Source organism: Diceros bicornis, chromosome 26 (genome assembly GCF_020826845.1).
Source record: "Diceros bicornis minor isolate mBicDic1 chromosome 26, mDicBic1.mat.cur, whole genome shotgun sequence".
Lineage (NCBI taxonomy): Eukaryota > Metazoa > Chordata > Mammalia > Perissodactyla > Rhinocerotidae > Diceros > Diceros bicornis.
In genome coordinates this window covers 24,797,447-24,869,535 of record NC_080765.1, presented here as the reverse complement: position 1 = coordinate 24,869,535, position 72,089 = coordinate 24,797,447, and the positions used below count along the sequence as shown (strand labels likewise).

The following is a 72,089-nucleotide window of genomic DNA, read 5'->3' as shown; positions in this document are numbered from 1 at the left end:
GTACAGGAAAAAAAAAGAGTAACAGAGTCCCTTAACCTGCAGGTCCTTCTAGACAAGCGAGTGCCAACTGGCGACTCACAGAACAAATCTGGCCGCGTATATATTGTGTTGTGTCTCGGGAGTGGTTTAATTGGCGTGAAAGGCCACCGAATTTTCGATAAAACCCGGATTTCAGACTCGCCTGCCCGCGGTCTGCTGGGCCCGCGGCTTCCTGCGGCTGAACCGCTGCTTCCCGGCGGCGGACGGGCCCGCCCGGCGGCTCCTCCACCGCCTCCCGGCCCAGGCGGCGGCGGCTCCCCAGTCCGGCGGCCCCGCCCTCCCGCGTGCCCTCCAGCGCCGCCCGCCGGGCCGCCGGGGCGGCAGCGCAGCCAGGCCCAGGGCGCGGCCCCCCGTCGGTCCCCGAGGAGGACGACCCCCCGGGCCTCGCGGGCCCGGGCCTCGCGGGCCACTAGGACCCCGGTGTCCTTTCCTCATCAATGCTTCCTCCACGGATGTGGAACTCACTTCCCTGACTAGATTCAAACACGTGTTGACGGAAGCAGACACACGGCGTGTCCACGGTGTGACACCCCGTATCACAAGAGCCCCCAAACACATCCAGGGGACCCCTCTCCCTGCAGGGCTGCTCGGGGAGGAGGCGAGGCTGTGGGGAGAGGACCCGGGACCCGCCTGGATGATGGAAACGGTCAGTGTCTTCATCAGGGTCGCGCTTCTGCGCAGGTGTAGACATTTGTCCAAACACAGAACTCATCAGATGGGTGCGGGTCACCGTGTAAATTTTACCTCAGATTATTTTAAGGGGAAAACCAGCAGCTGCAGGACAATACGGACCGTGTGCTCCACTTGGTGACATCAGAGCAATGGGTCCTCTCTTCACAGCGCGGACACGCGCACGGGGGAGGCCGTGTGGGGACGGCCGCCTCCAGAGCGGCTGTCATGGCGGCCGGCGCGAGGTGGCAGGAGGGGCGCTGGCACCGGGGACGTCACTGGGGCAGCGGGAGAAGGGGCCCGACCCCGCGGTGGGAAGTCATCGGGATGAGCGGAGGCCCCGGGTGACAGGGTGGGTGGGGAGGGTGACTGGAGACCCATTGGTGAGGTCCCGGGCCAGGCCCCGGGCTCCAGGCAGCCCCTCCCCCACCCCGGCGGTTGGCGCCCCCACCCCACCCCCACCCCGGAGCCCCGTTGCCTAGGAACCCTCGGCGTGTTTGGACTCTTCGCCTCGCGCAGGCGCCGGTGCCCCACACTTGGCGGGACTGGCCGACTGGGCTGGACGCTTTGCGCCGAGCGGACCAGGTCAGCCCTGCAACCCGCGGCGATGGCCTCCTGGTTTGGTGGCCTAGGCTCTGGCTTAGGCCATTCCCTGGGGCAAGTGGGCGGCAGCGTGGCTTCCCTCACTGGACACATCTCTAACTTCACCAAAGATGTGCTGAGGAAGGGAAGGGAGAAGGCGGAAGAGTCACCGGACTCTGGGAGGACGGAGATGGAGGACGTTCAGGCAATTGTAGCGTCAGAGGAGAGACTGAGAACCCAAGCTTTGAGAAAAGCTGAAATTGTGCAGCAGACCGTGGAGGAGAAAGACACAAGGCTTGCCTCCATGAGAGAAGAAAACAGTCATCTGATAGAAGCCCTGGAACGACTGAGAGGACAGACTGGAACTGCACCTGTGGTTGACCCTAAAACCCTGGACAGGGTGACACGACTAGAATCTGAGGTCTCTCAGGTGATGGTGATAAAAGGTCACCTGGAGGAGGAAGTAAAACATCATCAAAAGATGAGTGAAAAACAAGACCAGAGGAAGACACAGCTCCTTCGAACTTTACAAGAGCAGAGACGGGAAATGGATGAACTTAAATACCAGCGTGAGCAAATGCATATGAAACACACTCAGCTCTTTTCAGCCAAAGATGAGGAAATTAAGAATTTGCAAAACACGATAAAACAACTGAAAACCCACTTGCCTGAAAAAACCCAGCACATGCAGACAAAACATTCGGAGATTTGTCAAGTGGCAAAAGGTCAGAGTCTTAGTATGCAAAACGGAAGTGAAAAGCATGATTTATGTAAAGTTGAAAGTGAAAGATTAGGAAAAGGAAGAAAAGAACAGGAATGGGAGATGAAACTTCGAACTGAAAAGACTGTCCCTTTGAAGGAGCAGATTGATCAGCCATACAAAGATGAGATTGGTCAACTAACTCGGATTATCCAGCAAAAAGAGTTGGAGATACAGCGTCTTCATGCTAGAATAGCTTCAGCTCCCTACATCCAGGCTGTGAGCGACCTTCAGCAGCAATTGCAAGCTTACGCTTTGGAAAGGGAACCAATGTTAGCTGTTTTCAATGAGAAGGTGAGGGAAAACAGCAACCTAAAAAGAGAGTATCACAAAATGATGGACATACTGGTTGCCAAAGAAGCAGACCTCGTGAAACTGCAAGATGAAAATACAAAATGGTCCACGAGATTTGAAAGTAGTGGTCAGGATATGTTTAGAGAAACTGTTCAGAACCTCTCACACATCATTCGAGCGAAAGACGTGGAAATCGATGCCTTGAGTCAGAAATGTCAGACTTTATGGACAATCTTGCAGACATCTGGCACTGGCGGTGAGGTTGGAGGTGTTACTGTGAATCAGTTGGAGGAGCTTCTGCAGGAACGTGACACGTTACAGCAACAGGTCTCCCTAATGGAGGACTGGACACAGCAGGTGATGACTGCGGTGCACAACATGAAGCGAGAGTCAGCCCAGCTTCAGAAAGAACTTCCACAGCTTCAGGCTCGGGTCTTGATGGACATTGATAATAAGTCTCAAATACGGATGGCCTCTACTGACCTGATCCAAAATTGTAAAGAGGATGAAATCCAAGTCACACATTTGGCAAAGAAGTTAGCACAAATGCAGCTCAGCCTAGAGCAGCTGTGCAATGCCAAGGATGTTCTTTTAGGTCCACTTGACCTTACTGCACCACAGCCTCCCACCACATCATCACTCACTTCAGAGTCAGCCGACTCGCTGAAGGCAACTAGATCTGATGCAGCGAGTGAGTCTTCTAAAGCGCTCCCAGAAGAGATAGAAGAGTTAAGGAAATCGATGGAGGAAAAAGAGGCTACCATTCGAAGCCTCCAGGAGGAGAATCAGAGACTGTCTGCTGCGATTGCTGCCACCTCCGAACGAGAAAGAAAACAATGCGAAGAAACAGATTCCGAAATCCAGCAGCTCAGGGAGAAACAGGATGTTTTAGAAAACTTACTTCAGGAAAAAGAGCTCTTAGTCAACGCAAAAAGTGAGGAATTACTTTCTTTGAGTGAAAATTACACAACTGAAGTGAATGAAAATGAACTTTTGAGGCAGGCGGTAACAAACCTGAAGGAGAGAATATTACATTTTGAAGTGGATTTGTATAAAGTAAAACGAGAAAATGAAAAAATACTAGAAAAGTCCATGGAAAAGGAAACAGAAAACCGGGCATTACAAGAGACAAATATGCGGCTTTCTATGATGCTGAGAGAGAAAGAGTTCGAATCTGCTGCAGTGAAGAAGAAGGCTCTTGCTTTGGAGCAACTCCTGAAGGAACAAGAGCAGGGCCAGGCTGGGGAGTTAAACCAGCTTTTACATGCAGTTACGTCCATGCAGGAAAAGACAGTTCTGTTTCAGCAGGAGAGAGATGAAGTCGTGTTGGCACTGAAACAGCAACAAATGGAAAACTGTGCCCTACAGAATGAAGTTTGTCATTTAAGAGAAAACGAATTACGCTTAAGGCAAGAGCTAGAAAGATCTCGTAACCAGGCTTTAGAGTCAGAAGATGCTCATCTCCGTGAAGTGCTGGTTGCAGAAGACAGAGCGGCTCAACTAAGAAAGAGAGTCACAACACTAGAGGAAAAGCTACTTTTATCTTCCCAGGCAACGCAAAAGGCAAGCCATCAAGCCAGGGTACAGGTGGAGTCACTGCAGGAACAACTGAATGTTGTCAGGAAGCAGAAAGCTGAAACCGCATTACAGCTTTCTGTCTCCCAGGAACAAGAAAAGCAGTATGCTCGAGCACTAGCCAACCTGAAGATGGCACTAGCCGAATGGATGGAAAAGGCAGACGATCTAGAAGGAAAACTGATGTCCTTGCAGGGACGACTCGATAAAGCCAATGCCATCTTGGATCTGAAGGAGGAACAAGTTGGAGAATTTAAAAAGCAAAGTGAGGTCCAACAGGAAATGCTGGATGAGGTGCAAAAGAAATGGATGAACTTAGTAAGCAGCATGGAAGGAAAAGTAGACAAAGTCCTAGTGAGAAAGCTCTTCCTGGACTATTTTCAAACACCCAAACGTGAACGTCAGGAAGTGTTACGATTAATGGGAAGCACTCTGGGAATGAAAAGGGAAGAAATGGAGTGGCTCATCCAGGAAGAGCAAAGCGGCCTTACCAGGTGGATGACTGGGTGGCTTGGATCAAGAAGTGTCCCCAGCACACCTCTGACACCAAATCAGCAATCTGAGCTCAATCGTTCTTTTTCAGAACTTTTTGTTAAATTTCTAGAAACTGAGTCTCATGTAGCTTTTCCACCACAAAAGCTCTCTGCTCAGGATAGGAAGCCTCTAGATGCACCCAGAAGGAAGAAACTGGCGAAAAATGTACCAGCACGTCTTAACCACACCCTCGGATCCACACCCAGAAAATCAGATGTGACTGCCTGCTCCACAGCTGTGTCTCTTATTGACCCACCCAGCCCTGGGACTGGGGGGTCTGGGCATCTTCTTTTAAACGCCATTACTGATGTTGTGCCCCCATGTACACCTTTGCTCCTGTCACCTGCCAAGAGTGCGGCAGTTGCCCTGAAAGACCTTTCAAAGCGGTAGAAGATTCCAAGCCATCAAGCCGGAGATGAGATAGCGCTTTAGAAAACCAGGTCACTTTGTGTGTAACCCTATCACAAAATTGTCTTCCAGGAAAAGTCATAGATTTGTTTTTACTTTCACTCTAAGTTTAATATAAATAGTCTTCATAACTGAAAAAAAAGTATCCTTTAAGGTCTTTACCCCACTTAAAGCAGAGGTTACCTCTTGGGAGAGTGGGCCTTGGTGGGCCTCGAGGGTGTGGTCAAAGGACACTTCCAATCCTGTTTGTAGCACTTTCACTTTTTACAAGGAGCGGGTGTTTTTTTAGGTAAACCTTGGGTAATTAGATCAGTAACTGGTGTTAATGCTGAAAAATTATAAAATACACGAGTGCATGCTTCTTGTATAAGAAGAAAGGTGATCAGCGCATAAAAGCAAGATGCATAAAAATTTACAAAGGAAAGTTCAGTTTTCCTGGCTCAGTCCTACTCCTCTTTTGTTGCCTAGGAAACCACTCTGGGGAACCTGGATTCTCTCAGGCCTTTTAGACATATATGTATATTTGTATATATGGGAGGTTATTACTCCCTGACTGACTTTTTAAAAAAGGTCACTACGCCTTAGAGATCTTTCCAAATGTGTATGGATTCCATCTTATTCTTTTTAAAAGCAGCAGGTTGTCGTATGGATGTACCCTAATTGATTTAACTATAGTCTAGTGATTGGCACTGAAGTAATTTCTACCCCAAATCCCATCAAAGGTCCGTGGTCCACTCCCTTGTCCATTTCCTTAAGAGCCACTCCAAGTCTTCATCCCTTTCCACAAGCATGATCATCCTTATATCCTCTTGAAGAGATCAGAGGCCAGCTAGTCAAGAACTCTCCATTTCCCGCACCCCCTTCCTAGATTCCACCATCCCTCTATTTCTCTTAATCTATCTCTACTCTTTCCCTTTTGTTCTACAGGTAAAGGGACCCAGCTTTGCATTTCCAGGGGAACTGCTCCATTGTACCATGGAAACTATCTATTCAGACTTCTTCAAAGACCTCAGTCCCTTAATTTTCCATCTGCTTTCTCCTCAGCTTGTCTCTTTCCCTAAGCAGAGGAGCACTCTCGCATTTCTCCCAGCATCTACTCCTCTCCTTTCTGCTCCTAGAACTACCGCTTCATCTCTCTACCTTTCACGGCTAAGCTTCTGCAAAAATTCTCTACTCCTCGTCATCATCTCATCTCTCCCTGACGTCTTGAAAGCTTCACAAAATCTTGTGTCCGTAATGTCATAGGAATTTTCAAATGCACATTCCTTAGTCCTTTATTACCTATACTCTCTCTGGTGTCTGATGAATTCTGCCCACATGTTCAGTGTTTAAACATTCTCTCTGCCCTTTTTCTTGTTGGGATGCCACTCTCCCCTCAGACCTTTCTTTCTCAGTCTCCTCTGTGGCTTTTTCTTCTGACCGCTTCGTAGGGTTTATGTTCTCTAAGGCATTGTCCTCAGGGAACAGGATCTTCTCACTCTCCCTGTGGTCTCAGGGAAGCTCATCCACTCCCAGGATTGGACTCTCACCTGGTTGCCAATGTCTTCTGAATGCCTATGTCTAACCTCACCCTTCTCCTGACTCCACACTGGTTTATCTCACTGTCTCCTGGACACCTCCATCAGGATGTCCATAGGCTTTTCAAAATCAGCGTGTCCAAAAGGGAACCTGGTATCTTCCCGTACAACCTCCTCCTCCTCCTATGTTCCTTTTATCACCTCATAAATCCTCTGTCCATCTCAAGAGGCCTCAAAACCATGGTTGATCTCTCTGTGTCACCCACTGCATATCCTACAAACTACCAAACAGAGCTTAATTCCTTCCGTTCTTTTCTGTTTCCACTGCTCTTGTCCATCCCTTCCTGTCTCCTGCATTAACTAGCACAGGAGACTCCTTACTGATCTTGCTGGTTGCACTCTTGGTCTCCCTTGAATCCATCCTCCACACTGCTGGGAGGGGGAACTAAGGTGAAAATCTGCTGTTACTGAAACGGTGCCTGGTACCCACAAGGTTGACCCAGGATGCAAAGTAACCAAAGTTTCTGAGCTTGTTTTGCAGAACACCAGGAAGACCACTGATAAGACAACAGCTTGCTGACAACCCCCTGACCCCCGCCTGACTACACATCATGCAGATGCATCGAGAAGCTCAAGTGACCTATGGTGAAATCTGGACGTCACAGACAAAGAACCACTTCATGCAACACATAGAACCCCAGCGAATGCACACGTGACCCAGGAAGAAATATGGAGGACAGTGGCGCCTGAGCAGAGGACTCCTTCAACTTCAGCCCCCAAAGCCCTCCTGCTCCCTCCCCTACCCAAAACCCTAGATAAAAACCCAGCTTTTTTCCTTTGAGGAGGTGGATTTGAGTTTTCTTCCCACCTCCTTCTCTGGCTGCCTTTTGATAATAAACCTCTTTCTTTGCTACAATCCTGATGTTACTGTGATTGGCTTTGCTGCGTATCTGGCAAGCGAACCTGAGTTTGTGCTCCATTTCATTACTTCCATGTTTTAAATTATTTCAGGGTTCCCCATTGCCTGGCATCCAGACTTTAGCAGAAAAGCCAAAGTCTTGCCTCTGCAGCCTTACTTCCTGCTCATCACTCACACACAGGCCACCCTCCAGCCACATGCGACTTTCTGCAAATCCCAAATGGATTCTTACTCACATAACTTCAAACCCATGAGCCTAATCACTGCAGGGTAATTGCTTCAAGAAAGTGCTCACCAGAAGTGTATAATTTGCCTCCTCTTGACCCGGAAGGTAAGGGAGGGATTCCCGTCCACCCTAAAGTGATGGGGATGGCTGAATGCTGAACAGATGAGCTCAACAGCAATTTATTAGTCAGGTAAACAGAGATGTCAGGGGAAGACACCACACACCATGTGGAGCCACATGGCGGTGCTCTTGGGAAGAAAGTAAAGATGCAGGGCTGTAGGGGGCAGACTTAGTAGTAACAAGAGGGTGGAGGGGACCCCTGGTTCCCACAGGAGGGTGTAATTGTCTTGTTTGAATAATTTCACAGGCTGGCTGTGAAGGGGAGCCTGCTACTTGGGGAGCAACTGTGCCTGGTCCCTGTGATAAAGGGGGTTGTTTGGTGAAGAGACCTTAACTATGGGAGCAGAGAGAGAGGGAAACTTGCAGTTAAATCATTGGAGGCCCTCTGATTTGACCAGATGTCAAGGTAAAACTTAATATTGAATCTTTATTTCAGGCCTTATAGTAATTGACTCTTTAATGTCTTGACATCAATTTACACCTTGGTGATGAGTGAGATGTTTAGGGAAGAAGAGAAATGCTTCCCTAGGAAGTCAGGTGGGCACTTGACCAGGAGGGAGAGGTGATCATTGACAATCTCAAGTGTATGAACTCTCACTGAGGTTCACTCAGTTGATTCCAAGGGAATCCCCAGGTAGCCAAGGGGACTAGGGGAGGAGTGACATCCTCCAGCACCATGGCATCTGGCAATGGAGTGATGACAGGGGAAGCCACCTCCACCAGCAGGTAGGACATGCCACAGGGCCCAGGTTTTGCTCTCTCCTGTAGCAAGGAGGCCTTGGTAACTTTCCTGAACTTGTCAGGTGCTGCTTCCATGACCCAAGGAATAATAGGCAGCTGGGTATGGAGGCTCAGGGTCTTGGAGAGACTCTATTTCCAGAAGAGCCTAGGGCATGGCTAGTAATTGCTGCTCTAATAGTGTACAATGCAGGGCCAAGTAGGGCAGTTTCTTGCATCAGAAACCAAACGAGATATTTATACAATGTTATAAACCAATGTTAGGGCAATAACAAAAACAAAAGAAAGGAAAAAAAAAAAAAAAAAAAAGAAAAGAAACCAAGAGACAACTTAGGCACATCGTTTGTGGTGTAGAGACTCCAGGAAGCATGAAGAGATTGCTGAAGCCTCTTTACTGAAGGAGTGTCTGAGGGCTCTAACAGGAGCGCCCACTGATTTTCATTTGGACAGATTCTAAAGCCATCTTTTTGAGGGGACCCTCACTGAAGCTAGGGTAATTTATAAGTAGCAGCATAAATGGGCTCAAGTAACGTTTGTAAACAAGAATTATGTTGCCTCCAGAATCGAAAAAGTACTAAAAGACGTTGGACTTGTATGTCCTTAACAAGTGTGCCAAACAAATGGCCTCAAAAGAAAATGTCATAAAAGTCATGTCATACCTGTACTCCTGGGGAAAGTTGGATGCAGTGAAGGTCCTGCCTGCAAAGACTGTGTGTGAGAGCAGAACGGCCTAGGTACCTGTGGGTAACAAGGTAAAAATGTGTCCCTCAGTGATGACAGCAAGGCTGAGAGGATGTTGAAACAGGCTCTGAACAGAACATATTAGCCTAATCTCTAATAGCAAAACATTCAGCCATGTGTAAACGTAGTGGGATCCCAGGTGATTTAAGGGTACCCTGATTTGTTTTAATCAGGTACAGTCAGACACAAAGATATGGAACTAACAGTCATGAAGGACAAGTTTTCTATCCTCATAGATCCCGAGCAGCAGGAGGCAGGGCACACCATGGAGGGCCACACAGGCCAGCACCAGGGTCGGGCAGGAGGCAGAAGTATGGAGGGGAAAACGTGGGCAAGAGCCTTTCTTGTGGATTCTGTGGGAAGGAAGGAGTGAGGCTGGGTGATCAGGTGTAGGTTTGGCTAGTTTGAATCATTTCAGTGGCCTCAGGACACAATGGTGTCCCTGGTTGTCTGGTCCCTGCCCCTGGGGTCACGAGGGCAGGGGAAGAGTGGCCCAGAGTGGGAGAGCCTGATAGAGGAGGGGGTTGGGCTATGGGCTCTGGATTGGATGGTTTAAACATGAAAGGTGTGCACAGAGGAGTCATTTACTATCTCTAGGAATTAGTTAACTGTGGCAGGGACCGTCCCTCCAAGGTTCCCAAGGCCTCAGATGTCAAAGCATTAAATACAGAAACTAGAAAATGGTTATTACATTATGTATAACCATAATTCAGGCCCTAGTATGAATTCTGTGAAGTTTTGCCAACTGGTGCATTTAGCAGATGTTCAAGTTAGTTTAAAACCTATGTGGTGGAGGCACAAAGGCCAGTCAGCTCCCTTTATCTTTTTGCCATATAAATCATTTTAGTAAATTTTGGATTTCCAATTGGACCAAATTGTGAACCTTTCTTGAATTAATTATTTTGTTTGACTCCCTATGTATCCAGGTTTCTTTCCGTCATTTATCTTTTTATTGGTTTCTTGGTCACTGTATATACTTGGGGGTGGGGGAGTGTGTTTCTCCTCTGCTCATATTTATCAGTTTTTTCCTCCAGAGAGTCCCAGGTCAGGATCATCGGGGTTAGGGCCTCTCTCATGGCAATTGTTGTATGGGTTAAGGACCCTGGGCTGAAGTCAGGTTTGAACTGACACCTTCACTGTGCCACAGGGGTGCTGTGGATCATTGTCCCCATACCCTGAGGATCAGGAGTTTGTGCCACACAGGCATAGACAGCAGGGTGCAGTGGAGGAGCACAGGGCCCGCCCACAATCCAGATGATGAGGGATGGAAGCCATCTTCTGCTGTGACCCCACCTTTCCCCCATCTGGGCTGCTTCCCTTCCCCCGCCTTCTCTCCATACATATGCCCTTAGGATATTTTTGCCTGTAGAGTCACAGCTTTTGTGTTTCTCCATCCAAGCAAATGTGGTGCAGACCTTCTGGGTTGTAACGGGGAAAGGGAAGCAGGTGTTGGGCCTCATAGATGAGTATCCTATCCCTCCAGGGAATGCCAGTCAATATCCCCAGTGTTGAAGTCCACATCCAGTGGGTCATTTTGTCTATGGCCAAGGTGGGTGCCTCAAGCCCCTTGATGACAAGATTCGTCCTTTGGTGTGCTGGTAAGGAACAACGCTAAGCAAAGCCCAAGGGTGCTGATTAGGGGTTTGCCACGGGGAGAGAGGTTGAATACCAAATGCTGCCCCCACACATTTTGTTTTTTTGTCGTCAGTGCCTGGGCCACGAGCTGACGTGCATGCGCATCTCTAAACCCTTAGGGGTCAGGAGAGCACATGACAGCAGCAAGATTAGCAGCAGCACAGGAGATGGGTGAGGTCACTGCCTTTCCCTGAACAACAATGAGTGAGGAAGGAACCAGGGAGTCACTCTGTAATATTCCTGGGGTCTTGGCCTCCTTCCTTTTCTCCAGCTAAAGTTGGAGTCATCCCCAGGACTGTGCTGGGGTGCGCTTTCCCAAACAGTGTATCTGTGACTGCTCCAAGCAGCCACTGATGGTTACCAGGCTAGACACAGTGACCAAGGAGCACTAGCCCGGCATTCAGTAAGGGGAACTCAATCACCCACAAGTTAGGATGTTGTGTTGTCTCTGCCCTAGGTGGGAGCCTCGGAGACCACCTGCCAGACACAGACCATACATGATGGCATCTTACTCCAGGAAATAGTCAATTAAGAATAGTTTTCACCTTGTGGGCAAGAATGAGACATTAGGGTGGGAAGAGATGGCAGCATCCTCTTGAGAGAACAGAACACGTGCTAAAGCCCAGGCTGGCCAGCAATTGGCCCTCACATCCCAGACAGGAACTGCTGCCTATGACCCAGTTCTATGACCCAGTTAGTTAGCAAAGGAGTAGTTAGTGAAAGCTGGCCAGGTGTCCTCAGGTGAGGTTGGGCCATCCTGTTTGTGATGCCAGCTCTTTTAGTTCCCTCTTCTTCACTCCATTGGTGAGAGAGGGATTGCCACCCTAGACTCATGGGAATGGCTGAACACAGGATACTCGATTGTGGACAGTTGTCATGGACAGCAGTTTATTAGTTTTTCACATATACTCACAGCCCAGGGGAGGAGGACCTCATACACCAGGCAGGGACACACAGGATTGCACTTGGAAACAGAATTAACAAGCAGAGGCTTGGGAGGCCGACTTTGTAGTAACAAGAGGGTAAGGTGAGCCCTGGTTCCTGCAGGAGGGTGTTTGAATTATTCTGTGATAGGGAACTGAAGCTTGAACTCAGAAATAAGCAGGCACTGTATCTGCTCCCTGACGAGAAGGTGTGTTTGGCCAGGGACCCTTATCTGTAGGAGAAGATAGAGAAGAGGCGTGGAGAATAGCAGTTAGGCCATTTGAGGCCCCCTTGATTTACCACATGTCAAGATAGCTCATAATATTGAACCTTAATTTCAGGCCTTATACTATGCGAAGTCATTAAAAAGTAATTCTTTGTAGAAGGTATAATTGACTTCAGCAATGTCATAGGATAGAAAATAGATGTATAAAAGTCAGTTGTATTTCTATGTACTAGCAATGAACATGTGGACACCAAAATTAAAAATATACTTATAATCACTAATGAAAATAAAAGACTTAGGTGTAAATCTGAGAAAACACGTCCAGGACTTGTATGCTGAAAACTATACAACATCGATAAAAGAAATCAAAAATCTAAATAAGTGGAGACATATACCATGTTCATGAATTGCAGGACTAAACATAGTAAAGATGTCAATTCTTCCCAAATTGATTTAGAGATTTAATGCAATCAAAATGCAATAAGATTTTTTGGACGTATAGACAAAATAATTGTAAAATTTATGTGGAAAGACAAAGGAACTAAAATAGCTAAAACAATTTTGAAAAACAAGAATAAGTGGAAGCAATCAGTCTACCCAGTTTCAGAACATATTGTACAGCTACATAACCAAGACTGTGTAGTATTGGCAGAGAGATAGACACATAGATCAATGGAACAGAACAGAAAACCCAGAATGGGTGATTTCCCCATTAGCTTCCAGGATCCAAACTCAGGTCACCCCTAACTGAGCATACAGTGATCCAGACTCCATTAGCCTTCCCATTAGCATCATTCTCTGCCTGTATGAGGTGGCAAGATGGCTATCAGTAGCTTCAAAGATACATCCTCCCAGGTTCAAGTCTAGCCAAAAAGACAGCTCATCTAGATTTAGCAACTCCCATTCAACTCCTGGGCTTCATTCTGATTGGACCAATCTGGTCACCATCACCTTCCCACAAACACACATACACACCCCTGAAGTATAGCTGGGGTGATTTGTATACAATTGCCAGGCCTTGGTAAGGTTCCACCCCCAGTGCCAGGCGTGGAACCTCACCTGATCCACATGGACTGAAAGGAGAGTTTAGTTCTCCAGAATAAACTCTAGCTGTTTTTATGGAGGAAAGAAATAATGGATATGCAAGGCAACTAAGTCCAGTCTAGCCTCTAGGGGAGAAATTCCATGGCTAATGCCCTGCTTTTTGCTCTCAATATTAATGTTCACAGGGATTGTAAACTCCACTTTCTCTTGTTTTGACTTGGTCAGAGGATGCAGATTAGCTGGCAGTGACCTTCCTCTGGCTGGGACATTGTTCACGACTACCCCAGTGCAGTCACATATTTGGAGGCATCATGCAGCCTGAGATGGCTATGCTTGCCATTTCCAGACTCCACTGCTATGTCATCAAGTTCCAGCCCCTTGATCAGGAGCTTAAATGCAATGAGCTGGCCCTGCCTGCAGAAAGCCTTTGGGGTGGCCCCTCAATGAATAACTGACTAAAGTCCTCTGAATCACCAGTTTTTCTGAATCAAACACTCAGCAAAGAACAGAAGTATTCTTTGCTCCTCAATCAACAGAGGTGTATCAGTGCATCTGCCTCCACCTTCTTCCAGTCACCCTCAGCCTCACCATCCAGACGTATGGGATCCTCACCTTCTACTACTAGTTGTTGACACATTACCAACTACAATGCATACAGTGTATACGCTGCCAAGCTGGAAGACTATACTTGTTCAGTGGTTTGCATTACCCTCTAGGATGAGGATGAGTCAAAGAAAGTGGTGTATTTCATCTCGTAACCACTCCCCCCTGGCTCAACTCCCTAACCTCAGCCTCCCCCGCTGTCATTTCTGCTTCCGGTAGCAATGAGCTCTTGTTCCTCCATTGACTATTAAGCAAGCTTTTAAACTTTTATTTTATTTTTATATTTTTCCCCCCAAAGCCCCAGTAGATAGTTGTATGTCATAGCTGCACATCCTTCTAGTTGCTGTATGTGGGACGTGGCCTCAGCATGGCCAGACAAGCGGTGCGTCGGTGCGCACCCAGGATCTGAACCTGGGCTGCCAGCAGCGGAGCGCGCGCACTTAACCGCTAAGCCACAGGGCCGGCCCCTAAGCAAGCTTTTAATATCTGGTCTTGCCCCAATATATGTGTGCTGGGTTTTTTGTTGTTGTTTGTTTGTCTGTTTTGCTCTCGTGTGTGTGTGTGATCCAAGGTTCTTAAAGTTTGAGTATATCCATTCTCTGGCTCCTGACAGATAATGAAATGGAATATACAAACACACTTCTTTTCTTATTTATTTAGAAAATGTTTTATAATAAATCTACTACAAAACACATGTTATGAACACCTTGAATATGCATAATAATGAAACAAACATGTGTGAACTCACTCTAACTTGAGAAATTATTGAGGTGTCATTGTATTCCTTTTCCATTCCCTTTCTTTGTCTTCCAACGTGCTGCCCTCCCCACTCCCTGAAGATCACAAATATCTTGATTCTTGTTTTTTCTCCCTTATTCCTTGACTTTTCTGTATAGTATTTTACCATATATCTATGTTTCTCTAAACAACATTAGTTTTGCTTGGTTTAAATTTAAAAATGTTATATTTCCTTCTTTCACTGAATATTATTTTCCTGAAAGTCAGCCATTGATACTTGTAATTGGTAGCTCTAGTTTATTTTCGCTGCTACATAGTTTTCCACTGAATTACTTTCCCACACATTCCTTCCTTCACAACAAAGGCGATTATGTGGGCAAAGCCCATAGCACAGTTCCTGGCGAAGAGCTGGTGCTCAATAAATATTTGTTAAATTGTTAAATGAGACTGTAACACTGACACTTGTTTCCCCCGGCGGGATTCTCAGTCCTTGGCCCCAGTCCCCGGGATACTGCCAGCTCTTCCGTCCTGAGTTAACTACTGTTACAAAGTTTCTTGACTAGCAATAAGAATCCCGGTAGCTTCCAATGACCTACGACTACAATTCCCAGAAAGCATTGCGGTGCTCTTGCGTCAATTAGAGTTTACCTTCCTCCTCAGTGAACTTCCGGGCTGTGTGGGCGGGGCCAAAGGAGTTCTCCAATGAGCACGTCCGCGGGGAAATTGCCCAATGAGCGTATGGGGAGAGGCGCCAATAAGTGGGCAGGTTGCTGGGCCGTCGTCGTGGGCGGCGTCACTGAGCCGCGCCAGCCGAGCCTGGTGGAGTGTAGCTCGTCTGTGCTGCCTTCTGCCAGGCTCGCTCCTTCGCCTGGCGTTTGTCGACTTCGCTCCATGTCCCCGGTGGGCACAGCACCCCGGAACCTCCACGCTCATGGCCGCTAGCCTGAGGAGTCCCTCCTTCACCTCCCATTCTTCCTCCCCGACCGACACAGACGATGAGGGCGTGCGCGGCACTTGCGAAGATGCTTCTATTTGCAAGAGGTACCTGCGGACCGTGGGGTTGGGGGCCGCATCCGCGGGGCGTGGGGTCTCGGTGGGAGGCGGGCCTGTGTCTGAGGAACACGCTTGTGTGCCAATAGGTACCTGTCAAGTCGTGCGACACCTGTGCAGTGCACGGAGCAGGAATTTACTCATTGAACTCACATTTACCTGACTTGCAATGTGTGCCGGGTACGGTGCCAGCCGGTGGATTCGGTCACTGGGAGTCAGGCTCTGAACCAGCGGACGTGGTCGTGGCTTCTTGGAGTTTTGCTGGAAGGACAGACGTGAAAGCAAAGAATAATGACAGTGTCGATGGGTTATGAGGAGAAGTGCAGGTTCTCGCTCTCTTATGGGTTACATTCCATTGGGGGTTGTCGTGATCCCCACTGTGCACCTGAAGCTCAGGCCAGTTCAGGAGGAAGTGGTCTGTCAAGGGCCACACAGTATTTGTGTGCAGCCAGTGCTTTCCAGAGCCCTTGACTGTGTGTACGGGAGTCTACACTATTAGGGGTGCCGTGGGGGCTCTCTGGGGTCGTTGTGAGCACAGATATGTGTCACACACTTGAAAGCATGAGAAAGAAAGCATGAGGCTCGAAGGTACGCCATACATTTATTCCTTCCACAGAAATTATTGAGACTTTACTTTGTTCCAGGCCTTTCCTTTCCTTTCCACTGGTTGGTGGGTTTCAGTGATTGGGACACATGATGAAGAAGATTGACGTGGTGTCTGGCATACTGTACCACATGGCCTAGTTGTAAAGGACAGACAGCAAGCAAATAATTACCCATGAAGTACGCAATTACAATTTTGTGTTGAGGGCTGAGGAATACAGTGTTTCCCGTTCTGGTTTGTAATTTAGGCACTGATGTTTAAGCTGAGAAGAAAAGGCTGGAGAAAAAGAGGCGGGGGGTATGTAGGAGAGTTTTCAGGCAGAGCAAGGAAGGAGGATGGACTGTTAGAGGAACTGAAAGAGTGTCCTAGAAGCTGGGCCCACATAGGGACTGTAGGGTGGGGAAAACAAGTTTTGGATTAAGGCTGGCACTTTCTGTAGGTTCTTGGAGACTAAGCATAGTGATTCAGAATATGGACTCTGGAGCCAGACTCTGTCAAATGATTGTAGCTTTGCCTCTTATGAGCTGTGTGAACTTGGGCAAGTTACTAAACCATTCTGTGTCTCAGTTTCCTGATCTGTAAAATGGGGACGATAATAATGCACACTTCATAGGTGATTGTAAAGGTTAAATATTTCATATCAGTAAAGCACTTAGAGCAGTGTCTGGCATTTAGTAGGTGTTAGTGGTGTTTGCTTAAATAAATGGATAAATACATACATAAGTATTAAAGGCTTAGGGGCTGTCCGTGGTGAAATGTGTGCACTTAGATGGGTTACACCCAACTTTGTTTGTTTTCCAACTTGAAGTTGCTGTTGACCACATCTGTAGCACTGTTGAGTTAGGAATAATATCTCTCATATTGACTGCTATTTCCTAAGAGAAACTGGAGTGCTGTCAAAATTATCAGAGGGAAATAAAATACTTTTTAGTAGCACATGAAGATTATGCTTATTTAATACTTACTGGTAGTATAGGTTTATTTAACATTGGTTGGTAACAGGTTTTGAAAACATGCTTAGTTAAAAAAAGTACATTAGCCATAAAGTAGTTCAGATGCAAAGAAAAGTAGACGTAGTATACCTAGAGCGTGTTTCCTTGACTCTCTGTTGGATAGTTTTTGTAATTTCAGCTCTTCTCTGCCTCAGTTTCCAATGCCCTCTGTGTCTACAGACATCTAAACAGTGTGGGGGGAGTTTGGATTCGGAACTGCAGAGAAGCTAAGGCAGTAGTTCCCAACGCAAACTGCACATCAGCGTAGCATGTGGGGCTCTTTAAAAGAACACAGATGCTCAGGGCCTCCTCTGGACCCACTGACTCAGAATCTTCTGGGATAGGTCCCAGCTATAAAGACCAGACATGTTGGTCATCTGGATGCATTTCATCAAAGGTTTGTTCCACTGGGATTTCCCTCATCTCAAAAGACGTAAAAGAGATTGTGAGAGTACATAAGATAATGTTTTAAGATCTTTTGCAGGACTCAGTGCCTTTCAGGTTCTATGAATTATGATCTGTATCTTCACTGTAATGTATTAAAACCTTTAAATCTTGTGAAAAAGTCATGTTATTACGTAGGAAATCTTTGCATGAATCCTGGGCAAATTACCGTCTCTCTGCCTCAGTCTCCTCACCTTTAAAATGGGGATAATAATGGTAACCTACCTTTTGGATGTGAGGATTAAATGAGATGATGCAAAGCAGTTAGCACAGGATCTGGCACAAAATGAAGCCATCAAGAAATTATTATTATAGTAGTTTTGATTTCCCTCCAGTCTGAATATTATTTGGTTGAAGTTACTGAATATGTTATAGCTGTGGGTTGTGCTGGGCCCTGCTGCCTTGAGTTAAGCCATAAAAATTCCTAAACTAATGTTAAAAATGCCTCTTAGCCTCCCAGGGCTCCTACAACTCTGTTACTTCTGTTTCCGTTTGCTCCCTCCTTTGGTTCAGAGCCTGTCTGGGGATCATAGTGAGGTTGTGTGTCCATGGGTTGTTGTGAGGATTAAATGTGGAGTGCTTCCAGCAGTGCTTGGACACAGTATGTGTTCAAGATGGGTAGTCATTGTTATGACCGCCACCCCCATCGTCATCGTTGTCGTCGTCATCATCATCATCATCGTCTTCATGGACTCATACTGTCCCTCCTCCAGTCCGCTTCACAGTGGATGTACTAGGGTTCAGCGGATATCTATGGAGCACGGACCATGGTAGCTAACTCACTCCACTCCCCATTCTTTCCTGTCCTTATCTTCCCCATCATGCTATAACCCTAGGTCAGTTCTCTACTCTTTTGTTTACCCACTCCCCAACCGTCCCTGTGTCCTCTGAAATTACCACTCCGTAATCAGCAGCCTCCTCTATTTCCTCAGCCTCTCCTTAGCCCTTATGTCCCTCTCTTTGCCTTGACCCTGGTCCTTCCCTAGGAATATCCTTTTCTTGAAGCCCTCTCAAGTGGTGCCTCTGTTTTCTCATACTCTGCAGATCTCAGGATTAGGAGGTTGGAGATGTGTGTCCTTTCTGCTCTTTGTCCCCCAGCCCCGTTTCTTTGAGATCTATGGTCCCCTGCTGGATTACCCTCTCCTCCCACTCATTACTCTTTCCTACTGCTCCTGGCTAGTCCCCTATTTCATTGAAAACTTGGTCACCTGGCCTACAGCCTTCCTCTGCCTCAATTCTTGCCATCATCCCAGTTGACTTCAGTGTGTATGTGGAGGACCGAGCCTCCACACGGGCCACTCATTTTCATCAAAGCGTGGTCTGCAGTGATGACCTCTTCTCATCCACCTGTTCCCGTTCCCACCATGATGCCCTGGATTTCTGTCCTGGTGCCCTCAGCATCTTTTTCCTTAAGACCTCCATGGTGTTCTCTATCCTTTAGATGCTTCCTCAAGGCTGTTACCTCTCACTTGAGCTGGGAGTCCATCCTTCAGGAACTCTCTTAGCAATGCCTTCATCTCTCTTGCCCTTCAGTCCCAGTAAGCCCAAAACTAAACTACCCATTTTCACCTTGAATACTGGTGGTAGGACTCACACAGCAGGGGAGCTGGGTACTACTCTGCATTCATGTCACCAACCTCACCTGTGCCCTTACAGAGCCTGACCATTCTAGTATGATTCTCTGGTCAACTCACTCTCTCATGCTCCAGGATACCTAATTCAGACATTTTCTACCTATCACAAACTTCTGATTTGCTCCACCCTCCCTTCATTCTCAAGATAACAGTGGTGATGTTCTGGGTATTGTTTAACATATAAAATGGATGCTTTCAGATTGGAACTCCATTAACTTCTTCCAGGAAACTTAATCAGCCTTTCCTACTATTACTGTTGTAATGTGCTCTAACAAAGACCACTAGAAACACAGCAGTAGGTAAACAAGTTGGATTCAATTAGTCGTTGTAGTGAGGGAGAACTCACATCATGGGGAAGATGGGGCCTTTCAGGAAGAGGGTGTTAGAAATAACTGATAGGATTTGGGCTTTTGTTGGATAATTTGGGGAGGGTTCAAGGAAGAAGAGATTTGCTCTGGAATGGGTGCTGACAGGAGGCAGGGACAATTCTATCATTGGGGAGCACCATCAGTCTTTTCTAGAAGGAAGTGTGACTAGAGTGAGACAAACGCTGTAATTCATAAAGAGGCCACAGTCACTCGTATCAGGCCGGAGAGAAGGATGTTTGGTATTTTGTGGATGGCATGACGACCTTGTGTGTGTCTTTAGACAAAATGATGAAGTGGTCCTGTTTTGTCTTACATCATACCTGTTGCAATGTGACCTGGTGCTGGTGCCTGTGAGATGTTTATGTCCACTAGGTGAACAGCATGGCTTGTGTGAGCGCCAGGCCAGCTTCTAACAACAAGAAAGCCTGGCTCATGGTACCAGGCCAACTCCTGGATGTCAGCGCTGCTTTTCTTTTTTTTTACAGTGGAGGAGATGAGTCCTAAAAAGATGAATAGGTGTTTGCGAGGCAGAAAAAAACGGCACGTGCTAAACAGCATGGAGACCAAAGCAGAATGGTGTGTTAGGTGAGGTTGACGTTGGGTGGGGGAGGGGGTAGCAAGAAAGAATTCCCATGAGGTTGTCAGAGAATGAAATGTAGAAGGGCCCAAGGCAAGTGGAAGATCCTGAGGGGTTTTAAGTGGAAGAACTGACATGATCTGGTCTGTGTTGTAGAAAAGTACGCAGCAGCTGTGCAGGAGATCGTGTGGCGACAAAGGGAAGGTCTGTGCTCTTTTCATTCCCCACTGTGCCGCAGACCTTGCTCAGGTCTCCTCGCTCACCTGGTCTGTTGCACCATGTCTTTCTTGTACCTGCTTGTGGTCCAGCCCTCTCCCCCATCCCAGTGTTTATGCTGTGGCCGGGGTGATTTTGGAAATCACAAAGCTTGTCCTATAGCTTTGTCACTTAAAACCTTTTAGTGCCCCATCAGCCACAAGGTAAAAACTTACATGACTTTGCATGACACACTACACCTTTCATGATCTGATCATGCCACCCAGATAACCCACTGCCAACTGGAAAGCGCCATTTGGATGTCTCAGAATGATCTCAAATTCATTATTTCCAAAACTGTGCTCCAAATCATCTTCACCTGTTCTCATCCTGGCTGCCCCACCCCCCAACCCAGTGAATGGGACTATTGTTCATTCAGTTCCCAAGTACCAAAGGTAGGAGTCAGCTTGGAACTGCCCTTTCACTTGCCCCCTGATGTGACTAATCACCCAGACCTGTTGATTTTATCTACTGAATGTTTCTGGAATCGACCTCCTTTTCTCCACCTCTACTTCTGCCATCTCAGTCCATGCTAAGGTTACCTGTGGTCTGAACTATGGTACTAGTCTGCTAACTGAGCACACCTAGTCATTCTTCCCTCCTCCAATCTATATCTCTCACAAAGCCAGAGGTCTGTAAGGGCATATTTGATCCTGTCACTCCCTAGTTTAATGGCTTCTTGTGGCTCTTGGAAAAAGACCAAAGTTCCTTACATGGTCTCCACGGCCCTACCTGCTCTGTTCTGCTTCTCCAGCCTCACTTCACAACACCCCTCCCTTCCCTGCGGGATCCTTTCCGTTCTTCAAATATGCCCTGTTCCTGCCCTCCCTTGGGGCCTTTCAGCATGCTGTGCCCTCTGCCTGCAATGCTTTCTCCCACCCTCCCTGCCTAAGCAGTTCCACATCATCTCTCAGATGAAGCCGTCCATTCAACATTCTTTATTCAGTGCCTACTCGGTTTCTGGAGGCACTGTTCTAGTGCAGGCACAGAAGTGAACAAAACAGAGAAAAATGGAGCTCTTATGGGGCATTTATTCCAGGCGGGAGACAGCCAGGCAGCCAATAAGCCAAATATCTGGCATGTTAGGTGGAGGTAGATGCAGTAGGAGTGTTGGAAGGAGTTGTCGTTGGAGATGGGATGACCAGGGAAGGGCCCGCCGAGAAAGTCAATGCTAGGGAAAGACTTGTGAGGGGCGGGGGAGTGAGCCCTGTGGATATCTGGGGAAACAGTGTCTGGGCAGAGAGAACAAAGAGCAGAAAGGCCCTGAGGCAGGAGCTAGCCTCCCCTGTTCCAGGAGCCACAAGGCCAGAGTGAGTGAGGCAGAAGAGTAGCAGATGGAATCTGGGAGGCCGTGGGGACAGACGCTGCAGGCTCTTGTAAGGCCCTAACTTCTCCTCTGAGATGGGAGCCATTGGAGGATTCTGAACTGAGGAATGAGGTGACGTGACGGGGGTTTTCACAGGATCACTTCAGCTTCTCTGTGGAGAACAGACTATAGGGGGCAAGGATGGAAGACGGAGATCAGTTAGGGGTACTGGGATATCCCAAGTCAGAGATGCCCTTGGCTTGGATCAGGATGGCAGCAATCAAGTGCTGAGAATCCATCAGATTCTGGGTCCATTGTGAAGATAGAATGAGCTAATGGAATGTGCTGACAGACTGGATGTTGGGGGAGACAGAGGAATAAATGATGACTGCAAGGTTTTTGGCTTCTCTCAGATGTGGATCCCTCAAGGAGACCTCTCTGACCCCCATAGTCAAGGTCAGCCCCCGTTCTATGTTCTCATGACACTCTGAGCATTGCCTTTGTGGTCATCAGCCCAGTTGTAATTCAGACATATTGTTTCATGTTTGTCTCCTTGACTAGAGTAAGCATGATACAGAGCAAGGACCGTGTCTACCTTATTGCCGTGTGCATTGTAGGCATATAATGGTTTGTCAGATGGCTAAAGTGAAGAGGAACGCAATGCAAGTGCTCAAGATGATGTTTCCCGACGAGGTCTTAAAATTCTGGTTTTTTGTTTTACTAGTTTTGCATGTTTTATATGTTTTAGAAACCAGACCAGGGGCTGTAAGGCTGAAATTCCATTGTGAATATTATAAAAGTTAATCTGATTTCTCAACCGAATCAAAAAATCTCCCCCTTGACACGCAAGCAGGCCGCAGGATCACCTCTGGGGAAAGGCAGCGTTTTCCTGAGGGCCTTTCCAGCACACTGATCACATCTTCACAGCTATGCCCCAGAGAGCAGGGCCGAAATTTTCATCTGAAATATTTTGAAGGCAGGTGCTGCTGCTTTCCGTTCCAGAGAAGACGTGTCACTTGAGAACTGGAACATTCTGTTGAGAATAAATTAGCTGCCAAACTTGACCATCAAGAAAGTCAAATAAATCGTAGATATTTTCCCCCCTTTTTTGTACAAAGGAATGAATTAAATTTTGAAAAATATCTATGAAAGATAATTATCTTAGATCTAGATTGTTAATATCACATTATTTTTTTTCTTTTAACAGCTTAATCTTTTTAATGACAATAGTGAGTACTTTTCCCCCATTCAGTAGCATAATATGAACGTATTGTACGTCTAATTTCACACAGATCCACCTCGTTCTTTTTAATGGCTGCACAGTATTCCACAGTGTGGTTGTATTTTATTTGACCATTCTTCTATTGTTCATCATTTGGGTGGCTATGATTTTGCTATTAAAATAATGCTGAGGGCCGGCCCCGTGACTTAGCGGTTAAGTGCGCGCGCTCCGAGGCTGGCGGCCCGGGTTTGGATCCCGGGCGTGCACCGACGCACCGCTTCTCCGGCCATGCTGAGGCTGCGTCCCACATACAGCAACTGGAGGGATGTGCAGCTATGACATACAACTATCTACTGGGGCTTTGGGGGGAAAATAAATAAATAAATAAAATCTTTAAAAAAAAATGCTGAGATGAGGATTTTTGCACGTGTATTTGAGTTTTCCTGTGAGATGGATTTCAGGGGAGAAGTTTCTGCAAAATGGTTCTCGAAAGAGGTTATATCCGTTTTCATTCCCACCCACAGTGAATGAGATGCTAATCGCAGAATATTCTCCGTCTCTTAAATTGTTTATCAACTGACAGGTGGAAAATAGTACCTCTTTCTAATTTGTATTTCTATAATCACTAGTGAGACTGAGAACTTTTAGTCTGCTTACTGTCATTGATATTTTTTATGTGAGCCCTCTCTCATATCATTTTCCTATTGGATTGTTGTCTTCTTCTTGTTTGCTTATTTGTATTTTTATTATTGACTTGTAAGGACTTTTTATATCAGGGATAGTAGTCTGTTGCTTCTATATTTGTTGCAGCATTTTCTCTCAAAGTGATGTTTATCTTTCAGGTTAGCTTGTATTGTACATTTTGTAATGGAAATTGTGAGTCTTTGTAGTGCAGAATCTGACAATCTAACTATGGCTTGTGGATTTTGGGTGATGCTTTGAAAGACCATTCTCAATCATTGTAACATTTTCTTTTAGCACTTTTATGGTTTTGGCTTTTATGCTTAGATCATTCATCTATCTTGATTATTTTATATGTTATAAAGTAGCAGTCTAACTAAGTTTTGTCTCTGATTATTAGCCAGTTGTCCCTACACCGTCTATTGAATGGTCTCTATTTCCCCATTGATTTGAAACATCACTTGGATTATATACTAAATTCTTATATATACTTTAACACAGCAATGCATTTGTCATCCTTGACTTTCAGTTTGAATTGCTTTTTTTTTCATTTTGATGCTGGAAAAACTTTGATTCGCAAAGTTACTTAGTTGTGAATTGATTCAGAGCTCCCATAGCTTGCTTCGCAGGTTAAGAATAGGTTTGTACCAGGGAATATCAGAATCGTTTTAGTCTGTTTGAGCAGCTGTGCTCCAGGAAGAAAGAAAAGGAAGGGATACTAATGAAAGACATGTGTCTGAGTCTGTCCTTTTTCATCAGGAAAGCAATAACTTTTCGGGAAGCCCTACCCTGTAGACTTCTGCATACTTCTCATTAGCCAGAACTGGGACATGTGGCCCCACCCCTGGCTGCAGGAACGTGTGGAAGGTGAGAATTTCTAAAGGGCAGATTGATACCTCAAACAAAATTGGGGTCCTCTTAGTAAGAAAGAAGAGGTGAGTGGATATTGAAAAGGGAACTTGGAGGGTCACCTACGTCTCTCACCTTCTCTCCCCGCCCCCCCAGAATTTCCCCAGATATTCTTAAGGGAAAGAGAGAGAGAGGAGGAGGGAAGAGGAGGGAGGTGGGAGGGAGGGGGAGAGAGGGAGATAATTTATATAATAAAATGCTCACGTCTCAGTGTTCAGTTTGATAAATGCTGACAATTGTATATATCTGTGTACCACCACCAAAAATGTGATATAAAATATTCCTGAAACTCCAGAAATTTCCCTTGTATCTCTAGTTAATTTCCTTATCCCCAGCTAACAGTCCTTTTCTGATTTCAGCTACCATAGATTAGATTCGCCTATTCTTGAATGTCATATCAGTGGAATCATACATATGTATTCTTTTTGTGTCTTCTTTCACTCAATGTGTTGAGATTCATCTCTGTTGTGCATGTTGTCAAAGATACTAGTTAAAGTGGTAAGAGCAGATTTTCATCAGTAATAACTATTGCAATAAGGAATAGAGTCTAGTGTGAACTAAACAACTTCGATTTGTACAAAGAGTGTTTTAAAGGGAGAATGTGGGAGTAAGGAAGGTGGTGAGTAGAGTCAGAGAAGAGAAAATTTACAGAAAGTGGGAAGGAGGGGTTGGTACATGTGAAACCATCTAGATTTGCTAACTGGGAGTCTGGGGCCCTGTCTTTAAGTGTTGGCTGGAACAGACGGTAAATGCTTTTGCCAGCCTTGAGTTTTTTTAGGCAGGCACTTTAAGGGGGCCCAGAGTCATCCTATGAGCGCGGCTTTGAGCTGTTAGAAACTATGTTAGTGTTTGTTATAGAATAACAGTGTTTGTTATACAAGTCTGTATAGGGGCTGGCCCCATGGCGTAGCGGTTAAGTGCGCGTGCTCCGCTGCTGGCGGCCAGGTTTGGATCCCGGGCGCGCACGAACCCACCGCTTGTCAAGCCATGCTGTGGTGGCGTCCCACATAAAGTGGAGGAAGATGGGCACGGATGTTAGCTCAGGGCCAGTTTTCCTCAGCAAAAAGAGGAGGATTGGCATGGATGTTAGCTCAGGGCTGATCTTCCTCACAAAAAAAACCCAAAAGTCTGTATAGAATAAGTGAAGGTTGAGGCTTCCTAGAGAAGAGGAGCCTGGCTAGAGTTTGCTCAAGGAGAGAATCTTTGTCAGTGTAAAGTAGTTTGCACCTTTTTTTGTTGCGTGAATGTACCCTGATTTGTTCATCCGTTCACCTGGTGATGGACATTTGAGTTGTATCCAGTTTTTGGCCATTGTGAATAGGCTGCAATGAACATTCTTATGTGTCTTTCATTTCTTTTAGATAAATGCCTGGGGGTGGAATTGCTTTGTCATAGGGTGGGTATATATTTAATTGCCAGACTAATTTCCAAAGTAGTTTATCAGTTTACACTTCCCACCAGCTGTGTATCAAAACTTCAGTTGCTTCGTATCTTTGTTAACATTCGGTCTTGTCAATGGGTGTGAAATAGCATCTCATTATGGTTTTAAATTGCATTTCCTTGGTAACTAATGATGTTAAACACCTTTCGGGTGCTTGTTGGCCATTCTACATCTTCTTTTGTGAACTGTCTATTCAAGTCTTTGCCTGTTTTTCTTGATGGTGTTGTTGTTGGTTTTGACTTATTGGAGTTCATTATCTATTTCCCATGGGAATCTTTTGTCAGATAGATGTATTGTAAATATACATACATGTATAGGAAAATGAAATTTTAAAATATCATTTACAATAGCATCAAAAAACAAAATGTCTAGGAATAAGTCTAATGAAAGACATGAAACACCTTTACACAAAAAACTATAAAACATTGCTGAGAGAAATTAAAGAAGACTTAAATAAATGGGAGATATGCTTCGTTCTTATATTAGAAGACTTGATGTTAAGATTTCTCTTCTTTCCAAATGGATCCGTAGAGTCAGTGCAATCCCAATCAAAATCGTAGCCATCTTTTCTAAAGAAATTAACAAGTTGATTCTAAAATGTATATGGAAACACAAAGGATCTAGAAGAGCCAAAAAAATCTTCTAAAGAAGAACAAAGTTGGAGAACTTATACTGCTTACCCTACTTAACTTTAAGACTTACTGTAAAGCTACAGTAAGCAAACCACTGTGGTCTTGGCATAAAGATAGACAGATAGATCAATGAAACAGACTAGAGAGTCCAGAACCAGACCTACATAAGTACTGTCGGTTGATTTTTTTTGCCCAGAGTGCGAAGTCAATTCAGTGGGGGAAAGGAATGTCTTTTTAACTAATAATTGTGGATCAACTGGATATTCAAATGGAAACAAAACAAACCTTGACCCCTCCTCATTCTGTACAGACATATTAATTTGGGATAGATCATAAACCTAAATGTTAAAGCTAGAACCATAAAGCTTCTGTATGAAAACATAAGGAGAATATCTTGGCAACTTTGAAGTTGGCAAATATTTTGTATACAGAACACAAAAAGCACCAACTTCAAAGGGAAAATAGATACACTAAGAAAATGAACAAGCCACACACTGGGAGAAAATATTCAGAATACATGTTCTTAAATGTTTTATTTTTTCCGAAAGTGCTTTAGTATTATTCAGGTCCATGGCATCGTGCTATTATATTCTGTATTAACTGGTTTTTTGTTAAGGTTAGATATGGGACACAGAACCAAGGGAACTTTCTTATGGGATTCTCCTACTTAGTTCCCCCTCTTGTGAATGTTGGTTCTTTTTCCATTTACACTTTGCCCACTATTCAGTGAGTGCTTACAACAGAGACAGTAGGTTTTTGATCATATTGATCCTTGTAAAGTAATGAGATGTTAGATGAAGCCAAAAGGCAATACCAGTAGTCACCTTTGGGAGGAAACTGTAGCCTGTGAGTCTTCTTAGTTTTTGAGGCCCAGTTTTTTAGGTAATTCAACACTTAAGGCCTTGCGGGTCTACTTAGGAAAGCAACATGAAGCTTCCAAGAGCTCACAAGAAGGGAAACAAATCCAAACTCTGTTTTGGTCCACAGTCTGTTGCCCTTAAGACTTTGATTCCTGTCTTCCATTTGTGAACCAAGAATAAAACCAACAGGAAATAAAAACTAAAAAATGAAACTAAAAGATGTAAAAGAACAATATAATTAAAAATTTGAGGTAGAGCAATATCTTAAAGACCACAAGCAGTATGCAGTTAAAATCCCAAACTTGAAAATTAATGCTAGAAATATTCAGTTGATTTTTGCGGTTGCTTTAATATATATGTATATATGCATGTGTACGTATACATACACATATGTATATATACATGCACATGTATGTGTATATGCATGTATATATGCTCGTATATATGCATATGTATGTGTACATATACATATATACATATACACACAAACAGATATACATATACACACTTACAAACAGATACACATCATTTAAGCAACTGAAGTGTTGGGAGAGAGGTCTCAATCCAAGTGGGTAAGTAGGTTTGGAAAGCAATAGAATGAAGTTCCCTGCAAGGTTGCACAGCTTGAGGAAACTACCTTAACCTCTGTCTGTAAAGCAGTGCATTCCTTGTAGGGTTGTTAGGAGGGTTATGTGTTCCTATTTGTCAAGCATTTGGGGTAATGCCTGGCAGGTAGTGAGCACTCAGTGAGTATTGATGAGAAGTAAAATGAACCAGCCCAGCCTTGATCCTCACAGGCTGAGCGAGCAGGGAGGGCCCCTTCCCATTCCCTGAGCCCTGTGATGAAGAGATACCTGCTGGAGGGCTTTTCACACTTTTGCCATGAAATTCCCGTTGTGGCAGCTGACACCCATGCAAATAGGACAAAGTCAGTGAGTGTTTCCTGAATGAATAGGTAGGGGTTGGACTAGGTCAATGTTTCCCACGGGAGGAATGTGAGATGGTTTTAGGTGGTACACAAACTGGTGTTTTAAATTTAAATAATTAGGTATTTATTACAGTATGTGTTAGAAGAAAATATTGGGTAGCATATCAGACCTGAGAATTTAAAAAAATGAGTTGATTTAAAGACATATTAAATTGAAGAGGTGGTATGTGAATATCATGAAAATTTTGAAAGTAGTGGATTGAATGAAGACTGAGAAAATCTTTAAGGTCTTTCCAAATCTGAGATTTTTGATTCTTTGATCTGGGTTTTAAACATGAGGTTAGGATATACAAGTTTTGAAGTATGTTCTCTATGTTTTGGGAACAGAGGGCTAGTGAAAATGGACAGCAAACTAGATGCATAGTGTGGTGGTGTGGCGATAACCACTATTAGCATTTTGGTATCTACTCTGGATGGTCTTTATGTGTATGTATATATTCATTCTAACAAAATTAGGAACATCCTGTATATGTAATTTTGTAGCTTGCTTTGTTCACCTGATACAGTAACTCCAGGTTCAGTGTTCTTGTAGAAAAATCCTTGTGTCCATGCTTACTTCCTTAGGATAAATCCTAGAAGTGGGATTGTTTGGTCATTGTGTACACGTTTTTCTGGCTTTTTGTGCCTGTTGCCATGGTGCCTTGCACATGGCTGTGCCAGTTCATAGTTCTGGCAGCAGTGTTGGGTGCCCTCCTCCTGAGCCCTCTCTAAAACCAGCTTCTATTAAAAAATAGTTCTGTTGCCAATTTGATAGGAGAAATACTGCTCTCTCTTTTTGCTTTCATTTTGCGTTTTTTTTGATAATTGATAAGAGTGAAGTGTGTGTTCATTGATCAGTTGTGTTTCTTCTTTTGTGAATTGCCCATATTTGTCCTTTGTCCATTTTTTTTCTTCTGGGATATTAGGGGTTTTTTTCTTATTGAGTCCTTTATATTGAAAGGATATTAATACTTTGTGACATGATACAGGTATTTTTCTTAGTTTAATAGTTGCCTTTTATGTTTGTTACTGTTTTTCTTGTTGTGAAGCAGTGCTGTATTTGATCTATTCTGTGACACACACATTCTTACCTTTTCACTTCTTTGAAATCAGATGTGATTTATTCTCCATGTGTCCTGCCGTCACTGTCAAGTTGTGTTAGAGTTGTCATTACCTGTGCAATAGGTCCTGGTCACTATTCCTGGTGGCAGGGCTGGACCTCTGCAACTGCAGCCCCTGAGGGCTTTAGTCCGCATAATATTTAAGGGCCATTTGAAGAAGGAGCACAAATCCTGATTGATGTTTGAAAACCATCCATTGATACCTTCTGATGAGATTAAGAAAAAGCCAGTATCAAAACTTACAAAGGGTCAGTGGCTGGAAGAAAATCTCAGAGAAGGATGATGGAGATCTCTTAAGAAATGCAGTGTTGCGGGGCCGGCCCGGTAGTGTAGTAGTTAAGTTCGCACACTCTGCTTGGGCGGCACGGGGTTCGTGGGTTCAGATCCTGGGCGTGGACCTTCGTACCAGCACTGCTGGTCAAGCGGACTTGACAGCACCACTTGTCAAGCCATGCTGTGGTGGCATCCCATATAAAGTAGAGGAAGATGGGCACACATGTTAGCCCAGGGCCAATCTTCCTCAGCAAAAAGAGGATTGGCAATGGATGTTAGCTCAGGGCTAATCTTACTCACAAAAAAAAAAAGAAGAAAAGAAATATAGTGTCACCAATGCCCTCATTGTCACAAAGGTCAGTATTGTGTGGTAACTCACAGACATCCTGAAAGTGAAGATTTAACCAACTTATTTCATTCATCTTTTCCTTTTTATGTGTGTATGAGAGAGAGATGATGATAATCTGTTTAAATAAGTCTAAAAGAGCTTTCTCAATAACCACAAAATTAAAATTCTAAGCGATAGGAAAAACATTGTTAACTAATTGGCAGTATTTTTTCTATCTTACAGTTGATTGTGTTTAGATATAATGAAATATGGCATGTGGTTAGTGTAGGAAATTTTAAAAACATAGATACATTTTAAAAAAATCAGAAATCTCAGAGATAATCATCGTTAATAGTTTGATACCAATCCCCAGTACTTCTCTGTATATACAGACACACGTATATGTATTTGTGGGCACGTATGCTACATATATTTTTGGTCTTGACTTTTTCTCTTAAAAGTGTATCTTGAACATCTTGCCATGTCCAGTTCTTCTAGTTTATATTTTCAAGATTGGTTAATATTTCATTGTATGGATGCAGTGTCATTTATTCAGCTGATTGCTAATCGATGGCCTATGAGTTCTGAAATGTGGTGCTCATCCCCTCAGAACCCCATCGGTGGTGCCCAGCAGCACTCTCTTCCTTACTGTTCCTGACAGTGTGATGTAAATCTTTTTATCTTGGCCACTCTCATAGGCAAATCAGTGAGGTCGTTTTTCCTCGGAGGCATGGAAACCACTGGCAGTCATCTAGATGTGAGGACTGGAAAGAGACACGTGTTAGAAACACTAGGAAGTAGGAATCGTGGGAACTAGGATCAGATTTACTTGTGTTACGTCCTGTTGCATCTCCCCACCTTTCGTGTTGCGCATCACTGGCCAGGTCCAGTGTGCTCTTGACATCAGTCCCAGGCTCCTGCCAGGTCCTGTGTGACCCGAGCCTGCTTCTCTCTCTAGCCTCCTCTCTGGTTTCTCCTGGTCTCCAGCCCCCGTGCCTACTTTCTGCTCCTGGAACATTCCCGGTCCATTCCCACCCAGAGTGTTTCTATCTGCTGTTCTTTCTGTCTGGAATGCCTTTTGCACAGCTGACTTTCTCCAATTCTCTAGGACTCAACTCAGCAGCCCCTTTTTAGAGAGGCCTTCCCTTTCACCTTCTCTAAAGTAGGTCCCTCTATCCTCCATACTATTGAATCTTCATTTGTCCTCATCTCTTATTTATCTTTGTCTCTGTCCCTTCTCTGTCTTATTCACCACTGTGAACAAGACACAGTCCCCAATGCCTGGCACTTAGCAGACACTCAATAAATATTGATTGACTAAATCAATAGTATTAAATCGACTGATGATACAAGCTGAGAGGAATAGAAACTGCTCCTTGTTATCCAAGCGGCAATAATAAGTCCAACAAGGAGCGCTTAGAGGGAGGCAAATTGATCAGCTTTACAGCAGTTGCTTAGCAGTGCTGCTAAGAAGGAGAGTGCCTTCTTTGTGGGGAGTAGTCAGGCAGTGGCTTAGTACTGTTGAAAGGATTCTTGCACTGGGTGGTGGGGTTGACTAGATCATTTCTAAGGCCCTGCCAACCCTTAAACTGTTCAGTGAGTGTTCTCATCACTGGTCTGCCATTCTTGCCTCAACTGCTGATATGGCTTTTACCGCTAGATGGCATCAGATGATGCCTTTGAAATCAGTGTTCATCACATGGCCACCAACAGTGAGAAAACACATTTTTCATTGCACTTACACCCCCAACACACACTTGAAACAAAAGCTTCCTGCAACAGTCTTAACCCTTACAATGTGTGATACATGCTGATATTTTGTTTTACTTCATTTTTTAAAATGCAGATATGTAAACTATTGAACTGATTTTATGATATTGAAACAGCTCACTGTTTGAAAAGCATTATTTTAGATAAGTGAGCAGGTTTAATCTGTAAAACTCACTGGTCTCCTATTTCCCTGTGACAGTCTGGGCTTATAGCAAATCGTGTCCCTTAGTGAGTCTTTGTGTATTTCTGTGCTGAGTTGCTGCACTGAGTAGCTGAACATGTACTTCCTCATGAGTGTCTATGCATGTGCAAATATGGATGCGAGAGACTGTGGGGGACATGTTTGTACAGAATTCAGCACCTATTGCAGTCAAGGCAGCAGTAAGCCTTGTTGGTAGATGTAAAGAAAAGATACAGTATCTGTTTCTGGGAGCTCAGAATCCAGCTGGGAGAAATCCCATACATACACACACACGTATAGATACACACACACACTCACACACGTACACATGTCTTAATTTTCAGCTTACTTAATCAATCAACATGGAAATGAGTGTATTACTCAGGATATCACTTAGGGTGCTTCAGGCTGCATGTAACAGAAGCCTGGCTCAAGTTGGCTCAAGTTGGCTCAAATGGTGAAGATACTTATCATCTCACAAAGTATCTGTTGAGAGGTAGAGCAGGCTCCAGGTCCACAGTGGTGTGGCACTGCCTTAGGGAACCAGGTTCCTTCCATGACTTCTCAGTTGTCCTCAAGCTGGTTCCACTCATGGTTGACAGAAGACTTCCAGTGGTAATCCGGGCTTCAGCTCCCAGGCTTGGAATGCTAAAGCTTTAACTCCTTGTAGTGTACACTGGGGTACAGAGAGTTTAGGCTACCATAGCATTTTCCAGGTTGTAGCTGTTTTGTTTATTTGTTCCTCATTTCCCCGCTGTGACCTCCTTAAGGGACATGAAATGACTAGCACCTAATACAGAGTCAGGAGATATACTTAGGTAGTTATTAGTGATGTTTGCCAGATACTTCTGGTTCTCCTTTCTCTGGACACAGAACTTTTGGTTAGGTAGAGGTATCTGACTAGATCTGGCCTGTGAGTTTGCTAAGTAAATAAGTGGTACAGGTCTTCTATATGAAGTATAGATAAGGTTATTTGCTATTTAGAGTTCTGGGAAAGGAATTAACAATACGAGGAAAGAAAGGTGAGAAATGACCACTGTGGGAAATGTGATGGGCGGTGTACATGAATAAAAAGATGGATAGGTGAGTCTCTTTAAATTTGTGGTGGAGCACTAAATGTGCATTGGTTGCCTTTTTTTTCTTTTTTCTTTTTTTGGTGAGGAAGATTGTCCCTGAGCTAACATCTGTGCCGGTCTTTGTCTATTTTGTATATGGGTTGCCACCACAGCATGGCTTGATGAGCGGTGTGTAGGTCCGTGCCCGGGATCCGAGCCCGTGAACCCTGGGCTGCTGAAGCAGAGCGTGTGAACTTAACCACTACACCACTGGGCAGGCCCCTTCGTTGGCCTTTTGAGGCAGATAATTTTCCTCTGGATCCTTGAGCTGGGAACTTGGCCGTGGACTCTGGCCTGAACCTACTCTCTACTCACCTGCCTCCTTTTTCCTCCCTTTCAGGTTTGCAGTAAGCATTGGCTACTGGCATGACCCTTACATCGAGCATTTTGTGAGACTGTCTAAAGAGAGGAAGGCCCCTGAAATTAACAGAGGCAAGTGACCATCTCCCTCCCCAACATCTCCTCATCAGCTGAGAGGCCTGAGGTTTTAGGGATTCATTCCTATAAAGAGAGTTCCGGTGTGCACTCTCTCCACTAGTAGGTGAAGTGCTTATTTACCAACAGCCTCCCCAACACAATGTATTATGAAACTGTTTAATCTTTGTTAATCCGATGCTTGAAAAATGGTGTCTTAACGGTAATTTTATTTTATATTCCTTTTATTTATGGGTAAGGTTGAAGATCATTTTCATGTGTTTAAAAGCCATTTATCTTCTACGGTGAACTATTTTGTTGCCTTATTAAAGTGTTAGTAACTGTATTAGGCTCTGCAGATAATTTCCATCAAGGAAGTCAAAGAATTTGAGACAGGAGTGTGACAGTCTCAACCAGATTGAGGAACTGACCAGATAATTCTTGTGTGTGCAGGGAATCTTGGCCCGAAAGATGGATTCCTGTAGGTAGGTTCTTTAAGAAAGCAAAGAAATTTTGAAGTGCTGGTTCCTGAGAATAAGGACAATGGTATTTGCTTTGAGCTGAGGGTGAAACCAGGTGTCGGTAAGATTGATCAAGTCCTGGCGAAGAGGCCTTAAGCCTTCCTCCTGTGCTTTTGAGGCAGATTTCCTTCGGAATGCTGCAGAAGCAGGGACCCGCCATGGCAACTGACTCTGTGCCCTGGGCAGCATGTCAGCCCTCCTTCCTTCCTTCTTCCTCTCCCTGGGTTTGCCTCTATACTGGGGACCTGCAGCCCAATAGGAGAATGCTTCCCAAACTGTGTGGGGAGGATCTTTTTTTTCCAAAATCCAATCCATTGTGGATGATATTTCTGCAAAATACAATAAAAATGATTTACTAGAAAAATAAAATGAAAAAGACATGCAAAATACAAGCCCAAATTATTTAATAGTAGATTCAACAGGTATAAGATTCCTCTGTCAAATTGCAATAAAAGTTTCTAAATGATACTCTCAAATTTCGTTCTTAAAATAGTCACACTTAGAGCAGCTGGGCTTTAGAACACAGACAGATTTTATCTTCCTTCTTCCTTCTTTATGTCTCACCTCCTTTGCCTCAGCTCCCCACCCCAGAGCTTAACAAGTCAATTTATTAGGCAACCATTCCCCGCCCAATCTGTGATGCCATGTAATAAACACAGAGGTTCTAACCCGTACAGGGTGGAGATGCAAGGGACACAATAAGAAATATGTCTTTCTTTGCTTTGATATTCATCTGCCCAATTTCCTGACCTAAAATTATTATTTTCCATATGAACTTGCAATTTTGAGTTTTACCAGAGTACTGAATAGCTTTCACTATAGCCATGAAAAAGCACATTTCCAAGAGGAACATTTTAGATCAGATGTTTTGATGTAAAATACTTGTCTTTCATAAGTAAAATTATAGGACATTTTAGTTTTCTTAAGATAGTTAATTCTACCATTAAATAGATTGTACTTAACTTTGATTCAAACGGCTGGGGAAAAAAAAGGAAGAGAATTTGAAAGTTATCTGTTGACCCATCAAGTCAACAGATAATCCGCTGACCCTGAAGAAGGGCAGAAGTGTTCTGTTTTGCTCTCCTGGTGCAGTGGGCTTGGCACTCTGTTGTCAGTGAGTGATAGCTTGTTTCTCTGTCTCTCTCTCAGGATATTTTGCTCGCGTCTATGGAGTCAGGCAGCTTATAAAGGCATTTCTACAGAAGATAGAATGTCAGTGTCAGATTGTAAACCTCGGGGCTGGTATGGACACTGCCTTCTGGACATTAAAGGTAAATAAAAATTCCCCCTCTTTTTTCCCCAATTCTTTAAATTTAATTTTGTGAAGATGTTCACCTTATTCAAAAATTTTAAAAATATATTAAAAGGGATGCAGTGACAAGCCTGTTTCCCACCCCTGTCCCCTGCTGCTTGTATACCCCTCATAGTCCCCATCAGCCCCATACTTTGTCTTATCAGGGCCCTAGTGAAGGATATGTGGGTTGTTTCTCATCTTTTGCTGTTATAATAAAAATCGTTGTGTATATTTGCCTCTGCATATGTGGGAATATATCAGGAAAAAAAGTTCTACTGGTGGAATTGCTGAGATAGTGAGCACATGCATTTGTAATTTTGATGATAACTAAGCTTTTATTGTTGGCACAGTGCCTTAGGTAGTATTTGGAGATTTGCAAGGCTGGGTGATGATAATATGATATGAAGCCCGTTTGTAGCCATTCTCTGATTTGATCCCTTACCTGCTCTGTTAGGGTTCAAGAGCAGGTATAATTAGACTCACTCACAGGATAGGAAACTTGGGTCTAATTAGTGGCAGAACCAGGACTAAAGCACTGGACTTTGACTCCTGAGCTGGAATTTTACCTCTAAACCTTTGCCCTACAAAGATCCCACTGATTGCATTTTCTTGTTGGTAGGTTTGTACAGATTTTTCTAGGGTCTTCTATCAGGTCAGTCATGTGGCAGTAATGGGTACGTGCATTTCCCCAGATTTCTTGCAGACGTACACCAGGATAAATTAGAGCGTATGGACATGACCCGACCTGCTTATCTGTTTTGTCCCTAATCAGCTCATCTGATAAGACAGTCTTTGGTAATCAGAGCCCCCAACCTTTCTCTTACTCAAGTGAGAAATCAGTGGCCTCAACATGGTCTTAGTATACGCGTTTGCCTCTGTATTTTTCATTCAGGATAAGGTAACTAACATTTATGACATGCTTTTACATACATGACCTCATGAATTAACATGAGAGCTCTGTGAGAGGGGAGAGTGTTACACAGTTGGGGAAAGCGGGACTACGAGAGTTTGTGACTCCCCCCAAATTAGATAGCCAGTGGCATGGGAATGTGGAATAGACATTGGACTCGAGCTCATTGAACTCCAGACTCCTTCCTCTTTCTTCTACACACAGCCCTGTGGGTGTCCCAGGGGGTCTTTTCTGTAGGTCGATTGTGCTTCTGTAACACAGTGACCGTGGTGTGGTGGAAGGAACTGGAACAGAATGCAGTGTAAGAGAATGTGCAGTGTCAGTGTTAACAGGGGCCACTGGGAAAGTCCCTCCTTTGGGCCTGACAGCCTTTTGACTTGGTCACATGGTTTGTTTTTTTCTCCTGTCTTGTGAGTTAATAATAAATCTGAGATTTTTATTTCTGAGCAAGGTTCACTGAGGCATATATGCCCCTTCCAAGAAAAAGGTTGTCTATCAGTAGTGAGGAAGGAGAATAGCACAGGGTCTGAAAGTCTTTTGTGGAAGTTTTTTGTTGTATTTGATAATTATATTGGTCTGAAGGGATTTTTTAAAATCTAAAGTGCCTTTAAAAAAAAAAAATACTATGGGGGCCAGCCCCGTGGCGTAGTGGTTAAGTTTGGCACACTCTGGTGGCCTGGGTTCGGTTCCCGGGCACAGAGCTCTACCACTTGTTGGTGGCCAGGCTGTGGTGGCGACCCACATACAAAATAGAGGAAGACTGGCACAGATGTTAGCTCAGGGCGAATCTTCCTCAGCAAAAAAAAATGCTATGCTTGTTTGCTCTTTTAGAGCAGCGGTTGCATGGGCCAAATTCAGCCTGCCACTTATTTTTGTAAATAAAGTTTTATTGGAATGCAGCCAGTCCCATTTATTTACATATCATCTGTGGTGGCTTTAGCACTGACAGCAGAGTTGAACAGTTATGTCAGAGACCATCTAGGCTGCTCAGGCTAAAATACTTACTTTCTGGCTTTTTATAGAAAGTTTGCTAATCCCTGTTTTAGAGATACACATGCTTCTATAAAAGAGTTGGGAAAATCTTGTCCATCAGTCTTGTTGTCTCATGCACCTTGCACGTGGGATGGTCCCCTGGCTGCACCAGCAGAGGCTTAGCTGTGCGTCAAGGCTTTCTGCTGCCACTACTGCATGAGGTAGGTCTATATGATCTCAGGGGCCCAAGACTGGATGGTTGAAGACCCCCATCTTCAGGCAGCGGACAAGAATAGGGCAAGGGAAAGCTTGTATTGTCACAAACAAAGAATAATGAGTGAGTGAAAGCCTTTAAGGGGCCTCAGTTTCTTCATGTCTCTTGAATTCTATTTCTGCACAACCAAAGGGTCCAGTATGTAAGGGAAGCATTGTCAATATTGGCATCCCATGAGGCAGTCAGCCATGTTGGATCTGCTTTGAGTCTGAGGGGTACCCTTCCTCCTGGCTGGTCCTGGCTGCTCTCTGGTACTTATACTCAGTCTTGGGTGTCTTCTCTGCCTCCTTGTGACTTGCGAGCTATTTGGGAGTGGATGGTCAGAAGGACCTAGGGAATCACAGAATAAAAAGTGGAAGCATCACTTGCCACAGCCATTTTGCCCCTTTTTGAAAGCCGAGGAAGAGGATGTCTGTTTCTTAAAAGCTCCAAGTGTGCTTTTTGGAAGCTTTCCTTCCACAGTGCCCTCTTATTCAGAATTGTTATGAGGATCAAGTGAGCTACTGCAGGGAAAGCTCTTTACAAAGTAAGAAGACCCATCCGAGATGTAGGACTCTATGCTGTCCGTCATGCATTTGCTTTTAGTTGTTCTCATTGTCTTCTGGAATTTTAGACTATACTTAACTTTCTATACCCTGTGAGTAAAAGCTCTTGAAAGGTCTGTAGAATTTCCTAGCAAAAGTTAGAAAACCCGTTAAAGGGTTTCTCTAACCCCTTATTATTCTTTGTTGGTGACAATACGGGCTTTCCTTTGCCCTATTCTCGTCTGCTGTCTGAAGATGGGAGTCTTCAACCATCCAAACAGTCTTGGGCCCCTGAGATCATATAGACTGAGCTCACACAGCAGTGGCCCCAGAAAGCCTGTGACTCGCAGCTAAGCCTCTGCTGGTGCAGCCAGGGGACCATCCCAGGTGGAAGGTGCGTGAGACAACAAGACCAATATCCACATATCCTTTAAACACATCCTCCAAGTATCTTCAGATAGCTTTTACATTGCCCTACTCTGCTGACAGGCCGGGGATCCTCTGATATGTCAGTAAACTGTCTTGTTTGTCTGTTTCTCTCTCCCCGCCTACTCCCTCCCTCCCTTCCACCTTCCTTTCCTTCCTCTCTTGTTCCCTTCTCTCTATTTCTCTCTCTCTCTCTTCCCCTCTCCCTCCCTCCCACCCTTTCTTCCTTCCTCCTTCCCCCAGACCAGATTTTCTAGGATTTTAAGCACCACACAGTGTCTGTGTGGGTGGGGGGAGCTACTTGCCCTTAGGGGTCACCTTCCTACTAGGAAATGCTTGCTCATGATTTCTGCCCCCATCATGTCCTCAGGGGGTCTGCTGCCCCTCCATACTTGCTCTTTATCTCTTATTACTGTCTACATAAATGGTTCTCTTACCTGCCCGGTTGCTCAAGGCAGAAACAAGAATGTCATCCTTACCCCTCCTTTTCCTTTATCCCGTCCTATACCATTGAAGCCACCACCAGTTCTGGATATCAGCAACTTTCTTTTTAAATAAGTAATTCTGTATTTCTGGAATATAAATGCAGACGGGAGCAGGGATGTTAAAAGAATACTAGGCCAGAAGCTGGGCAGGTTGGCTGGGTTGTAGAGCACCTTGCTTCTTGCTAAGTCTTAGAGATGTGAAGAGCTGCTGTGTGCAACATGAAGTGTGTTGTAGAAAAAGACCAGAAAGGGGTGTTGTTTTAGTCTGCGCAGTTGGTGATAGAGCTGAGGAGGAGAGGATGCATTCCAGAGTAGTCAGCAGGGCTGAGTGATCGGACAGGGAAGAGATGGAGAGAATACTAGGATGACCAGTGGGTGACTGGGGACGGGGGTGGGTAGCACCAACCAAGCTAGGAAGAGCAGAAGGGGGAAGCAGGGCTCTATGTGTGTGCGTGTATGTGTGTGTGGCTGTCACATTTTTTTTACTGCGGCCCACTGTAAAAAATAAATGTACATCCAAGCCAGCACCCACATCTATGTACCGATGTCTGTAAATAATAAGGGCACACACATGGTGCTTACTAAGTGCAGGCCCTGTTCTGAGTGTCACTCATGTATTTCCTCATTAATCCTCACAACCCCATGAGGTGGTATCATTTTCTCCTCTTTTCAAATGAGGAAACCTTGGCCCTGGGAGTTTAGTGACTTTCCCAAGGCCTCACAGTGAACAAGTGGTGCAGCTGGGATTTGAACCCTGTCCCCCGGGCTCCAGAGTGCCTGTTCTTTACAACCTACTATACTCCCCAGTCACAGAAAAAAGTAAATGTATCACAAAATAGTACCTACTCTCGCCTCATGTGTTGCTTTCTGATATTTGCTATTTTATTCCATTTCATCCAAAAAATGCTGGTCAAAACCCACTACATTGATTTCCTGACCCTCTCTAATTGGTCTCAAGTTGCTTTTTGAAAAATACTGTTATGTTCTACTTCCAAAGCGCCTCCTAACTCCTCCCCACGTCCATCCCAGAGGCCACTCCCCCAGCTCCGGCTCCCCATTACTTCTTACCTGGACCACTACAGTAATCTCTTTTCTTCCTCCATCCATTCTTCATGCTGAGACCAAAGTAATTTGGAAAATACGTTTCTGACCATATCATTCCCTGATTTAAAATCCTTAAATACCCCATTGCTCTGCAGGGCCTGGTACTTGGTCTGTGAAGATGATCAGTAAATGTGTGAGTGAATAAGTAATTATAAAGATTACTATGTGTTTTTTCTCAGGATGAAGATCTTCTCCCAAGTAAATATTTTGAAGTTGACTTTCCAGGGATAGTCACAAGAAAGCTGCACAGCATCAAGTAAGTGTGGCTTTGGCTGGAAGAAAGAGCCTTTTAGAATTCAGAACGAGCCTTCAGTAGATGGCAGGTCTGAGTGGCAGGGACCTCATTTTATTTAGGGTCTTGCTCTCCTCACTTTCTTTCTTGCCCCGAGACCCTCATTCCAATGTGTCGTGCAGTCCTCAAAATGAAACATATCCTCCCCTGTAACTCTTCTATCCATTAACGTAATTTCTCTGAACACTTAAGAAATGACCTGTAGTAGTTTAATAATCTGAATTTTTATATGTATTTTGTTTACTTCTTTATCCCCAGCACACAGAAAATACGTGGTCCTGAGTAGATGTGTAGTAAATATTTTTTGAATGAATGAATGGGTAACTGAAGTTAATCACTTATTGTCTATGAGATATTATGGGGGCCATTCTGAGTCCAGGTTTCAAGGAGTTGGCAAAGTTGTAGGTGACGAGTTTGCTAATCTTTGGTGAGAGCTTTGCTTTGCCTAGCACCATGTTAAATGCCTCGCTTGGGTTGTCTTATTCAATCCTCAGAGCAGACTCATGAATTAAGTGCTATTATTAGCCCGTTTTTACAGATGAGGAAACTGAGGCTCAAAGAAGTTAATTTGCCTAAGGTCACCTAGCTAGGAAGGAGTGGAGCTGAAATTTAAACCCTGACTTCAAGCCCAAGGTCATGGTTTCTCAGTACAGTCATGGGTCGCCTAACAATACATTCTGAGAAATGCGGCCTTGGGTGATTTCAGTGTCATGTGAACATCATGGAATGTACCTTCACAAACCTGGATGGTACACCCTACTACACACCTGGGCTACATGGTACTAATCTTATGGGGGCCACCGTCATATGTGCAGTCCGTTGTTGACTGAAAGGTCATTATGTGGCACATGACTGTGGTTTTAACCTACACTCCTTCTCTCCTTTTTAAATCAGTTATTTAAATAAAATTCTAATTCTTATATTTAAAAAAAATTTTAATAAACATAAAAGTTTCAGCTGGTCCTTTAGAGATGGCTAATCCTCACAAACTAGAAATATTTTTCATACTTTTTTTTTCTAGTTTATCCAATGAAAATAAGTTTTTTACCCTTTCCAAATACAAAATTATATTTTATATTAAATATGCTTTTTAGATGATATGTGGCAATTCTGATGCTCTGGAAACTGCAAAGTATGACTAAGCTTATTAGAACTCTGAGTGAAATAAGAGTAAGTAGGCTCTAAATTAAGGCCGGAGATGGTTTCCTGGGGTGAAAAATGCAGTGGTGTTTGTGTATGGTTGATGGGATATTGATTTTGGCTCTCTGATTTCTGATTTTTTACATATTCTTGATTGAGGGAGTTACCACATAAATGTTGCTGAACTTTAGGTCTGAGTGAAAGTCAATTTTTTTCATTATCTCTGAGAAATAATAGCTATCTTAAAAATTTTGTTTGATTGAGAAGAGGCAAGAAACTTGAGATGACCTGAAAACACTGGAACATTTGGAAAATTCTTGCTAGCCTATCTTTAGCTGTTTCTAAGTATTTCATGATCAGTTTGTGATTTGACATCAAATTCTGAGTGTAATGCTTAGCTGACCTAACCCGAGACCTGTATCCAATGAATTTTTGCTGTAAGTGCCTGGGGTCAAATGTAATTAAACAGAAGGCCTTCTGGAGTGGCCCTTGCTTTGAACAATAGCAGTGTATATGTGCCATTTCTGAGTGGGTGTCTGCATTTTTGCAGTAAATGAGCTACTTGACTCATCTTTATCCTCTTTCCCATCTTCCCATAGATTCAAGTCTGTCCTGTCAAAACCCATTTTAGACTTACATTCAGAGGACACACTTCAAATGGGCAAGTATCCTTAACCTAAGTGATACAGTATGGACTATATAACTGTTTTTGCTTTTTTTCCCCTTTTCTTCTTCAAGATGGTGTGTATGTGTGTGCACAAGATGTCACACAGCATGTACTTCTGCTGATACATTTACACTTTTATTGCAGTTACCATGAAGGAATTTAAAACAATTTCTTGTATGACTCTACTAAAATGTCCATAGGTCCCCAATCTTAAATCTTTGAAAAAAAGTTTAAATTAGTTGCCAACATTTCAGAAATTGAGGATTTTTGATGAAAATCTTGATTTCTAGCTTTCTTTGGAAAAATCAGATCTGGCAGCAGTAGAACCTAACTCCCATGTGGCAGTAATTGAACAGCGGCTGCCTCATTTGGAGGGGTCGTGTGTTCTCCACTTCTGTCCCCATCCCTCTCCCTTGTCTTATTCCCAACCAGCCTCCCTCGTTTCTGTTACCTCCTTAGCCCCTGCAGTCAATTTTTCCCCTGAAGTTTTAATTATGAATGTTTAGCAACACTTTCCTCATTTCTAAGCCTTTCAAGTTACAGTAAACCTCTTCCAGAATTTTCCGTTGTCTTCAGTCTGTGTCTGACAGAGATGTTCGAGGGGCTTGTTAATAATTCAGGTCAGAAAACATGCTCAGGATGGTCTTCTCGGATGGTCGACACGATGACACGGTAAACATCAGACAACTCTATAAGCCTCCTTTTACACACAACCACATTGCTTTAGTCACTCTGTCCTTCTGGTGATCAGATTCCCAGTTAACTTTCCACAGAAAATACCTCTTCCATCCTTTGTTTCCCTCCTATGACTGTAAATAGAACCTATTCAGGCTTTGCCATTTTCTGGCCTGTTTGCTTTTCCACACTTTTGCTATCATAATTTTCTATATATTTGGTTAATATTTGTGTCAGAATGACTATGTGTAACAAAAGACCTAATACTTTGCATTCTTTTTGATGAAACAATGTAGAAATATATGAAATAGAAAGTAAAGACCCTCCATAACCCCACCCTCAGCATAACCAGTGTTGAATGTCTTCTCCTACAGATGAGCAATATACCTGGAGACAGGTAAATATATACACACAGAAATTTAATCCGGGGCCTGGCACATAAAAGTTTCAGTAGACTTCTGTTGAATGAATGTATATACACATTGAATAAATATATGTTCTAGTTCAATATGTATTTGTTGAATGAATGACTCTCTAATTCTATAGATAAATATAGATTTATATGTAATTTTAATAAACAGTGAATAATTTATACATAATGTTTTATAAGTTGCTCTTTTCACACCCAGTAAATCATGGCTGTCTTTTCATGTTAGCATGTGTGGATCTACCTCATATAGGTAGATCACAGGTATAGATCTACCTTTCTAACAGCTTTATAATACTCCTTTGCATGGAAATTCTATTTTATTTAATGTGTTTCCTACTCATGGTCATTTAGATTGCTACCTTTTTAATGTTTTTATGTTAAACAGTGTTGTAGAAAGCATATGATTATGTGCATATTTGCAGGAATTGGTAGCTCAAAGAATTGCCCATTATGAATTTTAGCTATTGCCCAACTGTTCTTCAAGACCCTTTTTACTAATTTATGTTTTCACTAGAGTGGGTGAGGATTTTCTTTCCCTACACCTTCACTTACACTGAGTATTATAATTTTTTAAAATTTCTACCAATCTGATAGGCTGAAATAATATCCTATTATTTTAAAATTTTATATAACTTTGAAAGTTAGTGAGATGGAGTATCTTTTCCTTAATTTTATTGGCTGTTGGGATGACTTTGTAAATTTCCTTTTTATTTCCTTTGCCCTTTTTTGTTTCCAGTTGAATTGCATCCTTTTCTTTTCAATTTATAGGAACCCTGTATAACATAAAGATATGTTCTTTGATGAAGGTCCCTTGTCAACCTTTTTATTGCAGATTTTTTGATTAGTCTTATTTATTTTGTAACTCTGTGTTTGTGTCTTCTGTCGGCAAATTTTTCAATCTCATCCTTTATAGTTTTTGATCTTTCTGTTATGCTGAGAAAGGAAAATTTGAATAAAAATAAATGAAATAGAAGTGTGAATGAAAATTTGAGAAAAGTGATAGGTGATAATTAGACTGACAAAAATTTCATTTAAAAATTACCATATTTCGTCAAACCTCTGAGAGTATGCTTGTAAGAATCACCACTGTTTACCTATCAATAAAGAAGAAAAAGTGCTGACAAATTAAACTGATACTGTAACCAAACTCATTGGGTTCATCTCTTGGTGCGTGCAGAGCTGAAAAGCACAACCAAGGCAGAAGGAGCTGAAGGAAAGGTTTGTTGCTTGCACAAGCAATGGGGAACACTCCAAGCTAAATGCCAGTGAAGACTTTATACACAGGAGAGCAGAGGAGGACAGGTTTATTTGTAACAACTGTGTAACAGCTGTGTTCATTTTGGGCACATGTGTAGCAGGCACACGTGTTACTACATGTATCTCGTGATCTGAAAATGGCTATTTGGACCCTCCTAGAGGAGGAGAATTTAAGATGCTAATGAGCTTAAGGTAACTTTAGGACGCTTGGTGCTGGAACATTTTAAAGGGGTCTTGCTGCAAACGTGTTTCTCTGCAAGATAGCAACATCTGCAAAATCGGGGACATCAGTTTCTGCAAAAAGGGACATCAGTTTCTGCAAAACAGAACTCGTAGTTTCTTCTTGTCTGAAAAACATTTGACAGACCATGTTAGTTGTTGATCGGATCCTCAGTAACCCTTTCTTTGCCTGGTTCCCTGGTCACAATACCTCCTTGACTGGGAGAGGCATCCTGATTCCAGAAATGTTAAAATGTGAAAAACAATCTGCATCTTAGAATTGATAATGTATGTTTTTTTTAAGCTAAAATATGCACAGAGTAAAAAATTAAAAGCGTATAAATGGACATGCAGCAAAAAGTAAGTCAGAATGAGTTCTTAAAAAGTAAATCAGGTTCCATTACTCTCCTTGAAACTTCCTACTGGGTGGGACTCACATGGTTATTCAAGCCTCTCTGTGACTCCTGATTTTGTTTCCAACCACAGTAACTGATAAACCACACTGTCCTGCTGTCCTCTGAGTGTGCCAATCTTGCTCTCATCTTCAAACCTTTTCACTTCCTCTTCCCTCAACCTGGAACTCTTTTTGCCTAATCTTTGCTTGATGAGCTCAGCTCAGCTGCCACCTCCACAGAGAGGCCCTCCCTGACCACCAGGCTAAAGACCCTCTCCCTCCTCCTCTAGTTATACTCTCCTCTCATCACCCTCCTTTAGTTTCTTTATGGCACTTAATACTCTGATGTTATCTTGATTATTCATTTATTTAGTGATTGTCTGTCTCCCTCCTGTAGGGGGTAAGCCTCATGAGATCAGGGACCTCTTCTGTCTTGTTCATCACTGTATCTCCAGCACCTAGAACAGCACCTGGCACACAGAGATTGTTGACTGAATAAATACACACCTGAATGCTAGAATGAATGAGTGTGTTTGTGATCCATCTCAACTCCCTCTTGGAATTAGATGAATATAAAGTACAGTAATGTGCCACATAAGGACATTTCAGTCAACAATGGACTGCATATATGGCGGTGGTTCCATAAGATTAGTACTATATAGTCTAGGTGTGTAGTAGGCTCTACCATCTAGGTTTGTGTAAGTGCATTCTGTGGTGTTCGCACAATGACAAAATCGCCTAGTGATGCATGCAACTGGAGGTGGGGGAGGTGCGCACAGTTCAAGATGAAGCTGAAGGAGGTGTCAGGGGTGCGTCATGCAGGCTCTCGTGGGCCATGCTAAGGATTCTGGACTCTGTTATAAAGGAAGTGGGAAATCTATTATACACGCCCACAAACTACTTTGTAGCACTTCCCACACTTGTCCTTGTTTACTCTTCATCTTCCCTGCTGGATTGTAAACCCCATGGGGGCAGGTACCACATCTTTTTGTACATCTGTTTGTTACCAGAACTTGGCTCAGTGCCCAGGACATAATGCGAGCTCAATAAGTATTAGCTGGGTGGACAGATGAACACGCAAGTCTTCTGTATGGTCTGGAAATCTTCCCGAGGCTGTCTCCATTTTATGACCTCTTTTTTTTTTTTTGTTAACTAAAGTGTTCTAGGAAAATCTATGGGCCTGAAAGAACACCTTGCAATCCTGAATAATAATAGTTAGACTGTCGCTGAAGAGATACAATAAATGAGGTTGATAGGATTCACTGCAGTCAGCAGCATATAGAACACCTCTCTTGAAATGCTCACCTGGAAGTGATGGAAGGGATCACTGCTTGCAAGCACTGTGGATACAGTGTGCGTGTATTTAACTACTGTGTTATATTGTGTGAATCTTCCACTTTCTCATTCCTTTTCTAGGCATGAGCTTAATAAAGCAGATAATTAAAGCCTGTTAGAGCTGTTGCAACAAACCACTGCTGTTTAACAAACCACTGTAAAGCCTGTGGCTTAAAACAACCACCATCTGTTTAGCTCACAATTCTGCAGCTTGGCAATTTGGGTTGGGTTCATCTGGGTGAATTTCTCAGCTGGGCTCATTCAAACACCTGCCTGGATTGACTCATTGGTGGCTTGTCTTCACGGAAGATCCAACTATGTACTAGGCAGTGAGCTGGGCCAAGGGGCTCCCATCTTTCTTGGTTCACTGTGCCCTAAGTTTCTCAGCAATGTTTCCACAGTGCCCCTAGGCAAAAAAAACACATCAATGGTTCTGTTTATTAATGTTTAAGCATTGTAAATATTTGTCCTGACAACTTATTAGTCATTTGAAAAAAACTAATACACATAAGTTGAAAGAACAGATACTCTTTATATTTCATTCTTAAATAACCACAATGGCTTCTAATGGGATGTGTGCCTCTGCTGTGCACTTGGTGACTTAACACTGGAGTCGGATTGAACACCACCACTGTTCCACAGTAACTTCCAGCAGTATTTGCTTTTAATCACAGCCACGTTTGAGAACAGAGCTTCGCAGAGATATGATGTCACTGTAAGGATTGCAGAGAAGTCTAATGTTGAACCTATTGCCTTGAGCTCGTAGTTTGCTTATGGCTAATCCATGTTGAGTATCTCTGTGTTTCCCTCAAACATTTGAAATATCTTGCTATGCCCTTGCGAGTTTGCTGTGCCACCCCAGGGCACCTCGGTACACAGTTTGGGAACCATGGAGCTCAGCGTTTTATCATTGCCTTTAATGCTAATCATAATCATATGAGGTTAGAATTATCCACATTTTATGTTTAAAAGAGAGGTAGCCTTGAGTGGTTATGTAGCTTGCCCACAGGCACGTGATTAGGAACTGGCAGAGTAGAAGTTTGGTATCAAGGCTATTTGAGACTGAAGCCCATGCTGCTGAGATTCACTCCAAAGAGAGTTTTCGTCTTGGGAACTATATCCTGGGTAAAAGCCACAGCATGTTAAGTTTCCCTATCAGAGAATGATTAGGACTGTTTAAGAATTTTTAAAAAATTAATATTGACTAATGATCTTTGAGTTTTTTTGTGTAACTTTATAATGTAAGGTTCTCAACCTCTGCACTGTTGACATTTGGGGCTGGATAATTCTCTGTTGTGGAGGGCTGTCCCACACAATGTGTAATGTTCAGCAGCATCCCTGTCCTCCACCCACTAGATACAGAAGCATCCCCAAGTTGTGACAACCAAAAATGTCTCCAGACATTGCCACATGTTCCCTAGGGACACAGTTACCCTGACTGAGAACCACTCTGCTTTAATGCAATAATGACCAAGCTTGAGTAATAGGATTTTCATAACTGTCTTTTTATTCTGGCCATGCATAAATTGGTTCTTAACTTTTTTAACCGTATTATGGTGTTATATTTTCAGGGCTTCTCCTCCGTCTTGAATCCTCTTAGAAATCAATCCTCTAAAGAAGTATTGATCACAGAAAGAACTACAAGTAGCAACACGGAGGTTTTAAATCAATGTTAATGAACTTTCTGGAATTGAATGACTATGGTCTGTTCCTTTAGAAAATTCTTCTTATATGAGTATGACACAAAATGCTTTCAATCCCTTACATTTTTCTCTTATGAAATAAAATATAGGAAAAAAGGAAGGGATTGTGTCATTTTGGTGAGCAACTTATTTTTAATCACCAGCTCTTAGAAGCATTCCAAATGCACCAAGGATTTTTGGTTGTTCCCGTGGTCTCTTGCCAGTGTTAGATTTTATAAAAATGGCATATTTTCTCAGAATAGTAAACCTCCTTTGAAACTTGCTCTGAGCCTATGTCCTCTCCCAAATTCATATTGTTCCCCACAAAATGAGGGTAAGGCATCCTTCAAGGGTGAATAATGGACCTGCTATTTCTAGATAGCTTGAGTAGCCCCTGACTTCAGAGGGACAACGGAATCATGATGGAGTGTGCGTTATTAGAGCCATCAGATTCTGTCATTAAAAGAGACCTCGGGGCCGTCTCGTCCCATGCTTCCCGTGTAGTATGCCAGCATGCCATGGCATATGGCTGGGCCACTGCCAGATGGTGAGTGTACAAGTCACTGACCCCTTCAGCTCTGCTCTACCTCATGCTCAATCTTTAAGAGTAATTATGACATTGCGTGATTTTTGCTTTATGTGCTACCTTTAGATCCTAATCTCTGAGTAAGATTTGTCTCCCCTGAATTGCATGGGCCTAGGGAACGGCATGCTTCAAAATTCTGGTGTTTTGTTTTGGTCAGGGATGGAAAAACTCATTAATACATGTTATTTGCAAGAAGGCACACTGGGAATTATTATTTGCTTTCACAACAGGGCAGACAAGCGCCTCCATATTCCTTGTATTCTTTTCCTGACCTCGGCATTATGGCACCCCGGGGCTGCCTTTGGGTTTCCCCACTTGCCCTTTAGTGCTTTCCTGACATCTAGCAGGTTCCTAGGAGGTATTGCTTTTAGCTTATGGTGTGTGGCCAAATGTATTTGAATCTGCCAAATGGGGTTCTCAAGATCGTGAAGGAGAACATGCTTACATGCTATTGTTTAGCCTTTTCCACGTTTTTTCGTTGTGGGTTCTCAGAGCCAAGAGAACATGAGTTATTAGCAGTGATACAGAATGGCTGTTGGATGTTCCAGCTCCTTCCGTGGTTTGCACCCTTGAGGAAGCTGAGTGAACAATACTTTGGATAAAAAATCAAGCAGTTTTCTTTCTTTTTTATTATAATCTATTTTTTAAAAAATTTAATTGAAAAAATTTTCAAGCATACATAAAAATATTGTGACTAGATTGATGAACCTCTGTACCCCTCACCTAACTTTAACTATTGCCAATCTCATTTCATCTGTACCATGGTTCCAGAAGTGTAGTTCCAGACCAGCAGCATTAGTACCATCTGGGGTCTTGTTAGAAATGCAGATTTCTACTTCTGAAAGATCTGCTAAATGAGAAACTCAAGGGTGGAGCCTATCAATGTGTGTGATTCTGGTGCCTGCCTAAGCTTGAGAACCACCATATACACCATTCCTTCTAGTCTCTGCTGGAATGTTTTAAAGCAAATGTTATCATTTTATTTGCAAATAGTTTAGTACATAAACTATATTCTTGTAAACATAATATCTCACAAATTGGCACAGCATTTAGAGAGCAGCCTGCTAATCAGTATAACATTTAAATAAGCTTACCCTTTGATCTCCTAATTACACTCATAGTAACCTACTTTTTTAAAATTTAAATATATTTGATATACAACACTGTGTAAATTTAAGGTGTGCAACATGTTAATTTGATACATTTATATATTGTATATATTGTTAATCTGATACATTTATATATTGTAACTCACCATTGTGATAATTAGCACCTCTATCACATTACATAATTATTTCTTTTTAGTGTTTGGGATAATTAAGATCTAGTCTCTTAGCAAGTCTGATGATTATAATATACTGTTGTTGTCTGTATTCACTATACTGTGCATTAGATCTCTAGGACTTATTTACTACTCATTGCAAGTTTGTACCCTTAAATACCATCTCTATCTTAAGGCAGTGCAGTGAGCATCCCTATATACACATCATGAAGCACCTGTCCGGTCATTTCTTTAAGGTAGGTTACTATGCACTTACTTTAAAGAAATAATTAGATGAGTGCTTCCTGAAGTATTTACAAGGATGCTCAGTGCAGTGCCTGAGATAGAGAAACCTTGGAAATACCACATGTCTAATGGTGAGGGGTCAGCTAAGTAAGTTGTTTTATCCACTCAGTGGTACGGCGTGAAATCATGACAGAGAATGATATCTCTGATACTATTGTTAAGTAGGAAAAGCAATTTTCAAAACAAGTATTGGGTGGCCCCATTTTCTTTTTTCTGTGTGGGGGGTGTGTGTGTGTTTCTGAGAGAGAGAAGGATGTATTTGTGTTGTATATATGAGTTTAAACACAGGAAAAAAAGCTGGAATGTTATATACCAAAATGCTAATAGTTATCTTTGGAAGGTGCGATTTTAGTTAATTTTCACCCTCTTCTTATCTTTTTCTTATAATGAGCATATATTTTTATAATGGAGAAAAACAGTGAAATTAATTTTGAAGAAGCCATATCCATTGAAATTATAGTCTCTTCTTGATTAATTTCTGTTGAAATTATCTTTTCTTGCATTTGCAGATGGACACATGTTGGATTCAAAGAGATATGCCATTATTGGAGCAGATCTCCGAGATTTACCTGAACTGGAAGAGAAACTAAAGAAATGTAACATGAATACACAGTGAGATTTTTTTTAACCTCCTATGCATTTGTGATTTCATGCTAATATGGGGTAAATCCAATTGGAAGTACAGTGTGATACCTGTGTCCTATCTTTTATTTTGTAATTTTTATTGTTTCATTGCTACTTAGAGTAGTTTTCTGAAATTTTTTAGAAGGAATGTTTCTCAAGTCTGTTTTCACATTAGAATCACCTGTATTGCTCTTATAAATTTCTGATTCCTAGTATCATAAATAAAGTTTGAGAGAAGATAATTGTATGCATAGAACCATATAATTGTAACATATAAAGAAAGGATTAGCATCCAGAATATATAAAGAACAGCTACTATAAAAAAAATGGCCCATAGAAAAATGGGCAAAGGATAGATGACCAGGCAGCTCAAAGAAGAAACTGAATAGCATATGAAATACATATTGAACCTCGGTAGTAATCAGATGAAATTCTATTTTACTCCCACCAAGTTGGCAAAAATGTAAAAGTCTGACAATATCAAGTGTGGGCAAGGACATAGGGGAAAAGGAATGGTTATACACCAGTGGTGGAAATGAACTTGGTACAACTATTGTGAGGAACAATCTGAAAGTATCTAGTGAAATTCTAAGTGTGTGTACCATAGGATATAGCAATTCCACTTTTGGGTGTGTCCACCCTGAGAAGGTCTGCATGAACGCACGAGGAGGATGTTCATAGAAGCCACCATTTTTAGTAGAAAATTGGAAACAACCTAAATGTCCATTTGGAGGAGAATGGATGAAAAACATGTAAATTGCATGACCTAGATCAACACAGAGAGAACTCAAAAGCTTGAGTTAAAAAAAATCAAGTTGCAGAGTAGTATGTACAGTGTGATACTGTGTAAAATGAAACCCCCAAAATACTATATTTTCATGATTGCATACATACATCACAAAAGTGTTTTAAAAATGGACCAGAAGTGTTCACACCAAATTCTTGAGAGTGGGTAACATTTGGGGAGCAGAGGAGGCAAGTGAGATTTGTGGTTTTAGCACAGAGATGCTGGTCAAAATCAGATTGAAGTTAAAGAGTTAATGGGAGGTGAAGACATGTCTACAAGGTCTACTGTAGGTGAAGATGACACTTGCAAGAATATTTGAGGTGAATAACACAAGGGAAGGTTTGAGGGGAAGGCAGAGTCAAGGGAATGTTATTTTAAAGAACAAATTGAAGGCAAAGAATCAGTGGCAAACCATGAAACAAATTAGGAACTTGGGAAATCATTGCTAGAGGAGAGAGAAGGGAGGATGTAGAGCATGGACTCAGGTTAACTAGCCTTCCAGGAAGGGAAAGACCCCCATTCTTCTGAGAGAGGAGGAAGAAGGGCAAATACAGGTGAGCTTTGGGCCATAGAAAGGAGGGACATGTAGGGAGTTAAAACTTGATCTTTATAACACATCTTTTTCATTAATGAGGCTATGGCTCTTGTGTCTACATTTTGAAGTTCTTGTTTACGAGTTCAGCCTAGAATCATCAGCCAGGTTGTCATTGTTAGGATTTGCGTAGCCACCTGCCTGAATGTTAGGGACGGCTCTAATTGACCCAGTGTTGTCACTCCAGCTTTATTTTCTGAGTCTGATTCACTGAGTGGAGAGCAAGGTCAATATACTATAAAGAGTATTTATGCCTCTTTTGGAGGAACCCCTTATGCAGTTCACAGGTTGCAGTGTGTAGTGTGTTCTTTAAGCAGAAGGGAAGTCTTGATGTTCAAGGACCCCATTGTTTTCTTGGGCATGTTAGTGAGTGAAGGTCAGTAGAGGGTTGGTTAAAGCTGATACTGGTAAGCCTGCAGCTCCCTCTGAATGGGGAGAGCACGAGTCTTGGAATCTTATCCTGGGTGCCAATCTGACCTCTCCTGCTTGTTAGTTATTTCACAGCGGTAGTTCAGAAAAACAAAACAAAACCTCTTTGAGCCTTAGTTTCTTCATTTATGAACTGGGGTAAAAACTACCTCACAACATGGTTATGGAGATTAAATTAAGTAATGCGTGTGAAAACGATTGAACAGAAACTGGTACATAATAGGCACACTCTGTAAGTTGCATCTGAATCCAACTACAGTTACAGGAACTGCTGTTTTGGCAAATGCAGTGAAAGATCAGGGAAATAATCAGTTATAAATCGGGTGTCTCTTGATAGGAAAGTTCGCCTCGCTTTTGAAGATCTGCAAAACAGATGAAAAACAATTGATATAACAAGTATTAGAATTACATATTTAATTCTCCTGTGTGGTTTCATTTGTGTTCTGTATTTTCCTTTATGGGCTATCTTTTCTTTGCTTTTCTGTCACTTACATTTTGAAAAGTATTAATCCTATTTTTAATGTTGCCAATGGCTACCTCATAAAAAATATTTTTAAAAAATTTTTAACTTTTCATTTTCAAAGAATTCAGATCTTCAAAAAAGTTGCAAAAGTAGTACAAAATATTCCTGTATAGCGTTCTTTGCCTGGCTTTCCTACGTTAATATCTTATATGGTAATGGTTAACTTTTGCATTAAAAAGGTTCTTGAAACTGTATTTCTCTAATTATCAACCTATGAGATGAGGTTTTGGAACTTTTTTCCACTCATTCACTATTTCTAATCATTTCTATTGGTATAATCTGGGGTTTTAGACTTAGATTATTGGTAATTTAAAAAAAATATTCTTTTTAATGTTTTTCTTTCTGATTTTCAATTTAGTTTGCGATTCATTTAATTCTCTTTCCTCTGAATGTAGTGCCTTTAGTTTTTTTGTACCATGGTACAGCTGGGTCCAGGGAGCATTTGGATACATATATTTTTAAAACTTAATTTATATAACATTTCATCGTCAAAAAACAATAAGGAAAACCAGATGAGCAAAACGGGCTAGTTGGTACTATCAGGTCAGAGCCAGCATTTACTTGCAGGTGGTGTTTCTCTAATGGCGTAGTGATCATGAGGCCCAGTACTGAGTCCAGCTGAACAGATTTGAATTCTGATGGGAACATACACTAGACTGTGACCTTGGACAACTTACTTCACCTCTGTGTATCTCAGTTTCCTCCTTTGAAATATGAGAATAATAATAGAACCCAACAATAAATGTTAGCAGTTGATGATGTTGATAACTATTAAAAAAAAAAAATCTCTGAGCAATCCCATTCATTTCTGTAGTTTTAGCTATTTGCTCATGGTTCCTAGAAGAGCAGATAAAAATAATTCATAATCCTAATACCCAGAGGTAACCACCCTAATAAATTTTGTCAAAATTTGTAAATATGTATTTTTCTTTAAAACATGATCATGCTATGCATACAATTTTGGAACTTTTAAAAGAATCAAATGTATCTATATCTGTATATATGTATCTTTATATATGTATATGTGTGTACATGTACATATATATTCACTTATTTGTTTATTCATTTATTCACTCATTCATCAAATAGTTGAGAATCTACTATGTATAGATACTTGCATTAGAGCCATGAACAAAACAGCTTACATTATTATGTGAGAAAAAGAGACGTTAAACAGTGAATTACAGTCAACTGGTTAATTAATCTTGTGGTACATGCCTTGAAGAAGCATAGGGGAGCATATAATAGGCCACTTGAGTCTGGAGACCACAGATAGCTTTCATGTCAATAAATACAGTTCTAAAACATCATACTTATGAGCTACCTAGCAGTCCATTGGGTGGATATACCATGTTATTTTCAACTAATTTCTTGTTGCACATTTTATTTCATACAATTTATTTGTTCTAAAATCCTCTGCCGATAAAAACAGACAAAAATAACCCACTTGCCTTGTGGGAGAAATAGCAACCAGCGATGAGGAGCGTAAACATTTAGGGACAGAGAGGACCCAGTGAAGGAGTCCAAGAAGGAGCAGTAAATGAACCAGGAATAAACCAATGGAGTAGAGTTCTGCAGACAGGGAGAAGAAGAGTTTCTCCAGGCTTCACCAGTCCTGTCAGCCCTGACCCTGTCCAGATAGTCGGGTGGTGAAAGGTAAAGAAAATTACTCTCCCTTCCCCAAATCTTGGAGTAAGGTAAAGAATAGTCCAAGCAAGCTGAAAAAAGGAGCGTGCCCACGAGGTACGTCCAGTTGTCTTGAATGATCTGGGGCTGCGAGTGTTCCCGTTCAAAAATGAATGCTTTTAGATGTTTCTATAGGAGCTTGTTGCTTTTCCTGTTTCATAATTTGTTCATTACTTTGGGTCTAGTAAATCAGAATGTATACTAACTAATAATGTAATTTCTTGAAGACTATTCGTATTGTTTTCAATTCTTGATGGTAAAAGCTTATATAAGAAGAATTAGATTCTGTTAAATGAACATCAGTATTTCAGCTCGTTTCAGTCAGCTCTTGACGTGTAGCAAATCCCTCCAAACTCAGTGGTTTAAAACAACTCAATTTAGTTGTTCAGGATTCTGTGCAGTGACAATTTGGGCTGGGCCTAGCTGGGTGGATCTTCTGCTGGGGGCCAGGCTTAGCTGATATCCCCTGGGGTTCACTCATGTGTGGACAGTGGGCAGGTCAGCTGAGGGCTGACTTCAGCTGGGCTGCCTCATTCTCATCCACGGGGCCTCCCCTCCTATAGCAAGCTAGCTTGGGTTCATTCACATGGTGGTTTCAGATTTCCAAGTGGCAAGAGAGCCAAGTGCCAATGTGCAAGTGATTTTCAAGCTTCTGCTTGAATTATGTTTGAATTGTTCCATTGCCAAAGCAAATTACATGACTAACCCAGATTCCAGGGAAAGGGAAATAGACTCTACCTCTTGAATGAGAGAATCTGCAGTTTCCTATTATGGACAGCAGGGGAGAATTTGTAGCCCTTTTTAACAGTCTGCCACACACATTTAACACATTTTCATAAGCCAGACAAATCATTGCTCATTGCTCACCATTCTACAGTATGAAACTTGGGGTCGTGATGGTATTACACTTGTGTTACTGTGTTGATTGACAGTGTCCTGGCCCAGTGCTTCTGGTTTTCCTGGGGTATGAACTGTCCTGTGAGTACTGCAACATGTGTGCAACTAGCAGGTCCTGATTTGATGAACACATGTTTATATGCCTTTTTTTCCTTCTCTGAAGATTGCCGACACTCCTGATAACTGAATGTGTGCTGGTTTACATGACTCCAGAGCAGTCTGCAAACCTTCTCAAGTGGGCAGCCAACAGTTTTGAGACTGCTATGTTCATAAACTACGAACAGGTAAAAGGAATCACAAGAGATTTGCATTCTGCTTAGAACTTCAGTGGTGGCTTTCTCTCTCTGAGCACCCTCGTATATGCTTCCACTTACTCTTTTCCTTCTGCCTCTGGCCACTTACATGACTCCTTTATTAATGGATTCCAGCAAGCCCAGTACCCCTGATTTCTTGACTTCCTGCAAACTTTTAGCCAGAGTTTTTGGAACTTCTATCTGGGCCTTTGTAAAAGTTTTTCGAGTTCTTATTTTATCATTGTATTTACTGTAGAGTTATGGAGCTTGATGGAGGGAATTTTGACTGATGACATGTCATCAGTATAGGGGTCCCTAGCAAACTCAAATGCCTTCAGAGGCAGGCAGGTGATGCAAATGGAGGAAGTTGGCCGGGTGTGGTATACTGTGGAGTGGTGGAGACTATGGTGAACTGGTGCACCCATGTCCCATTTCCTGGGAGCAGCCGCTACTCAGTTCCAGCCAATTGTTACCATGTGGGCCTGTGAACCTAGAGTTGCCAGAACTCCCAGTTTTTCAAAAGTTAGAAATGTAGGATTTTAATGTAAAATTTCCTAATTTATAAAATCACTGAGTTTGGTCCACTGGCTGCCTGTTTGCCTCTTCTGATCTAGTGCAGAAAGGATTATGTTTTAGAGCTTTGAAATTACCCAGCTTGGATCCAAATCCTGGCCCTAGCTTTTATTATTGGCTGTGTGATCTTAGGCAGGATTGCCTAGTGGTTGGGAGTCCATGCTCTGGAGGTAGACTGCTTACTGTGTGACCTGTACAAATTGCATAACTTCTCTGTGCCTTTTTCCTCATCTGAAAAATGAGGGTAATAATAGTCCCTACTTTGTAGGGTGGTGTGAGGCGTAAATGAGTTAATATATGCAAAAGCATTTATAGCATTGCTCAGCTTTAAGTAAGTGTTAGTTATTATTTGGATCTCTCTGAGTCCCATTTCTTTGTTTTTAAAGGGGTAAGAATACCTCGAATACCTCCCTATCTGGATTATTATGGGAATTCATGAGATGTATGGTAGTGGGCACGTGATAAGCACTGAATACAATGTAGCTATTTTTATTGTTTATTTTAGTTTTATTGCGTTTTTTATCTCCTTTTGTTTTATTTTAAAATTTTATTACAGATAAGAGCAGTAAAGGGCCTTGCCCTATGTCACGTAGTTGTGGACAGATCTAGGCTTGACCTTGGTCTCCTGACCTCCTCCCCAGCCCGTGCCCTAGTCCACGTTCCTGTATAGGTGGTTCTTGGTTGGTTGACTTTTCTTCCTTCTTTCTCTTTAGGAAGACGTTCTCTTTGGGGATGTTCCTTAGACTCAGGCTTTAGTCCTTGGTGAATGGATATAATGGTAGCTGGCCTCGGTTTTTTTTTTTTTTTGTGTGAGGAAGATTAGCCCTGAGCTAACATCCAATGCCCATCTTCCTCACCTTTATATGGAACACCACCACAGCATGGCTTGACAAACGGTGCGTCGGTGCGCGCCCAGGATCTGAACCCGCGAACCCCCGGCCGCTGAAGCAGAGTGTGCAAATATAACTGCTACGCCACTGGGCCAGCCCCTGTCTTTTCTTTTTTGATATGAATAAATCCTGGGAACCTGTCTTGGCTTTCCTGATACTATATCTGGGGAAAAGGAATTCTTCTTTTCACGTTTCCACACATTTCGGATGTGTACTGCTTCGTTCACCTTGCTTCATTTGTGTGTTCTTTTATTCAACAAGTGTTTATTCAGCATCATATGGAGATGGTGGATTAAGTGAATTTTGACCACAGACCCTGTCACTTTGGAGCAGGCCTGAGGTTATGCCAATTTTCAATATGCTGTCCCTAAACTGATTCAGATCCCACCCACCACCCTCATTTTGTGAATAATAAACATTTAACTTAATTCAATAATTTTCTAACAAATACGGAATCATCAGCATCTTCATGTGTATTAATTGCTCACGTGCCTTACATTATTTCCTAATTAGTAGTTTAAAATGACAAAACCACATGGATGCTGATAATTTCAATAGTGATAATGATAGCAAATTCTTAGAATTTGATTACTTACGTGGCAGGTGCTATTCTATGAGTTTTAAATGTATTATTTATTTACCACATCAGCCCACAAGGTGGGAACTAATACTGCCTCAGTTTTACAGGTAAGGGAACTGAAGCACAGAGGGGTTAGGCAGCTAGCCCACAGCCTCACAGCTATTACCTGTCAAGTCAGGATTCAAACCCAGGCAATAAAGTGATGGAGTGTGTCTTGAGAAACACCCTTTTCTCTTGAATGAATAGTGTGCAATCTGATCATTAGTGCCAACATAAGCCTTACTCATCAACCAGAAAAGAATAGCATTGGTTCTTGTTTTGCATCATTGTCATATGAACTTTGGGAATTATTATACATATTGTTAGAGTGATGAATTTTTGATACTTTGTATATGACAAAGGAACAATGTATATGCTACACTAGTGTACATAATATTGTTTTGTGACATTTGTGCACATATATAGATTTTTATTCAAAAAATAATGCCACATGTAGGAAAAAAATCAAATAGTATAACAAGGTAGACAAGGAAAAGTAAATCTCTCTCCTACTCTAGCCTCCAGCCTCTAACCTGGGAAGCAACATTGCCATATTCCAGAATTTTTCTATGCATATATAAATGGAGAGAGAGAGAGAGATTTTTTTTTCCCTGAAGGCAGATAGGAGCATACTGTACACATTCCTCTGTACCTTATTTTTCAAGAGTTTGTCTTATAGATCTTTCCCTATCTGTCTATCTATCCATCTTTCTTTCCTGTTTTCATGGCTATACAGTATTTCATTATATGAACATGCCAGAAGTTATTTAACCCCAGATGATGGGTATTTAAATTCTTTCCAGATCCTCCCTATGATACATAATGCTGTAGTAAACATTCTTACATCTTTGCATACTTGTGTGAGTGTATCTGTAGGACAGATTGCTGGCAGTGGAATTGTTGGATCACAGGCTGAGTATTGACAATGGACGTGCACTGCCCAGTTGCCTTCAAGGGGCTGCACCAGTTTACGCTCCCATCAGCACTGCACACAGGGTTCTGTTACCTGCACTGGGTGTTATCAAACGTCAGCCTTGACTGGTTAGAAATAGGATGTTCTTGTTTTATTTTGCATATTTAAGAAACAGAGAAACCCTTATGGCAATGCCCAGCCTTCTCTTTCCCTTCCCAGGTGAACATGGATGATCGGTTTGGGCAGATCATGATTGAAAACCTGCGGAGACGACAGTGTGACCTGGCAGGAGTGGAAACCTGCAAGTCGTTAGAGTCGCAGGTCAGAGATCAGACTGCGACATCCTCTTGTACCTTTAGCCAACCAAGAAAGAGTATCCACCCTTCACAGATAAGAGAGTGAGAGAAGCCCTGTTGAGTGCCTGTCTACACAGGCGGCTGGGGCTCCATGGGGGCTACTAGTTCATCATGCGAGGGAAATCCAAGCCCTGTGCTGCCATCTTGGTATGGAAAATGCAAATTTACATTTCTTACACCCTATTATTTTAACTTGTTATTATGTAGTTTTTCAAACAACATAAAAGTAGAGTGAATAGTAAAGTGAACATCCATGTCCCATCAACCACCTTCAATAATTAATAACATTTTGTTGATATTGTTTTGTTTATCACCCCTGAAGTTTTTTTTGTTGGTGTTGTTGGAGTATCTTAAGGCAAATCCCAGACAGTATATCATTTCCCCCTTAAATACTTCAGTGTGAGTCTCCTATCAGTAAGGAGATTTATTCCCCCAGGATAATGATAACACCATTATCACACCTTCCAAATCAACAGTAACTCCATAGCATCTAATACCCAGTTCGTGTTCAGTTTTCCCCAGTTGTTTAAAACAAGTGTTCTTGGTTGCTGTAGTTGCTGTGTTTGAATCAGGATCCAAACATGGTCCACACTTTGTACTTGATTGATATGTCCCTTAAATCTCTTGGAATCTATAGTAGTCCCCCCTCCCTTTTTAAAAATGTCATTTTTTTGCTGAAGAGACACCTCCCTCCCCTGCCCCCATTGAAAGAGGTTAGTTTTTACATGTCTTATGTCGTCACATTACCACTAGAGTGTTGCTCATAGAAAAGTTTCTTCCTTTATTTCTCTTTAAATGTACTTTAGGGAGTTTTTCCCCATTATAACAGTGCATGTTCAGTATAGAAAATTGGACAATAAAAAGAAGAAAGATGTTAGGGGCCAGAATGGGCTTTTGCAAGAGGAGTCGTCTAAGAAATTCTCGTGGACGTAAAGAGCGTCTCGGATTTGTACGACAGTGCCTTGTAGTTCTCCATTTCTCTCCACCGCATATTTCAGAAAGAACGGCTCCTGTCAAATGGGTGGGAAACAGCATCTGCAGTCGACATGATGGAATTGTACAGCAGATTACCTCGAGCTGAAGTGAGCAGGTATGGGATTAGCAGAGTTAGCGCCGTGGTAATTAACTTGATTAAAGACAGTTGTCTGTATCCTTTAACGTTAAAAAAAAACCTAACTAGACTTATTTTAAAATAAGTTAACCTGCTAATATATGTTAAACATTGATAGCACCTTGAGAGTAACTCATTAGCTATTATCTGAGATAGGGTTTATGCCAAAACAGATTATTTTAGTCAAAATAAGCAATTACACCTGGAAAATTCCCAGAGCAACCTCTGCAGTGGAAATTTTGCATAATTCCTATGTTTTGGAATGGGAGGAAAATGATGTTGCCCAAGGACTTCTAAGGGGAAAAAATCTGCTTGCAGATTTTTAAATGGACTTTTTTTTCTCATTTATCAAAGAAATACATGCTTGTTGTTCTAAAACAATTTTCAAGCCGTGTAAAGTACATGAAGTATAAAGTAGGAGTGCACTCTGGAACTGCACCCGCCAGAGACAGCTGTTGTTAACCAGTTGGGGTGTATTCTTTTCCTATGAGTATATAAAGATAAATATTTATTGATGTGTAGATTTCTGGTTTTTGAATCAGTGGATTCATATTACACATGTTGATCTGTAACCACCTTCCTCTTTTTTAAACTTAATAGATTGTATTTATCTTTACATATCAAAATATTGAGGTTTATCATATCCTGTTTAATGGTGCATAGTATTTACATTGATATGTGGATGTATTATAATGATAATTTTAAAGTAATTAAAAAATAACGTCTAGGGGCCAGCCGGCCTGGTGGGTAAGCGGTTAAGTGTGCGTGCTCCGCTGCGGCGGCCTGGGGTTCGCCGGTTCGGATCCCGGGTGCGCACCAACGCACCACTTGGCAAACCATGCTGGGGCGGCATCCCATATAAAGTGGAGGAAGATGGGCACGGATGTTAGCCCAGGGCCAGTCTTTCTCAGCAAAAAAAGAGGAGGATTGACAGATGTTAGCACAGGGCTGATCTTCCTCACAAAATAAATAAATGGATAGATAGATAGATAGATAGATAGATAGTAACATCTATAGCTGGGCATTTAGTTGTGGCATCTTGTTTTTTATTTTGTTTTATTTTAGTTCTCCTGTTATACATGGTGATGTTCCCTCCAGAGCTGTTTCTATCTCTGGACAGTGTTGGTGCCAGCTTAATTCTTTTTTTATAATTACTTTGTGCTTCCTCTTGCCTTTGGGGACCTAGAGGTAGAGTCTCTTACAAAATAATGAGAAGAATTTTTGGTCTTGCTTCTCCACAGAACTTATTAACTTTTAGAAGTATCACTATTTTTTCCAAGTAACGTATGTCAAAGTCTTGAAGGTTTGTGAAAGTGCTGTCTCCACGTGATCAGGTCAATGCTTCCCGGATTCTTCTCGAGTTTTCCTTTTCCACAGGCTGGTTTTCATTTGCTACATGTCAAGACGAATGTCTTGAGTAGCCCTGGTCTGGCATCTGTAATGGAAATGCTCTAGCAACTCCTCGAGATACCCAGGGAGGAGTCTGTAACTAGCATCGGCCATGAGGGGAGCAACTTGCTTCTAGGCAGTCATTTCTCTCGCGTTGCCATGGCCTTTTGTAGACAGCAACATGTATCTCTAACAGGCGGCTAAAGAGCTGGGATGGGCTTTGGTCTGTCTACCCGAGGCTGAGCAGTCCTTGCAGCTCTGTGCATGCCTCATAGTTTGTCTACATTTACCAAGAGCTTTTGCTGGGTACTGTGTGTAAAGAGAAGTCTAAGGCAGGCCTTTTGAGTCAACAAATACTGAGTGCCTACTGTGTGCTGTGCACCCTAGGCAGAAGGGATACAGCAGTGATCAAAACAGGCCAAAAGACGTGCCTGCCCTTGTGGAGTTCACATTCTAGTGAGCAGCGTCACAACATAGTGTCTCCTGATAGTTGAACTTGGTAATAACCATCCTGGAGCCTTCGTTATGGTGCTGGTTTTTTTGAGAACTTGGTATTAGGGAATCTACCTTGGATGCCTTTTGATTAGTTGGGAAGCAACCACAGTACTTTGTGGATTGTCATTCTCACTTCAGATGTGACCCTTAGGCCTGCGTACCAAGACAGGAATGAATACACAGATACAGAAACGTGCACAGACATGCACGTGTGTACACTCTCCCCCCCCAACACACACACAGGCACACAGCCTGGACAAATGGCAATACCAGAATGTTAGCAATGGCTATTGTGAATAGTGGGAATATGGGTCATTTTTTATTTTCTTTTTACTTTTTGGAAATCTTGAATTTTCCCCCACAATGTGCCCATCTTTCGACAGAAAAAAATTTAAAAGCTATTTCCATATGTTCATGCATGTTTCTCTGTGTGTCTATATATTTAAAAGTTTACATTTAAAATGCTTTTGGAAAAAATCATGTAAGCCCATGATAAAAAAAAAAAAACAGAATAAAGTAGTATAGAGTAAAAACCAAAACCAAAACCCTCCTTCCCACTCACCCTCACTGCCTTCTATCTCAAGAAACAGCTGTCATTACCAGTTTCTTCTGTATTTTCCAAAAGTAATCTATGCATACACAAGCATATGTATCCCCCACTTTTTCTTTACATAGACGGTAGTGTACGATGCGCATTATTTACTAAACAACTTGCTTTTTAAGTTCGATGATGTGTCGTGGAGGCTGTTCCATGTCAATATGTACAGACCTACCCTATTCTGTTATATGGCTGCATAGTATCCTGTTGTATGAGTGTGTTGTAGTTTATCCAACCATCTCTTCTAGTTTACAGTTTCTTACTGTTACTACGTTACACCTATGACGCTGCAGTGAATATTCTTGAACATACATCTTTGTACACATATAGGGTAAATTCTTAAAGCAGAATTGCTGAATGAAATGATGTACATTTTAAACATTGGTAGAGATGATCAAATTAACCTCCAGAGAGGTTGTACTGTTTTGTAATCCTACTAGTAATGCAGGAGAGCACGTTTTTTTTTCTTATTGAAGCGTAACAGCTCTTTATATAGCAGAGAAATCTACCCTTTGTCATTTGTATTGCAAATATTTTTTTCTAGTTTGTCATTTGTCTTTTGACTTCGTTGATGGTATTTTTTCTTCTTTTCAATAAAAATAAATTAAAATGGAACCACACCATACATACTATTTTGTAGCCTGCTTCTTTTCACTTAGTATATCATGAACATCGTTCAATATCCGTAACTATGGGCCGTCATCTTTATTTTTAATTTTATAAATTTATATTGTTCTGTTTTTATTCTCCACAGAATAGAGTCACTTGAATTCCTGGATGAAATGGAGCTTCTTGAGCAGCTCATGCGGCATTACTGCCTTTGTTGGGCAACCAAAGGAGGAAGTGAACTAGGTACATGATTTTACTTTTGTTGATTTGACCTAGAAATGGGGAACTTTTCCTCTCCGAAGAATGTAAGACATAACTGGAACTTTCAGCCCAGAAAGAACTAGAGGATCTTCTACGTCTATCCATGAGTATATCCAGAGAATTAGCTGTTACAGCCTCTGTGTTTTATAGCACAAAAACCAAGAGAAGTGTTTAAATAAGCTACATGTGTCAAAACCAACCAACCAACCAACCAGCTACCCTTTAGCGGTCTGCTGGGGAATTTCCTCAGCTGGAAGAGAAAAGACCTTGAGAGTTTAAAGTGATAGTCTTAAAAGTAACCAATGTTTGTCTTTTTAATCAATGTTTAACCAGGTTTACTAGATGTTCAACACACGGATAGTTATATCTAACAAACCCAAGCACCTGTGGGTTGAGTTTCTCCCTCTTATCTCTTATGATTAAGGAGAAGTCCCCTGGCCTGGCAGAAGGGGCCATGGAGAGAGAGCTTGAATCCTTTTAGTGTTTCTTGTTACCTGGTCTTGATCCAGTTCGTCCTCTACAACCACCCCATGTTGATCTTGTTTCCCCCAGGGGGTTATCTCTTGGGGTCTCGCCAGCAGTGTGGAGACCATTTTAGATTCCAGTGCTGGCCTTTAATGCAGTAGCTGCCCTTCAGGCTTCCTACAGATGTGTCCGAATGACATCCGGCCTCAGGCAGGTAGCTAATACAAAACAAAGAACTTGGCAGAGGCAAGAACTGTCTTCTATGTGAAAATTCCAGGTTGACCCAAGGCTGTTAATCATCTCCTTGGGCTTATCATTCCTCTAGTTTATAAATTTACCCAGCTGTACAATTCAGCCCACAAAATCCTCTTAAATTTGTTTTTGATTTAAAAATCATGTATTAGTATGTTTTTATTTTCTTATCCCCCCCAATTTAAAAAACCATGTAATTTTTAGTAGAGGCTTTGGAAATTTCTGAAAAAGTATGGTGAAGAAGAGAAAAATCACCTGTATGCCTGTCACTCAGTGATAACCTCTAGTAACTTTTCCCTTCTACTCTTTCTAGCTGTTTAGAGATGAATTTATTTTTATGTAGCTTTGTTTCTTGATCTTTTCAACTTAATACTGTAACATAGGTACTTTCCCTTACTATTAAAAACTCTAAACAGGCTATGTCTGAATTTACTTAACTTCCTCACGCTTTTGGAAATGTAGGTTGTTTGTAATACTATTGAGTTAATTCTAGTTTTTATAAAGTAACAATATATGGCATATTTTTATGTCAGGGGCTTCTTTTGTCCCCACTTTCCATGTGGCTGCTTTGTAATACCAGTACTTGTGTGTGCGGTGAAGAACTGTCTGCAAATATTTGGTCAAGGTTCGGCATTTAAGGGATAGACTTTTGGCGTTAACTGCAGAGAGCCCATAAACTTTTAACAGTGCTTTCTTAAACCCTTTAAAATTTCCCATAAAAACAATCTCGTCCAGCCTCTTTCCTTATGAAGTCTCATTTTATAGAGCCGAGGACCAGAGCTGCACTGAGCATGTGTGTGGCCTGTGGTCCAGGAGGGTCGCCTTCTCCTGCCTCTGACTGTTTTCTCTGCCCTGCACTGTGAGCGTCTCTTAGCAGCGTTTGTGTGTTTCCTCCCCTCAGGTTTGAAGGAGATCACTTATTATTAATCTGCTCAAGGCTCATGCTGAGCCAGGAGCTGAAGCCACTGACCCTCCCGGAGCTGATATGCCGCCTTTCCCGAGTGACAGCGAGATCTCGCCTGCCAGTCCCATCCCACACTCGGAGAGACCTCGGTCATTAGGGTTGTCGCACCAGTTCTTGTTCCTGTTGACTTGTCCTTTAAATAAATCTTGGTTGTCAGTTGCCTGTGTGTTGGCCCTCTGCTGCTTGTCTGCTGCCCATCCTTGCTGCCCTGGGTGGGCTCTGGTTCACCTCCACGTCAGCTGAAACCAAAGAGCCTGAATCCTACTTTGGCCTTGGCTCCTCCCTGTGAGTCAGACTTAGCCAGTGCCCTTGCATCCCTTTTGGGATTTACTCCCATGTGCTCTTGTTTGTAGCACCTGACCTTGCACTTAGCACCTTGACCCTTGGCCTCCACCAGAGGCTGGAGCTGTTCTCTGCTCCACACTGCCCTTGCCAGACCAGCCTGCTGAAAGCCTCATTCATCTCGGTCATTGTGGCAGGCTGCATGGTGGCCCTCTCAAATGTCCACTCCTGGGCCCCTGAACCTGTGAATGTGTTACCTTATGTGGCAAAGGGGGCTTTGCAGGTGTGATTAGGTTAAGGATCTGGAGATGGGGAGATTATCCAGGAGTATCTGGGTGGGCCCAATGTAATCACAAGGGTCCTTATAAGCGGAGGCAGGAAAGTCCGAGTCAGAGGGGAAGGAGGTGAGATGCTGGAAGCAGAGATTGGAATGATACGCTTTGAAAATGGAGGAAGGGGAGAAAGCCAAGGAATATAAGCGGCCCTAGGTGTGCTGAAAATAGCAAGAAAACATTCTCAGAGCCTCCAGAAGGAACCAGCTTTGCCAACAGCTTTGCTTGAGCCCAGTGAAACTCATTTCAGGTTTGTGACCTCCAGAACTTTAAGAGAATAAATTTGTGTTGTTTTAAGCCACTAATTTTGTGGTAGTTTGTTACAGCAGCAATAGGAAACTAATACAGTTATGATACAGATGGATAGGGCCCCCAGAGTGCTTACCCCGCAGTTCAGGTAAGGGCTCTCTATGCCTGATGACCTTTTCAGGTATGTGACTGGGCCTGTGAACCTGAACATGCATATTCAGAATGGCAATGAGGAAACCACCCGGGGCCTCTCCTCTCTGGGAGAGATAACAGCCCTTACTTCCACCACGAGGAATCTCTCCATCAGTGTTCCCTAGCGTGTGGGCTGCTTACACCACGCAACAGCATGCCTGTTGATGGGAGCTGATGTGCGGATACAGTGTGAAAGAACACTGAATCGCCCGGGGAGAAAGTGATTTCCTTCTCAGTTATCTTTCAAGTCTTAAGACGTTCAAGGAGATCTCAGGCTGGTGCTAGTGTGTCTTTAACACTTCTGTAATATTCACTAATCCAATGTTTTCGAAATCATGGGACCAAGCCATTAATGGATGGTGAATCCATTTAGTGGATCAAGTCCATTATTTTAGAAAGATATAAAATAGAATAGAATAGAAAATATTATGGCACATTACCAGTAATGTGTAAGGATGAGTATTGTTTTTTGAAATGTGTTTCATTTTCATGTGTGTACATGCACTACGTTAGCATGGTTATGGTTTTGGTTTTGGTTTTGGTTTTGGTTTTGATCACAGGTTAAGGTCAGTGTGTTATCGCACGTCCCTAACTGAAGCAGGAACAGTCTCTGGCTAAAATTTTAAAAACTTTGCTTTGCTTCAGTTATATTTCTGTTTCCCTTTGTATTTCTTTTTATGGATTACTTGCTGTCCAAGGCAAATGATACTCCATTACTATTGACGATTGTATTATAAAATATCCCTTAAAGTGCCTATCAATTTCATTTTAAAAGTGAATCCATTTAAAAAGAATTACTAAGAAAATAATAGAAGCACTACACGGATGTTGCAGAAATCGTGGGGGGTGATACATTTGGAAATACCAAAGTTGAGAAGCACCGCATGAGGGAATGGTTGACCCAGCATCTTACAGTTTTCATGTGAGCGTGGAGGGGTGGCAGGGGCAGAGGATTTCGCCAAGGCTTGGCTTTCATGCCCTTTCTCTGCCACACCTCCTATGCTGAGACATGCATTCTGAAGTGTGCTTTTGGCTTTTTGAATTAGAACTTGAAACTCATTTTCCCTGTGAGTTATTGCCACTCACTGCCTCGTTTGTTCCTCCATCCGCTCATTTCAAGCCCCTTGTAACGATTTCCACACACACTAGTGTACTGACCCTACTCTTTGGAAGGACATCGGTGACATTGAAACCATCACATCCAGTGACCCTTTCTCAGTCCGTGGCTGTCTCAAGTTCTTGGCAACATCTGATGTGGGCCACCATCTCTCACCTTGAAATGTTCTCCCTGCCCCTCCCTCAGCCTCCTAGACACCCCTCCTTCTACCCTCACCTGCCTTTTCCGGTTCCCAGTATCCAGCGCTTCCTCTTCCTGTAATCTCAGGAATTGGTCTTCATGCTTCACCATAGGCTTTCTTTCTGTTTTAAATTTTTTTTTTCTTTTTTATTGTGGTAAAATATAATAAAGTTTACCATATTAACCATTTTTAAGTGTACATCTCAGTGGCATTAAGTACATTCACGTTGTGAACCATCACCACCATCCATCTCCAGAACTTTTTCATCATCCCAAGTTGAAATCCTATACCTGTTAAACACTAACTTCACATTCCCACCCTCAGCCCCTGGTCACCACTACACTACTTTCTGACTCCATGCATTTGATTATTTTAGGAACCTCATGTAGGTGGAATCATACAATATTTGTTTTTTGTATCTGGCTTATTGTACTTAATGTCTTCAAGGTTTATCCATGTAGCCTGTATCAGAATTTCATTCCTTTCTGAGGCTGAATAATAGTTTAGTTACCCATTCATCCATCAGTGGACATTTGAGTGTTTCCAACTTTTGGGTACTGTGAATAGTGCTGCTAAGAACATTGGTGTACAAATATCTGTTTGAGTTCCTACTTTAAATTCTTTTCAGTATATGCCCAAACGTGGAATTGCTGGATCATATGGTAATTCTATTTTTATTTTTTGAGAACTTCCATATTATTTTCCATAGTGGCTGCACCATTTTACATTCCCATCAGTAGTGTACAAGGGTTCCAGTTTCTCCACGTCCTCTCAACACTTGTTATTTTCTGGGTTGTTGGGTTTTTTTTTGAAAGTAGGCATCCTAATGGGTTTGAAGTGGTATCTCATTGTTTTCTGTTTCCCTAATGATTGATGATGTTGGGCGTTTTTTCATATGCTTGTTGGCCATTTATGTATTTGTAGTTTTAGGTCTTACGTTTCGGTCTTCAATCCATTTTGAGTTAATTTTTGTATATGGTATTAGTTAAAGGTCCAATTTCATTCTTTTGCATGTGGATATTCAGTTTTGCCAGCACCATTTGTTGAAGAGGCTTTCCTTATTGAATGGTCTTGGCATTCTTAAAAAAAATCATGTGAGGGTTTATTTCTGGGTTCTCTATTCTATTCCGCTGGTCTATTTGTCTGTCTCTATGCCAGTACCACGTTGTTTTGATTATTGTAGCTGTGTAATAAGTTTCCAAATCAGGAACCGTGAGTCTTCCAATTTTGTTCTTCTTTTTCAAGATTGTTTTGGCTATTTGGGGTTCCTTGACATTCTATATAAATTTTAGGATGAGTTTTTCTATTTATGCAAAAAATGTTATTGTGATTTTGATAGGTATTATATTGAATCTGTAGATTGCTTTGGGTAGTAATGACAACTTGATACTATTAAGCCTTCCAATCCATTAATATGGGATATATTTCTATTTATTTATTAAAGTTTTGGTTAATTTCTTTCAATAATATTTTGTAGTTTTCAGTGTACTTTAGCCTCCTTGGTTAAGTTTATTCCTAAGTATTTTATTCTTTTTGATGCTATTCCATCATAAATAGAATTTTTTAAAATTCCTTTTTGGATTGTTCATTTTTAGTGTATAGAAATGCAATTAATTTGTATCACGTGTATTTTCTTCACTTTTGCTGAATTTGTGTATTCTAAAAGTTGTTTTGGTGGACTATTTCCTACATGTAAGATCATGTTATTTGGAACAGAGATAATTTTCCTCTTCCTTTCCAATTTGAATGCCTTTTCTCTCTTTTTCTTGCCTAATTGCCCTGGCTAGACTTTGTAATACAATGTTGAATAGAAGTGGCAAAAGAGAGCGTCCTTTTCTTTTCTTGATCTTAGAGAAAAAGCTTTGTCTTTCACTGAGTATGATGTTAGCTATGACTTTTTCATATATGGCATTTATTATGTTAAGGTAGTTTATTTCTATTCCTATTTCATGGAGTGTTTTTATCACAAAAAGGTATGAATTTTGTCCAGTACTTTTTCTGCATCAATTGAGATGATGTGGTTTTTCCCTTCATTTTGTTAATGTGGTGTATTACATTTATTGATTTTTGTATGTTGAACCATTCTTTCATTCCAGGAATAACCCTACTTGGTCCTGGTGTATGATCCTTTTAACACGCTGCTGAATTTGGTTTGCCAGTATTTTTTTGAGGACTTTTGCATCAATATTCATAGGGGATATTTGTCTGTGGTTTTCCTGTGGTGTCTCTCTCTGTCCGGCTTTGGTATCAGGGTAATGCTGGCCTCGTAGAATGACTTAGGAAGTGCTCCCACCTCTGTTTTCTCGATGAGTTTGAGAACGATTGGTGTTCTTTAAATGTTTGGTAGAATTCACCGGTGAAGCCATCTGTTCTAGACTTTTCTTTGTCAGGAGGTTTTTCATTACAGATTCAATCTCCTTACCAGTTATAGGTCCATTCAGGTTCTCTGTTTCTTCCTAATTCAGCCATAGTAGGTTGTGTGTTTTTTAGGAATTTGTCAGTTTCATCCAGGTTATCCAATTTGTGGGTATATAGTTGTTCATTGTACTCTCTTATAATCCCTTTTATTTCTGTAAAATCAGTGGTAAAATGTCCCCGTTTTCATTTTTTATTTTAGTAATTTGAGTCTTTTCTCTTGTTTTGTCAGTGTAGCTAACGGTTTGTCAATTTGGTTGATCTTTTTGAAGAATGAGCTTTTGGTTTTGTTGATTTTATCTATTGTTTTTCTATTCTCTATTTGTTTCTGCTCTAATCCTTGTTTCCTTCCTTCTGCTAGCTTTGGGTTTAGTTTGTTCTTTTTCTAGTTCTTTAAGATGTAAATTTAGGTTGTTGATTTGAGGTCTTTCTCTTTTAATGTATGCATTTACAGTTATAAATTTCCCTCTTAGCACTTATTTCACAGCATCCCATAAGTTTTGGTATATTGTGTTTTCATTTTCATTTTTCTCAAGGTATTTTCTGATTTCCTTTTTGATTTCTTCTGTGGTCCATTGGTTAAGAGTGTGTTGTTTAAAATGTATTAAGACTAGTTTTGTGGCCTAACATAAAGTCCATCCTGGAGAATGTTCCACGTGCACGAGAAAAACATGTGTCCTGCTGTTGGTGGCTGGAATGTTCTGTACGTGTCTATTAGGTCCAGTTTGTTTACAGTGGGGTTCAAGTCCTCTGTCTCCTTATTGATCTTCTGTCTGGTTGTTCTCACCATAGCTTTTTACTCCCAAAGCTTATCTCAAATTCTGTGTCTCCTAGGCTGCTTTTTCAGGTGCCTATCCTACATCTCCTCTTAGGTGACTCATTAGCTCCTCAAACTTGATGTTTCTAAAACCAAATACAGGAGTGACGTCAGCATCGTGGCGGAGTGAGCTTTCCCGTGAACTCTTCCCCCGACAAGATACAACAAAAGCAACAGTCACAGACCAACAACGGAATCTCAGACAGTGAAAAGCTAGAGCGGAGGGATCCACACTGCCACACATCTGAGAGCGGAACGTGCTGGGCCCCCGGAGGGAGTGGGGAGAGGTAAGGAGAACTCCTCTCCCTCCCCATCAGATCAGCGATCCCGGTCCGCGCGGCTCCCAGAGAGGGGGCAGGGGCGGCCCTCGGCGGGGAAACCACGGCTCTTCGGACTCTCTCAGCCAGTGGGAAACTCCCGCTCAGATGACTCAGAGGAGCCACAGGGCTACCATCAACATCTGAGCACCCCAGAGAGCGGATAAAGAGGGGCAAACGAGAAGCCTCCCATGTCAGGGACCCAGAGGGCAAAAGAGAGAGCTCCCCCCTCCCCGCAAACCGGACTCTGCAGCTCAACTGACCAGACCAGACCTAGCGATCCGTGGCAGACCAGACCAAGTGATCTGCGACAGACCAGACCAAGGGATCTGCGGCAGACCTGATCAAACGATTGGACCCATGGATCGCAGCGGGGAAAAAAAACAAAACTGCGGATCGCAGCAGAAAAACCGGGGCAGAGCACAGGGGGCTTAGACTACACAGCCCTTTACCACCAGACAGTGGCAGCAGGTGGAAATTGCAACCAGAGATTTCCAGGATGAGGAAAAACAAAACCAACACAGGAACCACAATGCAAAAATATATGAAATCACCAGACCAGAAACAAAATGACAAGCACCCAGAAATCAACCCCGAAGACACAGAAATCCATAAACTAAATGACAGAGATTTCAAAATAGCTATCATAAAAACACTCAAGGAAATACGAG

The 72,089-nt window shown here is 42.3% G+C and overlaps 2 protein-coding genes across 2 annotated transcripts in view; both read left to right on the top strand.

The window, feature by feature from the left end:
- The window catches only part of LOC131421981 (thyroid receptor-interacting protein 11-like), a 6,668-nt gene extending 1,731 nt beyond the window's left edge, over window positions 1-4,937 (top strand). The window contains exons 2-4 of the mRNA XM_058568852.1: window positions 176-372; window positions 880-1,019; window positions 1,191-4,937. Of these exons, the coding sequence (XP_058424835.1) occupies window positions 176-372; window positions 880-1,019; window positions 1,191-4,843 (3,990 nt within the window). The 3' untranslated portion in view covers window positions 4,844-4,937. The remainder of the gene's footprint in view (window positions 1-175; window positions 373-879; window positions 1,020-1,190) is intronic.
- Window positions 4,938-15,093: 10,156 nt separating this feature from the next.
- On the top strand, window positions 15,094-65,676 carry LCMT1 (leucine carboxyl methyltransferase 1). Its single transcript, XM_058569815.1, has 11 exons — window positions 15,094-15,333; window positions 33,363-33,454; window positions 35,107-35,228; window positions 40,126-40,202; window positions 41,978-42,039; window positions 50,700-50,802; window positions 55,892-56,012; window positions 59,236-59,337; window positions 60,371-60,462; window positions 63,720-63,817; window positions 65,454-65,676. The coding sequence occupies exons 1-11, from the start codon at window positions 15,224-15,226 to the stop codon at window positions 65,477-65,479; spliced, it is 1,005 nt and encodes a 334-aa protein (XP_058425798.1). The 5' UTR covers window positions 15,094-15,223; the 3' UTR covers window positions 65,480-65,676.
- The last annotated feature ends 6,413 nt before the right edge of the window (window positions 65,677-72,089 follow it).

Excerpts from the sequence above, each read along its gene's own strand:
- LCMT1 (XM_058569815.1), top strand. The coding sequence starts at position 15,224 with ATGGCCGCTAGCCTGAGGAGTCCCTCCTTCACCTCCCATTCTTCCTCC. Across the intron at positions 15,334-33,362 it reads GATGCTTCTATTTGCAAGAG|GTTTGCAGTAAGCATTGGCT; the intron begins GTACCTGCGGAC and ends CCTCCCTTTCAG. Across the intron at positions 56,013-59,235 it reads TGTTCATAAACTACGAACAG|GTGAACATGGATGATCGGTT; the intron begins GTAAAAGGAATC and ends TTCCCTTCCCAG.